This window comes from Myotis yumanensis, unplaced genomic scaffold (assembly GCF_028538775.1).
Source record: "Myotis yumanensis isolate MYYU_CA2020_CCGP unplaced genomic scaffold, mMyoYum1.0.hap1 SCAF_10, whole genome shotgun sequence".
NCBI lineage: Eukaryota > Metazoa > Chordata > Mammalia > Chiroptera > Vespertilionidae > Myotis > Myotis yumanensis.
In genome coordinates, this window is record NW_027223761.1 from 83,540,920 (window position 1) to 83,608,692 (window position 67,773).

Here is a 67,773-nt window from a genome sequence, read left to right on the forward strand (position 1 = left end):
TATAAAACTAGAAGAAAACATAGGCAGTAAAGTCTCTACCATTTTTTGTAGCAGTATTTTTTTCTGACATATCTCAGGCAAGGGAAACAAAAGAAAAAATAAATGGAACTACATCAAATTAAACAGTTTTTGCACAGCAAAGGAAACCATCAACAAAATGAAAAGATGACCTACTGAGTGGGAGACTATAAATGCCAATTATACATCTGATAAGGGATTAATATTCAAAATTTATAAAGAACTCAGACAACTCAACATTCAAAAAAGACCAAACAACCCAATTAAAAAACACCTCCCTACCCAAACAACACAAATATTTACTGCTTTTGGCGGGTTGCAGGCAGCAGCCCTGGACATTCACGCATGTCCTGGGGCACAGAGGCAGCTGGGGCCGTCGCGCATGGAGGGATGAGCGCCCTTGCTCACTGGTCCACAGCTGGTCTCCGCTGAGTTATTCCCGTCCTTTCTCTCCACCTGGGCCTGTTTCCTGGGCACCTGGCGCCCCGCCCCCCCTCCCCGCAGCTGCGAGTGGGGCTGAGGAGCTGCGGGCGAATGGGACTGGGCTGCAGGAGTGGCCGCGGGAGCCCTGCAGCGCAGTGTCCCCTCGTGAACCGCCTGAGCGCGTGCGCGCCTGGAGCACGGGCGGCCCCTCGCACCCGTGCCCGCCTGGAGCACGTGCCGCCCTCGAACCCGTCTGCGCCTGGAGCACGTGCCGCCCTCGCACCCGAGCGCGCCTGGAGCACGTGCCGCCCTCGCACCCGTGCGCGCCTGGAGCACGGGCGGCCCCTCGCACCCGTGCGCGCCTGGAGCACGGGCGGCCCTCGAACCCGTGCGCGCCTGGAGCACGTGCCGCCCTCGAACCCGTGCGCGCCTGGAGCACGGGCGGCCCTCGAACCCGAACCCGTGCGCGCCTGGAGCACGGGCGGCCCTCGAACCCGTGCGCGCCTGGAGCACGTGCCGCCCTCGAACCCGTGCGCGCCTGCAGCACGGGCGGCCCTCACACCCGTGCGCGCCTGGAGCACGTGCCGCCCTCGCACCCGAGCGCGCCTGGAGCACGTGCCGCCCTCGTACCCGAGCGCGCCTGGAGCACGGGCGGCCCCTCGCACCCGAGCGCGCCTGGAGCACGTGCCGCCCTCGCACCCGAGCGCGCCTGGAGCACGTGCCGCCCTCGCACCCGTGCGCGCCTGGAGCACGTGCCGCCCTCGTACCCGAGCGCGCCTGGAGCACGTGCCGCCCTCGCACCCGAGCGCGCCTGGAGCACGTGCCGCCCTCGCACCCGAGCGGGAAGGGCTCCATGAACGCGCACCACTGGGCGAACGAGGAGCGCGGGCGGGCGCAGTGCGGAGAAGGCCCCGCGGCAGTGACCGCCACCTTCACCAGGATCGCTTCCAGCCCTGGCGGCTCCGGCTCCGGCGCGGACGGGAGGTAGCCCGTCCACCTGTCCCTCCGGCATCCCTGTTTCTCTGTCTCGCCCCCGCCCCCACGCTCTAACACCGATGGCGACTGGTTCCCCGGCGAGAATGAACCGCAAAAGAGGACTCCCCGGGCCCCGGGGCGGCCCGCTCGTCCCGGGGTGGCGCTGAGAAGACCCCGCCTCTGTCTGTCGCGGCCCCCTCTCCGCCCCCCCGGGGGGCGGGGACTCCCTGCGCCCGCCCCTGATCCGGGAAGTAAAGGCGTTGGGCCGTTCAAACGAGCCAATGAGCGCCCCCCGTGCCCGGCGGCCGGCCCTGCAGTCACGGCGCCGGCCCCGCCCCTTCGCGCACAAGATGGCGGCGCGCAGCGGGGTGGAGGCCGCACCTGGGCTCGCCTGAGGGTCCCCTTTCCCGCTCCCGCTCGGCGCAGAGTGCGAACCCGAGGACGGGGGCCGGGCCGGGACAGGGCACCTGCGCGGCGGGACCGCGAGCCCACGCCCGGCCTGCGCCGCCCTCCCGGCCCCGGCCCAGCCCGGCCCCAACCGCCGGGACGCGGGACGCCGCCGCCAGGTCTGCACCGCCAGGCCCCGCTCCTCCGCCGGCTCATCTCCGCCCGGAGATGCCCGGCCTCTTCCCTCCCCGACAGCCCGCCGTCCACACCGGGGCTCCCGGACCCCGTTCCCCGCACTGAGACCCTCACCCCTCACCCTTCTTCCGCAGACTCTCGATTCTCGCCCGGAGTTGAGACGTTTCCTTCCCTTCCAGGTTCACCCCCGACCCGTCCCCCCAACATCTCAGCCTTCCCACCCCTCACCCGGGAGCTGGGCGGTGTTGGCCCCGCCATGGAGGCTGTGTACCTGGTGGTGAACGGGGTGGGCCTGGTGCTGGACGTGCTGACCTTGGCGTTGGACCTGAACTTCCTGCTGGTGTCCTCCCTCCTGGCCTCCGTGGCCTGGCTGCTGGCCTTCATCTACAACCTGCCCCACACGGTGCTGACCAGCCTGGTGCACCTGGGCCGCGGAGCCTTGCTGTCGCTGCTGGCCTTGGTGGAAGCCCTGATGCGGTTCACCGGCGGGGGCGCTCAGGCCCTGTGGACCCTGCTGTGCAGCTGCTGCTCCGGCCTGGAGGGCCTGAAGCTCCTGGGGCACCTGGCGGCGCACGGGGCCTGGAGGAGCCGGGACCTCCTGCAGCGGGGCCTCCTCAGCGTGGTCTCCAGCGGCCACGCTCTGCTGCGCCAGGCCTGTGACGTCTGTGCCATCGCCATGAGCCTGGTGGCCTACGTGGTCAACAGCCTGGTCAACATCTGCCTCATTAGCACTCAGAACCTCTTCTCCCTGCTGCTGGCCCTGTGGGATGCAGTGATGGGGCCACTGTGGAGGATGACGGATGTCATGGCGGCCTTCCTCACGCACATTTCCAGCAGTGCTGTGGCCATGGCCATCCTCCTCTGGACCCCATGCCAGCTAGCGATGGAGCTCCTGGCCTCGGCTGCCCGCCTCGTGGCCAGCTTTGTGCTTGTCAATCTCACTGGCCTGGTGCTGCTGGCTTGTGTGCTGGCGGTGACGGTGACCGTGCTGCACCCGGACCTCACCTTGAGGCTGGCCACCCAGGCCCTCGGTCAGCTCCATGCCCGGCCATCCTACCACAGGCTTCGAGAGGATGTTACGCGACGGTCTCGCCTCGCACTGGGCATGGAGGCTTGGCGCCGAGTCTGGAGCCGCAGCCTGCAGCTGGCGAGCTGGCCAAACTGGGGAGGGGCACCTGGGGCTCCCCAGGGTGGCCCTAGAAGGGTGCCTGCAGCCAGGACCTCACAACAGGACACTCTTCCTGAAGCAGGGCCCAGATCAGAGGCAGAAGAGGAAGAAGGTAGAATGGCCAGAGTGACTGCTGCCTGGGGCAGGGAGAGGCTCAATGAGGAGCCTATAGCCGGGCAAGACCCATGGAAGTTGCTGAAGGAGCAAGAGGAGCGGAAGAAGTGTGTCATCTGCCAGGACCAGAGCAAGACAGTACTGCTGCTGCCCTGTCGGCACCTGTGCCTCTGCCAGGCCTGCACCGAAATCCTGATGCGCCACCCTGTCTACCACCGCAACTGCCCGCTCTGCCGCCGGGGCATTCTGCAGACCCTCAACGTCTACCTCTGAGAACTCTCTCCCTTCCTGCCCTCCTCCAGGTCCATGCACCACACAGCATTATCACCTGACCTCCGGGTCCTGGCCTGAATCGCCTTTTGCCCTGCGGCTGTCATGCCAAGCCTCCAAGCCATACGTCTAGGACATTGAGATGGGACACCTGGAAGACAGTGACCTAGGTGGGGGCAGGATAGCAGCTTCTGTTTGCCAGCGGGTCCCTGTGATGCTGAGGGAGGCATGTCACTCGGTCACACCCTGAGTCTGTTTGTTGTGGCCTCCCCTCCAGATGCCAGCCTCTGGGGCTCCTCCTCTGCTTCTGTGTTTGTTGTTGTTGGAGATTTGCAGGTCCTCTTCCTAGCTTCTGTAGCCACAACACATCAGTGTTATTTGGGTATTTTGGCAACTCAAGGGCCTTGGGATGTTCTTGAACCTTTGCTTTTAGCCAGAACTCCTGTGCCGGGAAGGTCTTGGGGGTGGTGTTTTGCAGATGCCCTTAGAGCTACCACTTTTGCCTGCCATGATCTTCTGAAGCTCCCTCCCAACCTTGTCCAACAGCTGGGGTCAGAAGTTTACCCGTGTGTGTGTGTGTGTGTGTGTGTGTGTGTGTAGCTGCACCTGGCTTTGGGACCATGAACCCTCGCATCCCAGCTCCACTGGGAGCCTCCGGAGAGAGAACCAGATTTCTATCCCTGTCCTTTCATTCCCCACATCACAGGGAAAATGGCATTCCCCTCTGCCTGCCTCTCCCTGGCACTGTGAGGGCAGACTGTGCACATTCCACTAGGGTCCAAACAGTGGGGCCAGGGCAGGGGCATGCAGTTCCCTGAGGGTCTTGTGGCTCTGTTTCCAGTGAATAAAGTTTGTTGACAACCCTGATAGCCTCTGTGCATCCTTGCAAGGGTGAGCAGTTGGTCAGCGTGACTGACTACAGCAGGCCCTTCAGTCCTGCTAGTCACCGGGGTGATCTGTGGGGAACCGGTGGGGGAGAGGGAAGGTAGGATGGGAGCCCTGTGCCTTGGGGAGACCCACGGTGTGGCTGGATTGGCTTTTATCAACTCAATTTGTGTCCTCACGTGAGCAGCCTTTGGAAAGCCCTCCCTCTCTTCTATTTTTGCTAGAAAGCCCTGGTAGAGAGAAGTGGGAGCTTTCTCATCCCAGCTTTCCCTCTGTGCCGCTCTTCCCAGGAGAGAACTTGGGGTTTCTCCTGCCTGGTGTCCAGTCTACTCTCTGATCCCTGGGGAAGCAGGTGCTTGTCTTTCTTGGCATAGAGTGACACTGATGGGACCTGGTGGAGAGCAGGGAGTTGAAGTTCAATACTCTGGAGGCCTGTCTCCAGCTCACCCCAGTCCCATTGGTCATATCTGCCCTCATCTGACCAGCAAGAGAGGGGAGCATGCCCCATAACTGTATTTAAATCTCGGAGCGGAATGCCAGGGACAGCCTCCTGCAAGTGGGGAAGAGGGACAAGGCCAGCAGGAAACTGAGAGCCCCTCTACCTTCTCGGGGTGAGAGGCTGAGCTGATAGGGGCCTTGCAAGCCCCGGTTTGTTAGTTACTGGGTTGGGGTGTGGGACTAGGGCTGCTTCTGAAGGTCAGAAGAGGGGACCTTTGAAGGACTCAGACTTGGCACAGCCCACCCAGGCCATCGGGGCCATGCCCAGCACAGCAGGGGTAGGGGGTTCATGGAAACCTCCACCTTGGAGTTGGGAGGCCTGAGGGAGGCCTTTTTCTACCCGTCCCTCCCCCTCCCAACCCTGGAGAGGGAGCTGAAGGAGGAGAGCCTTGGCTATGCACACTGTTTAAAGTGAGGATAAACGGTTTGGGAGGAAAGATAAACTTCCTGAGCTAGGAGCAGAGGACTCTCCCCTCCACCCCTATCAGGAATTCCATTGGCCAACCTCCATATCCTTCCTCCGCCAACCAGCCTCGGAGTCAAGAGCTCAAGCTGCCCTAGCCGGTTTGGCTCAGTGCATAGAGCGTCGGCCTGCGGACTAAAGGGTCCCGGGTTCGATTCTAGTCAGGGTACATCCCCGGGCTGCGGGCTCGATCCCCAGTGGCAGGCATGCAAGAGGCAGCCAATCAATGATTCTCATCATTGATGTTTCTATCTCACCCTCTCCCTACCTCTCTGAAATCAATAAAAAAATAACTCAAGCTGCCCAGGGTCATGGCTGCATTCTAGAGTGGGGGCGCCCTCTTGTGGTCACCTCAGAAACTACTCTCTAGACCCCAGGGACACTCCACTCCCTGGAAATGAGGGGTGAGAGAGAAGCAAGCAGCCTTCCTCCCAGCCATCTAGGGACCAAGCGAGCAGCTTGAAAATGGTCAACGAAAAATCCGGGCTCCGTTTCTGTTATCAGAACAGGGGTGTGTGTGTAAAGGTAGCCCCTACCCAGGGCATAGGACACCTTTGAGTTCGGACAAGTGGCCAGAGCTCCCTGCCAGAGGGTGCCTTCCTCAGCGAGGGACTCCTGACGACCTACACAGGGGCTCTCCCACGGGGCCTCTCCTGTCTCTCCGGCCCTTGGCGCATCCAGCCGGGAGCCCTCCCCTCCTCCCCTGTCTCCTCACTTTCCCCATCCTCAGGCCCAGGGCATCTCCACCACCAAAGACGGGAGCTGAGCCAGGAGGGGTTTGTAGATTTATTGAATGGCCTCTACTGAAAGGGCTAGAAGCGGAAGCGGGCTGGGGAGAAGGAGAGAAGCGGAGTCCCAGGGAGAGAGCACCCCACCTGCCAGCACAGCGCACTCCCTGGGTCTTGGGCAGAACCACCGGTGCCCGGTGCCCGATGCCGAGGCCCTGACTCAGACAGCCTGTCCCCACCCCCTGCCAGCAGCGGGCGCTCCCCAGGCACCCCTCGTCATTCACAGCATTGTGGGGGCCAGCCTTCCCGGAGGAGGACGTGGTGACACCCCGCCCCTGGGAGTGAGAGCAGCAGGCGGACGTCAAGCGAAGACAGGGGAGCCGTGCCAGTCGGAATACACCAGGAACCCGGAGAAGGTGCTGTCCGTCTTGACGCTGGCGTAGATGCCGATGTAGTCGCCCACCCCGACCTGCACCCACACCTGGTCCTCGGGCTCCAGCCTCACCATGGCGCCGCCCGACAGCGAGGCGGGCTTGGGCCACCCCCCGAAGAACTGGAAGAAGGAGGCCACGGACTCGCCGTTCTTGACTAGGTCGAAGTGCAGGCTGGCGCGGTAGACGGTGGCGTGCACCGCGAAGTAGTAGACGCCGGGCACGCGGCAGGTGAACTTGCCCGACGCCGCGTCGTAGTGGCCCTGCTCGTTCAGCAGCACCCGCTCGAAGGGCAGCGGCGCGTCCGGCGGCGGCGGCTCCCGGCTCTCCGTGCGTTTGGCGCTGAAGGCGGAGCGCGGGGGCACCGCGCACTCCCCCGCTGGCCCCGCCGCACCCGCGGGGCCCGCCTCTCCGCGCGGCCCGGGCTCCCCGCGGGGCCCCGGCAGTCCTGCGGGGGAGGGGAGGGTTCGGGGTGCTCGGAGGGCGACCCTGGGGGCCTCGCGTCCCCTCCCAGCTCCGCAGCCGCCACCCCCGCCCGGCCCCCGGCCCCCGCGTCCCCAGAGCGCGCAGGTCTGACCCGCTGAGTCCCCGGAGCGCGCCCGCGGGCGGGTCCCCCTCCTCCCCTCCCCGGCCAGGGGCTCGGCGGGTCCGGTGGGAGCGCCCGCCCCTCCGCGCGCGGCCCGCGGCCACGTCTCCGCGCCGCCTTACCCGGCCGCCCGCCCTCGCCTTTCTCTCCGGGGGCCCCGGGCGCGCCGTCCCTGCCGTCCCTGCCGTCGCGGCCGGGCAGGCCCTGGGCGCCGTGGTGGCCCGGGGAGCCGGGGAGGCCGGGGTGCCCCGGGCACAGGCTGGGGATCTTGTTGTCGTCGGGCGGGGCCGAGCCGGCCGCCAGGCGCAGGAGCAGCAGGGCGAGCAGCGTCCTCATGGCGCCGGCACGGGGGCCCGACGCCGGTCCTCTCGCGCCTGCGGGCGGGACAGGGGTCGGCCCAGCCTTCCGGGACCCGCCTCGCTCCCCACCCCATCGCCGCCGAGTCGGGCCCCACCCCACGGCCAAGTCCCTGGAGCGGAACGGGGGGAGACAAAGAAATGGGGCGCCCCTCGACCCGAGAGCACAGCCGCGCAGGAAGGGGGAAGCGCCCACCCTCCCGCCCGCGCCCAGTCTCCCCAGCCCCTCCCAGCCCCGGTCCCCGCCGCCGGACTCACCCCTTCCCGCTCCCGCCCGGCGGCTCCCTCCGTCTGCGGCCTCCTCCGGGCGGGCGCTGGCTACTGGGGACCCGCAGCGACCCCCGCCCCGCTCTGAGGCCCGGGCTGCCCTCTGCTCTCCCCGGCGGGTGCCCCGCCCTCGCCCGTCCTGCCCGCTGCGCGCTGGGCCTGCTCGGCTCCGCTCCTCCCCGACTCCGGGAGGAAACCCAGAGCCCTGCCGCGGACGGCAGGGAAGGAACTCGTGGTGCCCGGCGGGCGGCCAGACTGCGCGGGAGGAGGGGGAGGCTGGGCCGGAGACAGAGCGGAGGGGGAGGTGTGCCCGGACTGGGACCAGGGACAGACTCCAGCCCCGAGCAATGTGCGCTAAGCGGGCAGAGAGTGCTAGAGACAGACGGACAGACAGCTGGACCCAGAACTCAGAACAGGCCGGCCGCAGCCCAGCACTCAGTGAACAAATGAAAACGTCAAAAGGCAGGGGCTGGAGCCCTGGCCGGTGTAGCTCAGTGGATAGAGCGTGGACCTGCGGATTGAGGGGCGTGCAGGAGGCGGCCGATCAATGGTTCTCTCTCATCATTGATGTTTCTCTCTCTCTCCCTCTCCCTTCCTCTCTGAAGTCAATAAAAATATGTTCTGTTTGTTAAGGCCGGTGATGGAGACACCTGGAGAAGCAGGTGGAAGGGGAGGCAGGAGGCAGGACATGGGGGTCAGAGGCTCGGAGGGAAGCGGCTGGGTGGCCAGTGGCACAGCTGGAGGTGCAGGGACTGAAAGCAGCTGGGACAGTGGCCGGGTCTCCTGAGCCTGCTGAGGGTTCCCTCCTTCCCGGAGGCCCCGAGAAGGTTCGCAGAGCCCGAGGCAGCCCCTTCCTTGGTCCCTGGCCTGCCCCCCTGGTAGGCAAAGGATGGGCAGGCAGAGGGCAGGGGCCTAGTCGGCGTCAGGGCTGGGCACATGCTTCCAGGTCTGTGGCCTCGGGCAGCCAGTTGCAGTTGAAGGGCCAGGGGGTGCCCAGCAGTGCCAGGCCAGACTGGCACCGGTGCTCCGCCTCCTGGCAGACGGAGCGGCAAGGGGGGAGCACGCTGCCGAGTGAGGTGCAGCGGGGCACCAGCAGCCCGCAGAGGAGCCTCCGGAAGCTCGGGTAGCAGGGAAGGTGGGCCAGGCTCTGTGGGAGGAGGTCAGCCCTCAGGCTCCCACACCCCAGCTCCCCTCCCATCGCGGGGATCCCTCCTTATTACTTCCCAGGGCACCTCGTATGCTCTGAGCACCTCCGTCACCTCCTCCTGGGTGGCCATGCCAATCCAGATGTTCGGGAAGGCTGTGGCGTTGTAACTGAGCCCCAGGCACATCTCCACTCGGACGGCCTCACAGGCCAGCTCTACAGGGGCAGGAGGGGTCACTGTGGGGTCCACTCACGGCTGGTGGACGGGGGCACATTGCCCAATCACTCTACAAGGGTCCAGAGAGAGTTGTGAGCATCAAAGGAGATAAAACAGAGGGAGAGACGCTTTACATATCCTGAGCCTCTCTAGCGCCATGGACCAGCCCTAGGCACCAGGCAGGTACCTATTCTGAAAAATTATATATATATACTAGAGGCCCGGTGCACAAAAATTTGTGCACGGGGGGGGGGGGGGTACCTCAGCCCGACCTATGCCCTCTTGCAGTCTGGGACCCCTTGGAGGGTGTCCACCTGCTGGCTTAGGCCTGCTCCCTGGGAGATTGGGCCCAAGCTGGCAGTCAGACATCCCTCTGGCAGCCCGGCAGCCCTCGGGGGATGTCCACTTGCCAGCGGGGAGCAGGCCTAAGCTGCAGTCGGACATCCTTAGTGCTGCTGAGGAGGCAGGAGAAGCTCCCGCCACCACCACTGTGTTGGCAGCCGGCAGCCTGGCTTGTGGCTGAGCAGAGCTCCCCCATGGGGGAGTGCACTGACCACCAGCGGGCAGCTCCTGCATTGAGCGTCTGCCCCCTGGTGGTCAGTGTGTGTCATAGTGACCAGTCATTCCCAGTCTTTGTGCTGTTAGGGTCAGTTTGCATATTACCCTTTTATTTTATATATATATTATTTTATTGATTTCAGAGAGGAAGGGAGGTGGAGAGAGAGATAGAAACATCAGTGATGAGAGAGAATCACTGATTGGCTGCCTCCTGCATGCCCCCTATTGGGGATCGAGCCCACAACCTGGGCATGTGCCCTTGACTGGAATCGAACCTGGGACCCTTCAGTCCACAGGCTGATGCTCTATCCATTGAGCCAAACCAGATAGGGCTAAAATATATTTTTATTGATTTCAGAGAGGAAGGGAGAGGGAGAGGGAGAGAGAGAGAGAGAGAGAGAGAAACATCAATGATGGGAGAGAATCATGGATTGGCTGCCTCCTGCGCACCCCCCACTGGGCTGACAATCTTTTTTTAATATCTATTTCTTCAGGCACCCATTTGATCTCGGGGGGCAAGGGTGGGGCAGCAGCACTGGCAGAGGCCCTCAGCAGCTTGTGCCTCCCTCTTTGGGGGGGCTGTGGAGAGGGGCTCCCTCTCCGTGACAGGCCGGGCTGGTTCTGGAAGCCTCAGCATTGCTTCCTGTTGAGCTTGGGGTGACACAGGACTCAATGGGGAGTCAGGAGAGTGACCCCTCTCATCAGGAGGACGCGGGGGGCGGGCTATGAAGTGTGCTGTGAACGGCACCCTGCCAGGCCCGACGCAGCTTCTCACCTGGAGGTGGGGACAAGGGGCCGCCGCACTTGCCCGGGCTGCCCGCTGCACAGTCTCGCCACGGGTCACAATTCCAGTGCCTACACCCCTCGTCCTGGCAGGAGGGCTCCGTGGGCCCACAGGGCTCTGCAGGCACAGGCAGAGGGCAGTGCCCGGGGACATCTGCCCCCACTGCCTCCACGGCACCCTGACCAGGGTCGCAGCCCTGCCCTCCTCTCCCGGAGGCACCTTCACTGCCCACAGCCACCTGTCCCAGGGCACCTACTCTCTGTAGCGTCCAGGGCCCGGTAGGTGGCTGAGAAGCCCACACCACCGACGCCAGGGCCTGTCCTGAGGAGCACAGCCAGCCGGTGGCGGCGCGAGGAGAGGAGGCGGGGTGGTGGCTCTGCCCCACAGAACCTGCAGAGCAAGAGCAGGCGTGGTGCCCCGAAACCCCCAGGCCCAAGGAGCCTGCTGCTCTGGGTGAGGCTGGAGGGGGTGGGAGACAGACCTGGGTCATGGGACTCAGGGTCTGGGGGGAGACACGTGTGCCGTGGACAGAGTGTTCACAAAGGCATGAACTCCAGCCACTGGAGGTGGGAAAGTCTGTGGGCATTCCCGAGGCCTGGATGGCCCGCAGCTGGGGCCCCGGGCGGGCCTCCTGGAGGCGGTGGGGCAGGGAACAAAGGCCTTTTGTAGGGGACAGTGCAGACACCTCCTGCTTGGAGGAGCCAGAGGACAGGAAGGGGGGAATAGTTGGGTGAATTGGTAGGAAGCAGGGAGGGGTACTGCGGAGGAGGACGGAGGGCCGGTTCCTCCCCTGGCGCTGCGGATACCTGCCCAGGAGGCCGAGGGCCCCCGAGCTGCTGGCCTCATACACCGCCACGTGGTCAGACTGGCACTCCCCCTGGGCGTCCAGGTTGAAGTTGAGGAACTGCAGTTCTATGCCACGTCCGGTGGGGACTGAGATATGCCAGGTGCAAAGCTGGGGCGGGGCGGGGGGCGGGGGTGCATAGCTGGGATCATTCCAGGTTCCTTCTGTCCCAATCTGGGCATCCAGGCTAGGCCTGGAGTGGGTGGGCACTGCCCACATAGCTCATCATAGGTGCTTCTCCAGATAGGAAGGGCCTTTTTAGCTTGTCTGCTCTCAGATCAATGAGGATGGGAGTAACTAGGTATACAGTAGGCACTTAACAATGCCCCTTCCTGCCTGCTTGATCTCTGACCTTCCCCAGGGCAAGGCAGTGTCTGCCGTGCTGCTCTTAGTCACACTGGCCAGAGCCACCCTCCCGCTCCACGGAGTGCCGGCTTACCAGTTGGTGAGGGTACCCCTGCAGGAAGCTGGGAGCAGAGAAACTGCCCTGGAGCCCCGTCAGGTTCCCCCCACATCCTGGAGAGAGGAGGAGGGCCCTGCATTGGCCAGCAGCTGGGCCTTTGCCCAGAGGCCTGGCTGTACCCGCAGAGGCACGTTTGGCCATGCCCATGGGGAACAAGTTCTAGGCCAGACAAGGACCAGGCGGGTTAGGGCGGAGCCAGAGCTGGGAGCCCAGCCGGAGCCTGGATCAGACGCCTGAAGATGGCCCCCTCCCTCCCTCGGCCCCCTGAGGCCAGCGGGGCGTGTACCTGAGGCCTGGGCACTGCAGTTGCTCTCATCCCTGCCATCGGCGCAGTGGGCGAAACCGTCGCACACCAAGCCAGGGGGCAGGCAGGCGAGCTGGTCGCAGGGGAACTCATCCTGGGCACAGCTCCCTGGGGGGTGCGGAGGCATCCTGATTCAGACACGCCAGAGCCTCCCCATCCTGCCAGTGCTGGGAGCGGCTGGGGGAGAGAAGGGACCAGGGACAGGCAGCGGGGGCCACGCGGGCACACACTCACCGCGCCCAGGAGCCACGGCCTGGAACCAGGCCTGGAAGCCTCGCCCTTCCACGCTGCTGTCTGAGACGAAGGCAACGCGGAGGCGGCTGGCGTTGGTGTTGAGTGTGGGGGGAGGTTCCCTGCCACACACCCTGCAAGAAGCCGGGTGAGGGTGAGAGAGGCTCAGAGGCAGGATGGAGCCCGCCTGGGCTGCGTACTGAGCCAACGTGGTCGGAAAGGCTCCTGTCATTTCCCAGGAAGCTCTGGGCTTCCTCCCACCTGGCACCCATCCCTGCAGCATTTCTTCCTTTTTTTTAAAAAAAAATGTGTTTTTATTGATTTCAGAGAGGAAGGGAGAGGGAGAGGGGGAGATAGAAACATCCATGATGAGAGAGAATCATGGATCAGCTGCCTTCTGCTTGCCCCACACTGGGGGGTCGAGCGATGGGAAAGGAGGTAGGAGATCCATTTTACAGATTTGGAAACTGGTTAGAGAAGAGAAGTGACCTTCCCAAGGTCATAGAGCACGAGGGTAGCAGAGCTGGGCTCAGGTGTGGAGACTCAATTTCCTCCCAATCAGGCCTTTTCCACTGACGCTCCCGGCGCTACCCCCCAGACAGGATTCAGGACAGAGGCGAGGCCTCCTGGGGGAGAGGAACCCACCTGAGGAGGGGGCCTTCCGGCTCGGGGGAGATCTCTAAGCGATCGAAGAGGCAGGAGGCCACGCTCTCCGTGCCCAGAGCTTCGATCCTGAGCTGTATCGCACGGTCTGCGGGCACCTGGATGTGCCACACACAGTGGGTGTCGGGCGGGTAGGGGTCTGGGTAGTTGGGGCTGCTGAAGACGCCCCGTGGTCCTAGGAGGAGGCCCCCACAGGCTGCGGAGACAGCGGTTGGAGTTCAGAGGTCAATGGGAGAGAGACCCTTCCCTGGCCCAAGTGCCTCTTCCAAGCCCTCCCCCCGCCCCCCCCCCCCCGCCCCCGCTCATGTCCCCCCCCGGAAGGTCGGCCTGTGGCACTCACAGGCCTGGGGTGTGAGGCTCAGGCTTGCCTCTCGCTGCCCTTTAGGGGTCCTCGGTGCCTGAGAGGGGGTGGTGGCTGTGGTGGAGGGGGTGCCAGTGGCTACGAGGTCCCTGGTGGGCAGCGGAGGAGAGAAGGCTCCAGATGGGGGTGCAGACTGCAGCTCTGACAACAGGAAGGGGGAGGGGGAGGGTTCAGAGGGGCTGGATCCCCGGGGCACAAGTGGCACAGCCCACGGAGTCCTCCAAAGCCCCTCTCCCCGTAGGGCCTGGGCACTCACGGGCCAGCAGGACGGCCACCAGCCCCAGCAGCCCCAGCAGCAGGCCGGCCAGCAGCAGGGCGCACAGCCCGCAGAGGTGCCAGTCGGGTGGCAGCCCTCGGGGACGCCAACCTGTGGGCAGACAGGGCGGGACTGAACCCCTCCCCTTGGCACCCTCCCCATGCCCCTCAGCAACCCCCCCCCCCCCCCGGCCTCTCGGTCCTCCCCCGCGTCACTCCCGAGACGGCTACCGTGCCAGGGCGTGCGAGTGCGACGGCGGGCATCCTCCTGGAAGGCGGGCGGAGGGCACGGTGGCCCCGACTCGGGCTCAAAGGCAGGGTTGCAGAACTCAGTCTGGAAGGGAGAGGCCGGAGGGCTGAGGGCAGGTGGAGGCACCGCCTGTCAGGGGTGCCCAGGGGCACTGCCAGCCAGGGCGGGCAGCTGGGGTTTGGAAGAGCGGCTCTCGGTGGCCCTTACCTGGCTCGGCTCTGCGGACTCCACATGCAGGACGGTGTCTGTGCTGTCCTTCATGCTCCGGTGCTGCGTGGCGTCTGAGGCCTTGCTGAAGCCTGAGCCCGCAGGGCCCGCTCCTGACCCCAAGCCCCTGTCCAAGGGGCAGCCTGGGCTTCCGAGGGGAGCGGCTGCCAGGTGGACCAGCTCCAAGGCCGCACTAGGCAGGCTGGCCCGGGCCCCTGGCCGCTGGGCTCTGTGTTGGGGACCGGGCAGCCGCCAGAAGGAATTTGCAAAGGCATGAACCGGCCCCTTAATCCAACTCAGCTGAGGGCCATGCCTGGGCCCAGGGCAGCAGCCCTGAAAGGCACTCAGTGGCTGCGCACATACCACAGGAGAAACTGGGTGCTGTGTGTGTGTGTGTGTGTGAATGTGTGTGTGAGTGTGTGTGTATGTGTGAGAGTGTGTGTATGTGTGTGTGTGAGTATATGTGTGAGTGTGTGTGTGAGTGTGAGTGTGTGTGTGTGTGTGTGTGTGTGTGTGTATGTGTGAGTATATGTGTGTGTGTATGTGTGTGTGAGTGTATGTGTGTGTGTGTGTGTGTGGGTGGGTATATGTGTGTGTATATATGTGTGTGTGTGTACGTGTGTGAGTATGTGTGTGTATGTGTGTGTATGTGTGTGTGTGAGTGTGTGTATATGTGTGTGTGTATGTGTGTGTGAGTGTGAGTGTGTGTGTATGTGTGAGTATGTGTGTGTGTGTGTGTGAGTGTGTGTGAGTGTATGTGTGTGTGTGTGTGAGTGTATGTGTGTGTGTATGTGTGTGTGTGAGTGTGTGTGTGAGTATGTGTGAGTGTGAGTGTGTGTGAGTATATGTGTGTGTGTATGTGTGAGTATGTGTGAGTGTGTATGTGTGTGTGTGTGTGTGAGAGTGTGTGTGAGTGTGTGTGTGAGAGTGTATGTATGTGTGAGTGTGTGTGTGAGTGTATGTGAGTGTGTGTGTGTGTATGTGTGTGTGTATGTGTATGTGTGTGTGAGTGTATGTGTGTGTGTGTGTGTGTGCGTGTGTGTATGTGTGAGTGAGTGTGTGTGTATGTGTGTGTGTATGTGTATGTGTGTGTGTGAGTGTATGTGTGAGTGTGTGTGTGTGAGTGTGTGTGTATATGTGTGTATATGTGTGTGTATGTGTGTGTGAGTGTATGTGTGTGTGTGAGTGTGTGTATATGTGTGTGTATATGTGTGTGTATGTGTGTGTGTGTGTGTGTATGTGTGAGTGTGAGTGTGTGTGAGTGTATGTGTGAGAGTGTGTGTGTGAGTGAGTGTGTGTGTATGTGTGTGTGTGTGTGAGTGTATGTGTGAGTGTGTGTGTGTATGTGTGAGTGTGTGTGTATGTGTGAGAGTGTGTGTATGTGTGTGTGTGAGTGTGTGTGTGTGTGAGTGTGTGTGTGAGTGTGTGTGTATATGTGTGTGTGTGTGAGTGTGTGTGTGAGTGTGAGTGTGTGTGTATGTGTGAGTGTGTGTGTATATGTGTGAGTGTGAGTGTGTGTATATGTGTGTTAGTGTGTGTGTGTGTATGTGTGAGTGTGTGTGAGTATGTGTGTGTGTGTATGTGTATGTGTATGTGTGTGTGTGAGTGTATGTGTGAGTGTGTGTGTGAGTGTGTGTGTGTATATGTGTGTGTATATGTGTGTGTATGTGTGTGTGAGTATGTGTGTGTGTGTGTGAGTGTGTGTATATGTGTGTGTATATGTGTGTGTGTATGTGTGTGTGTGTGTGTGTGAGTGTATGTGTGAGTGTGTGTGTGAGTGTATGTGTGAGTGTGAGTGTGTGTGAGTGTGTGTGTATGTGTGTGTGTGTGTGTGAGTGTGTGTGTGTGTGTGTGAGTGTATGTATGTGTGTGAGTGTGTGTGTGTGAGTGTGTGTATGTGTGAGTGTGTGTATGTGTGAGTGTGTGTGTGTGAGTGTATGTATGTGTGCATGTGAGTGTGTGTGAGTGTATGTATGTGTGTGTGTGTGTGTGTGTCTGTGAGAGAGAGAGACCAAGGGAGTGTGGGGTGAGCCTGTGGGGTGCTAGGGGGGAAGGAGGCCAAGGGGGGCTGCTTGGCAGCTTCAAGGCCTATGAGTCCTAAGTACTCTGGACAAAGCCAGGTCCAACGCTCCTCCCTAGGAGGATGGCCAGGGAATGGCCACGCCCGGGCCTGTGGAGGCCCATGTGCTCCCAGGACAAGGAGATGAGCCCTGGCGGGCAGAACACGGCTGCTCAGGGCTGTGCTACGTGAGGGGGGAAACTGTCTCTTCCTGGGCCCCCAGCCTGCGGGAAGAGGGACAGGGAGCAGGAGAAGGCGCCCAGGCCTCGGGCAGGTGGGCAGGGCGGCCTCTCCGACAGCTGGGAGTCTGCAGTGGCCGCACGACAGGAAGCTACACTCGGCAACAAGCGCCCTCCACGCGCCCTCGCCACCAGGATGCTCTCTGGGAAACTCCAGCCTGGCCCGGGGCCCTCAGGGAGAGCAGCGAGGGGCGGCTGCCCTGGCCTGTGCAGCCAGGCTCGCCTGCGGGAGGCAGGCGGGAGGCAGGGGGGCAGCTGGCACCTCCGGCAGCCCCCGTGGACTGTCTGTCGGGTGTCAGGCCCTGGCAGAGCTTGGACCCGCAGTTTCTCTCTTTTAGTCCCTCGCTGAGGTAGCACAACTATTTCCCAAAAGATGGCACCGAGGCTCGGAGGGCTAGGGGGCTCCCCACGCTCACATCTGGACAGAGACCAGAGTGGAATGTGGGGCCAGGTGAATCCAAAGTGCTGGTCTTGCCCTGGCTGGTGTGGTTCAGTGGATAGAGCGTCAGTCTGTGGACCAAAGGGCAAAGGGTCCCAGATTCGATTCCGGTCAAGGGCATGTACCTCGGTTGCAGGCTCCTCCCTGGCCTGGGCCCTGGTCGGGCTTGTGCGGGAGGCAACCAATTGATGCGTTTCTCTCACATCGATGTTTCTCTCTGTCTCTCCCTCTCTCTTCCACTCTCTCTAAAAACCAATGGAAAAATATCCTCGAGTGAGGATTAACAAACAAAGTGCTGGTCTTCTGACCCCTCTCTTTCGTCCCACCCTGGAGGTGAGGCACAAGGAGAAAGGAAGTGGGGATCAAATGAAGAGAAGAGAGACCTAGGAGGCCTCCCACTCAGGGGATGCTCCACCCCCAGGTTCTACGCATTCACCGCGTGGGGCCTCAGGCTGCTTCTGTCCGGGGCCAGCCCTCAGGTGGGACTGCACGCAGGATGGGCCAGGTCAAAGGTCTTCCCGTAGCAACACTGACACCTTTTCCATGTCCAGTTTCCTAGGCTGCGTGTGTGTGTGCTCTCAGGACACTGCGTGCGGCAGGAGAGGAGAACCTAGCTGTGGTCTAGCAAGCCGGGCACTCACGAGATTTGCAAAAAAGTAAAACAGCGCTACCCTGCTTACTAATTCCTTCCTTCCTTCCTTCCTTCCTTCCTTCCTTCCTTCCTTCCTCCTTCCTTCCTTCTTTCCTTCCTTCCTTCTTCCTTCCTTCCTTCCTCCTTCCTTCTTCCTTCCTTCCTTCCTCCTTCCTTCCTTCCTTCTTTCCTTCCTTCCTTCTTCCTTCCTTCCTTCCTCCTTCCTTCTTCCTTCCTTCCTTCCTCCTTCCTTCCTTCCTTCTTTCCTTCCTTCCTTCTTCCTTCCTTCCTTCCTCCTTCCTTCTTCCTTCCTTCCTTCCTCCTTCCTTCCTTCCTTCTTTCCTTCCTTCCTTCTTCCTTCCTTCCTTCCTCCTTCCTTCTTCCTTCCTTCCTTCCTCCTTCCTTCCTTCCTTCCTTCCCCCTTCCTCCTTCCTTCCTTCCTTCCTTCCTTCCTTCTTCCTTCTTCCTTTCTTCCTCCTTCCTTCCTCCTTCCTTCCTCCTTCCTTCCTTCCTTCCTTCCTTCCTTCCTCCCTCCTTCTTCCTTCCTTCCTTCCTTCCTTCCTTCCTTTCTTCCTTCCTTCCTCCTTCCTTCCTTCTTTCCTTCCTTCCTTCTTCCTTCCTTCCTTCCTCCTTCCTTCTTCCTTCCTTCCTTCCTCCTTCCTTCCTCCTTCCTTCCTTCCTTCCTTCCTCCTTCTTTCCTCCTTTCTTCCTTCCTTCTTTCCTTCCTTCCTCCCTCCCTCCTTCCTTCCTTCCTCCCTTCTTCCTTCCTCCTTCCTTTCTTCCTTCCTCCCTCCCTTCTTCCTCCCTCCTTCCTCCTTCCTTCCTTCCTTCCTTCCTTCCTTCCTTCCTTCCTCCTTCCTCCTTCCTTCCTTCCTTCCTTCCTCCTTCTTTCCTCCTTCCTTCCTTCCTCCTTCCTTTCTTCCTTCCTCCCTCCCTTCTTCCTCCCTCCTTCCTCCTTCCTTCCTTCCTTCCTTCCTTCCTCCTTCCTTTCTTCCTTCCTTCCTTCCTTCCTTCCTTCCTTCCTTCCTCCTTCCTCCTTCCTTCCTTCCTTCCTTCCTTCTTCCTTCTTCCTTTCTTCCTCCTTCCTTCCTCCTTCCTTCCTTCCTTCCTTCCTTCCTTCCTTCCTTCCTCCTTCTTCCTTCCTTCCTTCCTTCCTTCCTTCCTTCCTCCTTCCTTCCTTCCTTCCTTCCTCCTTCTTCCTTCCTTCCTTCCTTCCTTCCTTCCTTCCTTCTTCCTTCCTTCCTCCTTCCTTCCTTCCTTCCTTCTTCCTTCTTCCTTTCTTCCTCCTTCCTTCCTCCTTCCTTCCTTCCTTCCTTCCTTCCTTCCTTCCTTTCTTCCTTCCTTCTTCCTTCCTTCCTCCTTCCTTCCTTCCTTCCTTCTTTCCTTCCTTCCTTCCTGTTATTTATCTTAGTATAGAAAGGGTTTACTGTTATTATTATTTTGTTTTTTAAATAGATTTTTATTGATTTCAGAGAGAAAGAGAGAGGGAGAGAGAGAAACATCAATGATGAGAGAGAATCATTGATCAGCTGCCTCCTGCATGCTCTCTCCTGGAGATCAAGCCCGCAACCCAGGCATGTGCCCTTGACTGGAATTGAACCCAGGACCCATCAGTCTCCAGGCTGATGCTCTATTCACTGACCCCAACTGGCTAGGGCTGTTATTACTTTGAAAAAAATTGGTTGTAGAGAGGAAGAGGGAGAGAGAAACATGGATTTGTTGCTCTATGTATTAATGCATTTATTGGTTGCTTCTTGTAGGTGCCCTGCCCAGGGATCAAACTCGCAACCTTGGTGTATTATGACGATGCTCTAACTGACTGAGCTATCCGGCCAGATTTACTGTTATTTTAAAATTTGTTATTTAAAAATCAATAAGAAAATGTTTAAACTCCTTTCAGTTCTAATTTTAATATGGTAAATATTGGTAGATATAACATATATAAACAGAAGTTCTCTGGGACCTGGCTGGGAAGCTCAGTTGGTTAGAGCATCGTCTCAATACACCAAGGTTGCGGGCTCAATCCTTGGGCACGGCACATACAAGAAGCAACCAATAAATGCATAAATAAGTGGAACAACAAATTGTTCTCTCTCTCTCTCTCTCTCTCTCTCATCAATAAAAAAAGTTATTTGGGGTTCTCAATCATTAAAAAAATATTTTTATTGATTTCAGAGAGGAAGGGTGAGAGAGAGAGAGAGAGAGAGAGAGAGAGAGAGAGAAACATCAATGATGAGAATCATTGATTAGCTGCCTCCTGCATGCTCCACACTGGGGATGGAGCCCTAAACCCGGGCATGTGCCCTGATTGGGAATCAAACCACGACCTCCTGGTTTATAGGTTGATATTCAACCACTGAGCCACCAAGGCCCGGCTGGGGCTCTCAATCATTTTAAAAGTGTAAAGGGGTCCCCTGAGAACTGCCGGTTTAGGGGACAGACATGAAGACAGTTTACTGGGTGAGAAGATCAGAAATCAGATGCTGGGTAAGCGGAAGCAGCAATGCTCCCTCTCTGAGGAGGGCATCCTGGAAGAGGGAGACATTTTGTCTAAAGTTTAAGGGTTGAAAAATATCTGAATAGGCAGAACCTGGGGGTGGGGTGGGAAGTTCCAGAAAGGAGGAGCCGAGCACTGTGGGCCGAGCCCGGCGCCTGGCTGGGGGCGGCTGGAAGCAAGGACTGGCGGGCAGACTGGGTCCGGAAACACTGTTTGTGGGAGGAGTGTGAAGGCGGCCAGGGGAGGCTGGGCGAGCAGGAGCCTTCTCTCTGGCTTGGGTTGTGCACGGCCGTCCTCAGCGACACCCGTGGCCGGCTGGCACCAGCGCTGTTGCCATGGCTGCTTCATGAGCGTGTTTGGGGGCCGCGGGGAGCCAGCCCCGCAGGGCCAGGCCAGCGTGGGAGAGCGGCAGAGGGACCCGACAGTAAGAGAGCAGATCCCTCCGCTCGTGGTCTTGTTTGACCTTCACAACAGCCCTGGGCGAGGTCAGAGCTGTTTTTGTCCCCATTTTTCAGTTGAATTGAGGCCCCAATGCGTTGGCTGACAAGGAGCAGGGCTGGGCTGCTGGCTGGGTCTGCGGATTCCTGGTTCCCATTTTTCGTCCTTTTCCTTTCCTTTCCTGTCCATGTCCCACGCCCTTTCTGTAAACCCTGTAGAGTAGTTGGGGCCAGAGGCCTGCGGGCGAGGAAGAGGCCTTTGCTGGAGCCCAGGTGTGGGAGGCGCCCCAGGCCGCACCCCGGGCCCAGGCCGCTCGCTTCCTCTTGGCGGCCTTGCTTCCTTCCCTTCCCCGCACAGGTCTGGGCCTCTCTCCTGCTTGCACCCTTATTGCCAAAAGGAGACCGTGGACAAGGCCACCGTCACGGTCCTAACTCTACAGCTTCATGGAAACAAAAGAACATGCATTTTCTGAGCACTAGTCTCGTAAATATATGCTCACATGTCATTTTTTAAAAAAATTATTTTTATTTGTTTTTATTAATTTTAGAGAGGAAGGGAGAGGGAGAGAGAGATAGAAACATCAATGATGAGAGAGAATCATTGATCGGCTGCCTTCTGCACATCCCCTACTGGGGATTGAGCCCACAACCCAGGCATGTGCCCTTGGCCGGAATCGAACCTGGGACCCTTTACTCCACAGGCCAACGCTCTATCCACAGAGCCAAACCGGTCAGCGCCACATGTCATTTTTTACATAGGGGTGGGTAAAAGTAGGTTTACAGTTGTAATACAAATAAATGATGCAATAAGTAAGAATACAAAAATAAACTGTGTTTTGTGTATTCACAACTGTAAATCTACTTTTGCCCACTGGTATTTTATTACTTAATATATTTTTATATTTTTAATGATTTCAGAGAGGAAGAGAGAGGGAGAGATAGAAACATCAATGGTGATGAGAATCATTGGTTGGCTGCCTCCTGCACGCCCCCACATTGGGAATTGAGCCCACAACCGGGTGTGTGTCCTTGAGCAGAATCGAACCCGGGACCCTTCAGTCCACTGGCCAACACTCTATCCACTGAGTCACACCGGCCAGGGCTGCACACTTGTATTTCTATAGTAACTTCATGAACTGGAACCAGGGAACCAGAGCCATGTAAGTCTCCTTAGAACTCGGGGCATGTATTTAGAGCAGTGGTTCTCAACCTTCTGGCCCTTTGAATACAGTTCCTCATGTTGTGACCCAACCATAAAATTATTTTCGTTGCTACTTCATAACTGTAATGTTGCTACTGTTATGAATCGTCATGTAAATATCTGATCTGCAGGATGGTCTTAGGCGACCCCTGTGAAAGGGTCGTTCGACTGCCAAAGGGGTCACGACCCACAGGTTGAGAACCGCTGGGCTAGAGAAAAGTGACTTGAAATGAGGTCATGTGAGTGGAGACCTTTAAGGTCCACTAGTCTGGTCTCCTGAAGTCACAGAGGAGGAAGGCTCAGAAAGAGGGAGGCCCTTGTGGAAGGTCACCCAGAGCAATTGCAGGGGCCCCCGCCCCCAGGCTGCTGGAAGGCACGCAAAGAGGGGGAGGAGAAACCCCAGTTGCTAGGAGGCAAAGCTGATGGATAAAGCAACGGGGTCAGATTTTGTTTGGGATCTGGTAGAACCAGGACCTGTTGCCATGGGGACGAGAAAGCACCTCAGGTTGAGTACAGAAGGGAGAGCTAGGGACAAGGGCAGAGTGGCTGGAGCCTTGCCCTCGACGTTACCCACAGCCCATCCACTCTCCACTGGGAGACGAAGGAATTCCTAGGTGCTTCCACCTCCAGGGAACAACAACTCAAAGGGGAGGCAGAGTCCGCCTGGCCTGGCTCAGGGGGTGAGTGTTGACCTATGAACCAGGAGGTTCATAGTTTGATTCCCAGTCAGGGTACATGCCTGGGTTGTGAGCTTGATCCCCAGTGTGGGGTGAGCAGGAGGCAGCCGATCAGTGATTCTCTTTACCATTGATGTCTCTCTCCCCCACTTCCTTCCTCTCTAAAATCAATAAAAATATCCTATATAATAAAACCTTAATATGCAAATTGACCAAACGGTGGAACAACCGGTCGCTATGACACACACTGACCACCAGGGGGCAGATGCTTAACATAGGAGCTGCCCCCTGGTGGTCAGTGCGCTCCCACAGGGGGAGCACCACTCAGCCAGAAGCCAGGCTCACAGCTGGCGAGCCCAGTGGTGGTGGCAGGAGCCACTCCCACCTCCACGGCAGTGCTAAGGACCCCTCAGGGGATGTACGTCTGCCAGCTTAGGCCCGCAGGAGGACATCCCCCTAGGGGTCCTAGACTGCAAGAGGGCACAAGCTGGGCTGAGGGACCCCCCGCCCCAGTGCATGAATGTCATGCACCAGGCCTCTATCCTATATAATAAAAGGGTAATATACAAACTGACCCTAACAGCAGAACGACTGGGAATGACTGTTCACTATGACACACACTGACCACCAGGGGGCAGATGCTCAATGCAGGAGCTGCCCCCTGGTGGTCAGTGCACTCCCACAGGGGGAGCTCTGCTCAGCCACAAGCCAGCCTGATGGCTGCCAGCACAGTGGTGGTGGTGGGAGCCTCTCCTGCCTCCTCAGCAGCACTAAGGATGTCTGACTGCCAGCTTAGGCCCAATCCCCCAGAGAGTGGGCCTAAGCCAGCAGGTGGTCATCCCCTGAGGGGTCCCAGACTGAGAGAGGGCACAGGCTGGGCCTCTAGTATGGATATAAAAAAGGGGAGGCAGAGCAGTGGACACCGAGGGGCTCACCTATTCACTTCGCTCCAAGCCTCCCCCTTCATTGTGTGGGCGACTCTCTTCCCTGGGTTTCAGCAGCATGTAGAACCTTACTCAGGGCGGGGCGCTCCCAGGGAGACACACGAGTGGGAATCAGTTTTTCCAGTCCCTTTTTCACTCGTGGCAAATCCCAGAACAAATGCGCTCGCCGCCCCCTCACCTGTTAGGTGTGTCTGACAGCAGGTGCTCCTGTCTCAGAAAGGATGGAATGGGCAGGCCGTGATTTTTCTTTTACTTTAAAAAAAAAAAATATATATATATATATATATATATTGATTTTATGGAGCAAGGGAGAGGGAGAGACAGAAATATCAATGATGAGAATCATTGACTGGCTGCCTCCTGCACGCCCCACACTGGGGATGGAGCCCACAACCCACGCATGTGCCCTGACTGGGAATCCAATTGTGACCTCCTGGGTCATAGGTCGACGCTCAACCCCTGAGCTGCACCGGCCGGGCGAGGCCCTGATTTTTCTGCGGAGAGGGAATGGCAGTGGGAAAAATCCTGAGAAAACAGTGGGGCTCAGCTGGCAGACACTTCAGCTTCTCTCGACCTAAGCTCAGTGGCAGAGATGGAGCATCCGGATAGAACTATGAGAAGATAAAGCCAACGGAGGCAATGCCTGCACACCCCTAAGCGGCCACCTCTTTACCTGGTGAGGCATTGAAAGGGCACCTGAGAACAAACCCTTTCCCGCCAGGGCAGCTGTTTCCAGGTGTTAGCGGAGCAGGTTGCAATTGCCCGTCGGTCATGGAGCAGCTCTGGCCACTCCACACTGACCACCAGGGGGCAGCTCCTGCATCTGAGCCACTCTGCTCAGCCTCCAATGGGGGCATCTGAGCTCGTCAGGGGTCAGACTGCATGTCCCGTGTCCAGAGAAGCACCAGTGCCCACACAGCAATGACGCAGCGGTCCCCTTGCCCGGCCGGTGTGGCTCAGGGGTTTAGCATCGACCTATGAGCCAAGAGGTCATGGTTCGAATCCCAGTCAGGGCACATGCCCAGGTTGTGGGTTCGATCCCCAGTGTGGGGCGTGCAGGAGGCAGCTGATCCATGTTGTTTCTCTATCATTAATGTCTCTCTCCCCCCTCTGTAAAAATAATTAAAAACATATTTAAAAAGAGAGAAAGTGGTCCCCTTGGAGATATGCCTGTAGGCACACCCACGCCCTCAGGCACGAGGGGCTGAGGCTGTGTGGCGGGTCCTCTTCTCTGGAGACCACGCCGAGGTATTTAGAAATGGAGACAAGACACCTCGCCCCTGAATGTTTTGCTCAGAAGAATAAAGTATGGACAAGTGTGGCATTTAAAATATCAATAAGTATGTTTATCAGCGAGTCCAGATGAACAGTGTTCAGAATGTGCACTGGTTCAGCTTTTATAGAAACGCGTAAACTAAGAGGTGGGCAGCCCGCCTCCCAGGACCTGAAACGCACTCTGGTTGGGGCAGTGGAGTATTTGGTCACTGACACGCCAGGGCTCTCCGAGTCCACAGCCTCCCGACCGAGATTGCGTCACAGACCAATGGCTCCCTCCACGCTGGGCTTTATTCCGAACGAGGCCCCGCGTGCATTCGCTGCTTCCTCTTGCTTACACAGTAAACACGTGTCCGCCGCCCCTGGCTCAGGGCCACAGGGCTTCCCTAGAGAAGGGTGTCAGGCCAGCGAAGTGCGGGGTCTCTCCCTGACGCCTCCTCCTGGGAGCACCGGGAAGCTGCCGGCTCGGCTCCGCGGCACCGAGCCAGGCCACTGAGTGGTGCAGAGAGCTCCCTGCCTGGTGCAGGAGCAGCCCGACTCCCTGGGCAGCACCGAAGTCTGCCGACTGCTCAGGGCAAACCCTGCCGCTGGGAAAGGCGTCTCAGCGCCCTGGGCACACCCCGGGCAGGCCTGGGCACTGGTGCCTGGGGAGGGTGGTGCGGGCATCCCTGAGAAATGGTGCAGGAGGCTCTGAGAAGGCGGGGCGGGCGGAGGTCAGGGAGAAAACGCAGGTTAAGAGGGAATAAATTAAAGGCGGAGGAGCTCTAGGGACAGGGACTTGTGCTGTCCTTCAAACAGCTGGGAGCGATGGGTGGTGGGGGTGGGGGGTGAGGGGAGGAAGCGGGCAGGGGAACCTGATACACTACATCGTAAGAAATATCCTCTCATCCACTTTCTCCTCCATCTCACTGCGATGCCAGCCAGCCTGGGGCTAAGGGCATGGCCCGACCTCCCCCAGTCAGTCCGGACGTGGTGTGGGGCCAAGGGAAGTGGCTGTGGGATATTTCAGGGAGGGACAGTCACTCCCCTGGTCCCCAAATGCTATAAGGCACAATTCTTAGAGGCAACTAGATTCCATCCAAAACATTAAAAAAAGAAAGAAAACAACAAAAACCCTAAAAACCAAAACTCGTTAGATCCAGGCCTCCGGTGCCGTGCACGGGCCTGGACGCCTACCTAGCGAGCTTAGAAAACGCGTATCTGAAGAGAGAGAAAACCACCGGCTGCCCCGTGGGCAGAGGGGAGCAGAGGGCGTCTCCAGTCTGAACACTTGAGTGAGGGCCGTCACAAAAAATTGGGCTTTTAAAAGCCAACAACAGCTTTTTTTCCAAGATGTGCCCTGGTCTGTCCGGGACTTAGCGCTGAGCGGGCTCCTGGCTCCTGGGGTGTCTCTTGCTTCTGGACCGGTGGTGCGCAGGGTCCCGGTGGATGCCCGGCTCCGGGGGCGCCGTCCTCTCGGGCGGAGCAGGCAGCAGAGGGTCCTCTCCCACGGGCCACTGCTGTTGATTTCACTCGGAAAAACCAAAGGCTTAAAGATGCAAACGGGAGAAGCCGAGGGGTCCTGCTGGTCTTCACTGTGGGCGTGGGCTCCAGCCCCACCCAGGCCGCAGCCACTCCTGCTCCGCAGCTTTATTTACTTTATTTTTCTCTTATTTGTCAGGTTTGCTTGTTTGTTTTTTTAAAAAAACACGTCGGGCGTCGGGCCACCACGGCAGGGAGAGGGGTCGCTCTGCGCTACATGCGGGAGGGCGGGCTGGCCAGCTCGTAGAAGAGCAGGTAGGCGTCGCTGGTGCGCACTTGGCTGGAGGACATGGGGGTGACGCTGCGGAGAGAGGGGGGTCAGCGCCCTTGCGGGGGAGGGGGTGCCGAGGGGCTGCGGGCGGCCCTGCTCTCTGGGACCCACCCAGTGCCACCCTCATCTGCATCTTCTAGGCCTCAAATGGCAGCAGACGTGCCACTTGGCTTCCTGGCTCGGACTTCATTTTTTGTTTAATTTTTAAAAATATATATATATTTTACTGATTTCAGAGAGGAAGGGAGAGGGAGAGAGAGAAAATTCAATAATGAGAGAGAATCATCAATCGGCTGCCTCCTGCATGCCCCACACTGGGGATTGAGCCCGGGACCCTTCAGTCCATGGGCTGACGCTCTACCCACTGAGCCACACCAGCTAGGGCTCTGGCTCTGACTTTTCTGTCAGTCTGGGTGGAAGCCACGCAGACGGGCAAGGGACGGGTCTGACAGCTGGGGAGCCGGTCTAGGGCGCAGGTCTGTCTCACCTGGAGTCATTGAACGTGTGCCATTCGCCGGTGGCCGGGCTCCGGCAGTACGCGGTGTAGTGGCCGCCCATGGTGGTTCCGGAGTGATTGGACACAGCGTACAGGTTGTAAACAGCGTGGTCTGGGGAAGAAGCACAGGTCTGCGAGCCCCCAGGCACTCCCTCCCCCTCCTGCCTTGGTTCCCAGTTTCTAAACTCCCTCTCCAGCAGCTTCCCCTCCTCCTGACTTCCCATTGCATGGTAGGTACCTCTGCCCTGTCCCTCCCTCCCTGTGACAAATATTGCCCGGCCGGCGTGGCTCAGGGGTTGAGCATCGACCTATGAACCAGGAGGTCACCGTTGGATTCCTGGGCAGGGCACATGCCCGGGTTGCAGGCTTGATCCCCTGTAGGGCCATGCAGGAGGCAGCTGTTAAATGATTCTCTCTCACTATTGATGTTTCTATCTCTCTCTCTCCCTCTCCCTCCCTCTCTGAAAGCAATAAAAATAAATACTTAATTAAAAAAACACTCACTGGTGTTTTCTGAAGCAAATTCTCTCAAGTCCAGGTCTCTCAGCGGGAAGTTCACAAATGTTGTGAGCTTGCTGGTCCGCACCCTGGATTCGGAGAACCGTTTCAGATCTGGGAGGAAGCGCGTCAAGGACACACAGGGTGCAAGCACAGAGTCAAAATAACAGGCCGGTCCCCTGACGGCGGGCACCCCTCCGGGGACAGAAGAGCAAACATGAAAACAAAGGCCCGGAGACCGCTCTGCCCGCTGCGGCCTGCCCGGGCCCTGGCCGTCAGCCGCGCCGGTCTCCCGGACGCACGGTCCTAAGGATACGGAGCACCAGGACCTTGGGGAACCTCTGGATGGAGAACTTCTTGAGGCACCGCCTCCTGGCGCGGCAGCGGCAGCACGTCTGGAAGACAGGAGAACAAGAGCCTCTGAGCGCAGCGACGCCGGGCGGGCGGGCGGGCGGCCGCAGGTGACGGTGTCTCCCGGACAGGAAGCAGTGCCTCACGGGAGGCCACTTACGGGCTTCTCGTCGCCATCAAGCACGTCCTCTTTGGTGAAGAGCCGCATGCAGTCCATTAAGGTCACCTCGGGATAACCCCGCTGGCAGGGGCAAAGCACAGGTCAGAGGTCAACGGCACCAAAGGGCCCGGTGAGAGTGTCACAAGTGGGCCAGGGGGTGCCTACCTTCGCGATGGGCAGCGAGAGGTCCCAGAAGGGGTCGAAGACCGTGGAGCAGTAGCCGCAGTCCGTGCAGGTCAGGGAGCTCTTCAGCTGCCCCACAAAGAGATCTGGGGAGGGGACACAGGGTGGGTGGGCGCGGCCCCTCTCACGGCTCCTCCCCGGTTCCCAGGACCCACGCAGGACAAGGCGCCTGGGAGGAGGGTCCTGAGGGCTGGCGTGCTCCACTCAGGCGAACGCACGTGCACTCACCCCCAATCCGACTGTCTTCCCGCTCCAGGTATTTCCTCCACATCTGCCGCCCTTTCTCGTCATCACTGGGGACCAGAGAGGGGAAGGCAATGGGGTCAGAGGTTAAACCATGATACATGTAGGGTCTATCAATCTTATCCTAATATTCAAACTTCTCAAGTCACTGCCCCGAGGACGTAGGCAAACACCTCCAGTCCATCCAGTTTTGCTCCCCACGTTCCTCTTACTTACGGAAGGTGATCGAGGTTCTCAGGGGTGGACTTAGGCCTCACTGTGACTCGGTTTACCTCATTGTGCAGCCCATCCAGAAGGAAGCGGAGGAACTCCTGAGCATCCTGCTGACTGAGCCCCCAGAACAGAGAGTGAGCAAGCCCTCCTGGCCCAGAAGCTGCCCCCAGCCCTCCCGGGGGAGGGAGGGGAGGAAACTTGTTGGCAAGGCCCTTACTTATAGCCCACGAAGCGCGGGGCGTATCTCTGGATCTGGGTCTTGAACTCTGAGGGGCTCACCACGTCATTGAGAGGCGAAGTCCATATGGCCTGGATTAGCTTGGCAAACTCTATTAGGAGGAGAGGAGGAGGGTGGAGGACGGGCGAGGCATTTTCTAGAACCAGCTCTAAAACCAGGGTCCCAGGGAGGAGGAGCTGGGAGGGAAACGGGAGAGGTGCGTAGGAAACACAACTAATAGCCCAAGCTGGTGTGGCTCAGTGGATAGAGCATCAGCCTGAGGACTGAAGGGTCCCAGGTTTGATTCCGGTCAAGGGCACATGCCCGGATTGTGGGCTTGATCCCCAGTGGGGGCATGCAGGAGGCAGCCGATGCACGATTCTCTCTCATCATTCCTGTTTCTTTCCCTCTCTCTCTCTCTCTCTCTCTCTCTCCCTCTCCCTTCCTCTCTGAAATCAATACAAATATATATTAAAACAAAAAAAAGGAAAGAAAACACAACTCCTAGTGTAGCAACAGTGGAGCAGAAAGGTGTCCAGGGGGAGCGGGCTGTGCGGACGGCTCACCTTCCATGAGGGCCGTGTGCACGTGGCTGCTGTGGCCGAGGTCCCGCAGGTAGAGCCGCTGCAGGCAGTAGTCCCGCAGCTCGCGCGTGTTGCTCAGGCACTGCAGGATGGCGTTCATGAAGCACTGCAGGAAACGCACGTCAGGGGAGGCCCTGCGGCACCCACGCACCCCCCCCACCCCCACCCAGGCCCTCAGCGTCACCCGCCCCAGAGCGACCCTCCCTCAGCCTCCAGCTCCTCCCCTGGTGAGTGAGTGAAAGGGGCGGAGGTGAGGCAAATGCCCGCTGTTGGCACAGGTGATGCCACCGGTGATTGCCCAGAGGGTATAGAAAAGGGTGTGGGTGCTGGACAGAGGTGGGCGGGAGTGGGAGCGGTCCTGGGGGAGAAAGGCCCAGGGAAGCAGCGAGGCTGAGGCGCAGCACCGCCTGCTGTGGGCAGGGGCTCCCAGCCGGGAGGGCAGGGGTGGCCCAGGAAAGATGTGGGCTGAGAACTCACCGTGTTCCCAAGGTTGCGCAGGCCAGCCAGACCCTGGGCACTCTTAGAGTTCTGCAAGCAACGAACACAGGCACGTGAGGCAGAGGCAGAGGCAGAGGCCGGCCGGCGAGGCTCTTTCATGCTCCCGGGAGCACCGGGCCACATGTATCTCCCTTCACCGTTAGTCACACACCTCGCAGGCAAGAGGATGGGAACACCTGCTGTTTTCAGTGCACAGCAGTGCCTTCAGGGCTTTGCTTTCTCTTATTCCCTTCTCCTCCATCTTTAAGGGGCTCTTTTAAAAAAAGCTTTTTATTGAATTCAGTGAGGGAGAGGGAGAGAGAAAGGAACATCGATGATGAGAGAGAATCATGGATCAGCTGCTTCCTGCATGCCCCCTACTGGGGATGGAGCCCGCAACCCAGGCATCTGCCCTTGACTGGAATCAAACCCGGGACCCGCCTCTCTATCCACTGAACAAACCAGCTAGGGTTTAAGTTACTCTCCATTCTCTGCCATATTGGAGAGTAAGAATTCATATATTTGGGGACATATTTGAGTCCTGATTACAAGAAACTTCAGGTCCCCAATCCAGACACCGTCTCAAATATCTGTGTCCTAGATGCCGAACGCAGCTGTCATCATAGGCACCACAAGGAAAAGCTCAATGGGAAACCATCCTAACTGAGTGTAGATCTTCGGGGGGGGTGGGGGGAGATATCAAGTCAGCCTGCTATTATGAACAGCCACGATTCTTTCCAGGTGAGCTCAGCTGGTGGAAGCCTGGGAGAACCTGCCTGCCTGGCTCTGGTCCCACATCCCAGCGGCCACCGAAGGGGAAGCTTGTGCTGGCAGGTTGCGGCCGCAGAGGCACACAGCTGCCTACAGGTGCCGCTCTTGCCCTTGCCCTTGTGGAGGTGGTGAGGTGAGAGAACAGGTGTGTGTGGGGGAGGGGCGGCGGGGAAGGGCTCTGCGAATGGTGCGTCCAGGTCCATGGCTAGTTCTGGCCCTGCCTCCAAGGAATCAGAAAACCTTCAGGCTCCAAGGGTTAGAGGAGCCGCCTGCAGATGAGCCTGCCCCGCCAACCCCCTCCGAGTGGAGGCCGTGGCAGGCAACTCTGGAGCAACCCTGGCTGGGGCATGTTCAACCTGCTCACCTGATCACAACAGGAGCCTGGAATAACTCACTAAAATGACTCATGCCCGGCCCTGGCCGCGCCGCTCAGCTGGCTGGAGCGTCATCCCATACACCAGAAGGTCGTGGGCTCGATTCTCCGTCAGGGCACATAGCTAGGCTGTGGGTTCAGTCCCCACGTATGGGTGACAACTGCTCTCTCTCCCTCCCTCCCTCCCTTTCCCTCTCAAAGCATATCCTTGGGTGAGGATTAAAAAATAAAAAACAAATAAAATAACTCATGCCCTGTGCTGACAGCCCAAAGCCCATGGTTGTCACCTCCAGGGGGAGGGGCGGGGGCTGAAGGAGGCTTTTCCCAGGGCACACATGCTGAGCCACAGGGAGAGCACCCTCCTTGCCAGCTGCCAGGCCTCACCCTGAGAGGCAGGGAAGGACAGATCCAGAAGAGAGGCGGCCGGCAGCGAGAGAAAAGCCCGCTGGCAGCGGGAGGGGCAAGCATCTTGAAGACGTTGGCTGGGACGAGCATCTCTGTCTGAACCCCGAGGTTCCGAAGAGGCCCACAACGGAAAGCGCCCCTGGACAGAGGCCTTGGCAGGATGACCTGGGCAAGGACTCCATCCCCAGTGGGGGGCGTGCAGGAGGCAGCTGATCCATGATTCTCTCATCACTGGTTTCTATCTCTTTCTCCCTCTCCCTTTCTCCTTAAAATGAGTAAAAAAATATTTTTTTTTTTGGAAAAAATAAATAAAATTTTCTGAGTTCAAAGCCACATGCCAATTTCTAAGCGTCTATGTAGGAGGCGGGAACAGCGGCGCTGGGGTGGGCAGAGGGAGGCCCGAGTCGGGCACCCGGGTCCAGGCTGCGGCCGGCGCTGCTGTGCCCCCGCCAGGTGTCCCTCTGCCCCACAGGCACGGGGCTCCGGGAAGGCCAGCACCTTCCACCCACAGAGAAACACCCGTCCCGGGAGTGACCTTTTTCACGGGAAACAGCCTTGCCGGGCAGCTGACGGGGAGAAGCTGGACCTGGAGGAGCTGGGAGACCTGCCCAGCGGCCTTGCCCCAGGAGAGGACTCCAGGCCGCACGCAGGAGCTCACGTGCAGAGTCTGGATCAGGAACTGCCTCCCCGTTAGCATCGCAAACCTCGTTTCACTTAGTGGAGCCACTGTTCCAGAAAGTCAGGACACAGGCCTGATCCGCCCTCCAGCGAAGGAGTAGGGGGCTCAGAAGGCGCCCACCGGGTGAACGTAGGGTAAGAGCTGGGCATAGGGACCATGTAAGAAAGGCAGATTGAGGTTTGTCTTCACCCTCAAGACCCCAGTGAAGGGCTTTCCTGCTTACTTCCCGGTGCTCCGCGGGGGTTCAGCCTGAGTCCCGGCTGAGCCCAGAGTGGCCCTGGCAGGGGCAGCGGGCGCACCACCAACACAGAGCCGCCTGCCTGTTAGTAAGGCCTGTCAAGCTCTGGCCCTTCTCCCCAAGGTAGGCAGTGCCCAACCTTCACCCCAGCTTCTCTAGGGCGCCTGCCTCATTGAGGGACCCAGCGCACACTTAGCAGAACTGGAAAGAAAAGGGAAGTGGCCCTTTTCACGGGCCTGCAACTCCTCTGCCCTCCACAGGGTCAAAGGATCCGCTCCCAACCCTTTGGGATCAGTGCGGGGGTGGGGGGGGTGGGGGGGGGAGGGCAGGGGGGGGGAGGGGGGCGGGGGGCCGGGAGGAGGCTTTCCGACCAGCCTTTCTGGCCTGGTTTTGGCCTCAGAGTCATCAGCTCCGGGGAGACCAGCCCAGCAGCCGGCCACCAGGGCCCTCGCAGGCCAAGAACAGTCAAGGTTACGCGTTCCTGCACCTGCGCCGACAGGTGCCGGGAACAGAGAGCGCGAGTCACCTGGCGCCCGGTGACCGCGGGGAGTCTGGACCCGGCCCTCCGGGAGGGGAGGGGGCTGCGAGGAGGCGTGGGGACACCTGGGCCGGGGGCATTCCTGCCCGGAGCCCGCGGGGAGGAGGTGGGGGCGGGCACAAGCCGTCCAGGCCAAGGTCGCGCGGGGATTCCGGCCCGGGAGGTGGGCGCCCGGGGAGGCGGCGGAGACCGGCCCCGCGGGGGCCCCGGGAGCAGCCCGTACCTTGGCTTTGTTAAGCAGGAGCCCCACGAAGGTGGAGAGCAGCAGCGACGGGGACAGCGGGGAGCGCGGCCGCAGCTCCTTGGCGAGGGCGGGGAAGGGGGCGGCGGGGGGCTCCTCGGGCAGCGTCACGGTGTACGAGGTGCGCATGCTGGCTCCGCCCGCGCCTCAGGGGCCGGAGGGGCGCGGGGGGGCACCGCCCGACCCGGCCGCCGCGCCCGTCGGTAACCGCTGCGGCGCCGCCCGCGCTCCTGCCTCAACCTCCGGGCGCGCGCCGCCAACGCCAACCGCCCGCGCGCCCGAGCCCGGCCCCGAGCCCAGCCGACTGGCGGCTCCCGCGGCCGGACCGACGTCACGCGCCCCGCCTCCTGCCGCGCTCCGCGTCCCCCGCCCCGCCCCGCCCCGCCCCGCGGAGCCCCGCACCGGCCTGGGGATGGGACTCAGGAACCTGTCCCTGAGGCTGCAGAGGACGCGGCCCCACACTGAGTGTCCGTCAGCCGGCGAGCTCCCCGCGGGGGCGCACAGCCCGACACGTGGGCGGGCGGTCCCGGCGGGAGCCCTGCAGGGCCGCACAGCTCCGCCCGGAGAGCGCTCGAGCGAGCGCGCAGACGGCTGTGCAGCGCGGGGCGGGGCGCTCCGCCCGCTGGGAGCCCGGCGCCCAGACTGCGAGGGTGCGCGAGCCCCGTCAGGGGCAGATTTCCAAGGCCCCGCCCCCCAGCCCTCGCTTGGCCTGGTGTTGAGAGGCGATGTTCCTATTTTATAAGGCCCCGAAGGTAAGGACCTTTTCTGGCCTCTTCTACGCAATCACTCCCTTTCTCCCAGAACCGCAGTTTCCGACCTGTGTTTTGGAGGTGGGGTAAAGTAACAATGGTGTGTGTGGGGGGGGGAGGGGGTGCCCAGCTGGCATGGGAGTGAGGCTACCACTCCGACCCCAGGCTGGCGGTGCCTGAAGGTCAGGGGTCCGGCGTTTTATCCGGTGCTCCACCCCTTACCATCCAGGACCCGCCCGGAATCTGCTTAGAGACAGTTTTGCCCGGGCCGGCTACTATTAGCCAGTATTTTTAGCATCTCAAATACTCGGAGGCCAGCGGGGCCTGTTCTTCCCGCATGCCCTTCCCCGCATGCACACGCACCCTGCACACCGGCTTAAAGCCCTGAGGACTGTGTCCAGGCCACCCTGAAAGCGGCAGTTTCATGCTAATGATGGTGTTGGGGGCGGGAGGCAGGACCTGCAGAGCTTCCACTTGGTGATGAAAGAGGGTGCTGACGTTCAGAGGGGTGGTCTCCACAGTCACTGTGCCCCCCCAGTGACCTGTCCTGGCCCCTGGACAAAGCACAGCCAGCCCTTTTCTGTGCGCACCTGCTTTTTAACCACAGCCCTCGCGCTCACTGGCACCCGGTCACGTCGCATCTCTTCCCTGAGACACCGAGCACCCTCCCGGTTCTCGCCTCTGGCCCGGAGCCTTGAGCGGTCCGGTCTGTGGAGCTATGTCCGTGGCTCCCCCCGCGGCCACCACCAGCCTGCTCTCCTCTCTCTGCCCCAGCACCTGCCTTCTCTCCCGGCGGTCGGAACAAAACCGCCTCTGATTATGCTTACTGAAGGCCAGGTGGCTAAGTGCTGTGGATAAACGATCGCAGTGGGTCCCTCACAACACAATGCGCAGGAACTATGGCCTCTGTTTCACAAAGAACCCTGAGCCCTGAGCGTCGGATGACTTGCCAGGACCACAAAGCTAATAAATGTCAGCCCGGGGCTTCGAAGCCAGGCCTGTCCTACAGCAAGACTCATGCTCCTAACGACGGGAAGATTGTGGCCTGGCCTTCCTGGGCTGCTGCTCGCCTCCTTATAAATTAGAGAAGGCTTTGTTTTCTCCAAAGCCTTCGTAATGGACCCCCCCACCCAGCTCTGAGCCCCCCAACGGCATCCCACAGTCTGCTGCGTTCAGTCGCGCTGTCAGCTTACCCGGGTGTCTCTCTTTGCTGTCGTGTCTCTTAGACTCCGGGGGATGGTCTGATTGTGGGTGACTGTGCCATCACTGGAAGCGCCTCATGGACAGGGTTGTGGGTTCTTAATAATGCTCTCATTTCTGAAGGGGGCCAGGCCAGGCTCTCAGGGCATCCTGGGAGTCCCCCGAGCCTGTGCCAGTGGGTGGGTCTGAGTTGCATGCGGAAGTGGGTGCTGCAGGGGGCAGTTTCCAGCAGCACCCACCCCTGCAGCAGGGGTCCGCCTCCCTCTGACCGCAGCCAGCGCTGTACCTGCTGCATGTAGGACACCACTGCTTCCTGCCAGATGCTCCCCCTCTTCTGGGTGCAGAGGGCTGTGGGCATGGCTGGGGGCTGGGGCGGGGCAGGTGGGAACCCTTCACCCTGGAGCCTCTGAGAAGGCTCGGAGGAGGGAGAGAGTTCACAGTCATCTTGCTAAGCAGGTCTGCACCACCAGCAGACTGTGGCTCATTCCTCCACTAGCCACACCCCCTGGAGACTCTCTCTCTTCAGTGCCATTTCCTAACCCTCCTGAGGACATGTTTCTCACTAATTCTAGAGTGAGAGGAAGGGAGAGAGAGAGAGGAACACTGATCCGTTGCTTCAGGCACGCGCACCGACCAATCGATCGGGAATGGAACCCAAGACCCTTTGGGACACAGGATGGCGCTCTAATCACTGAACCACACCAGCCAGGGCCAGGGCCATTTCTGGAAGTGGAAGAGGTAAAGGATATACAGCCAGCCTCCTGTATCTGTGGGTTTCATACCCATGGACTCAACTAACTTCAAGTTTAAAATATTTTTTAAAAAATGTCAGAAAGTTTCAAAAAGCACAGCTTGAATTTGCAATGTGCAGGGCGCTACGCTGATCCCGTGAGTGAAGCGATGTGGGGCGCATTCTGCCGCAGCCTCCATGTAGGCAGAGGTCAGTGGGAGCACGATGCCCTTATGGAAGAGGCTGCGCATCTGTGGGTTTCGGTATGGGGTGGGGGGAGGGGGTCCTGAAACCGATTCCCAGCGGATCCTGAGAGGTGACTGGTCTTCTGGATCTGAATCTGGCTCTGGCCTCCTGACTGGTGGAGCAGGGTTCACGCTCAGAGGCTGCCTGCCCCTGGCAGCACAAGTCATTTTCTCCCCCTCGAATACTCCCTGGCCTGGATGGAGCATAAATGAAGCCAGAGGTAGCTCTGTGAGAGCAAGACTGACTGTGCCGCCCGCCAGCGTGGCTCAGTGGTTGAGCGATGACCTATGAACCAGGAGGTCACATGCCTGGGTTGAGGGCTCGATCCCCAGGGTGGGGCCTGCAGGAGGCAGCGGATCAAGAGGAGCTATATGTATACATACATGTATAAGAAAAAGACTGCATGTCAATGAAGGAAAAATACCACATGATCTCACTCATTCATGGATAATAAAGACCACTACAAACTTTTGAACAATAATAGATACAGAGGCAGAGCTGCCTCAAACTGATTGTCAAACTGCAGTGGGAAGGCCAGGGAGGGTTGGGGGACAGGAGGGAGGGGAGTAAGAGATCAACCGAAGGACTTGTATGCATGCATATAAGCATAACTAATGGACATAAGACACTGGGGGGTAAGGGAGGGCAGGGGTTTGTCAAGGGTGGGAAAAAAAAGGACACATATGTAATACCCTTTGTAATACTTTTAGCAAAAAAATAAAATAAAAAAAAAGAAAAAGAAAAAAAAAAAAAAGAAAAAGACTGCATGTAGCCTGCTTCCGCAAGCCTCAGTGGGCAGCTGGGCCACGGTTTGCTCAGGCCCAGGCAATGCGTCAGGCCAGCGGCGGCTCCTGCACACAGCCCGTTCTCGCTGCCCTGCCTGCGGGCAGACTGGTGGCTGATTGGTTGTTGGGGTTCCGGGTCCTTGTTGGGGGCTGAGCTTTTAGTCCACCCGTGCCCTTGGACGGGAAGGCCAGTGGGAAGCTCTGCTTCCTGGCATCACTCACACCCCAGGAGGCCACCAGCTACGCCTTGGAACCTCAGGCAGCCTGGCCTAGACCAGCCGGTTCCGGAGGCCCACACACTTCCCTCTCTTGCTTGTACCTCTGTCTAGGGCACCAGTTTTATGTCTCCATTGAGGTCAGAGGGTGCAGGGGCCCCTGTACAGCGCTGGGCCCTGAACATGATGTTCATTTCTATAGCCCATGGCCAGTGGAGTGGCACCTCCAGGGAGGGGGCCTTGGCCAGGCCGGACTAACTTCTGCCTGGCCGAGCTCCACCAGCACCACGGAAACTCCTGGGCTGGGGTGGGCGAGGAGGCAGGGAGGATGGGGCTGGGCACTGATTGGGGACATAGCTGGGCAAGGCCGCACAGGGCCACTGCCAGGCCACAGCCCACAGCTGGCCTTCCAGGAATGAGCCCGCGGTGTCCTGCAGGCTCTGACCACAAACCACAAGCCGCCTGCCCTTTCTCCGCAGCTGGTTCTGGCCCTGGCCCTGGGCCCCTCTGGCACAGGGTCTCCTCTGAGGGACCTTTCCATACTGTCAGCACAGATTCAAGCCTCGGGGAGTCCAGCCCCTCAGGGCGGCCAATAGGGTGAGGACAGGCCCGGGGTCTCGGGCAGCCAAGCTGCACAAATAGGACGGCAGCGAGTGGAGAACAGCAAGGAGGCCGGGGGCCGAGGGGGTCACACCCTCCTTCAGGAGCTCGGGTGGTCCTTGCCTCCCTAACCGACCCCCCCCCACCCCCGCACCCTTCTCCCCCTCCCCAGCACTGCAGGCAGCGGTCAGGTCCAAAGTCCCATGAGAGAGGCAAATCACATGCCCTCAGCTTATATAATCTGCCTGCCACCGAACAGCTGGGACCCGGAGCTTCAAGAGATGAGTCAGCAGCCCCCGGGGCAAACAGGACCTAGGACACCAGGGCCCAAGTGCTTTAGGGCCCAGGGCAGAGGGCACGGGTGCAGGGGAGACAAGCCAGGCCAGGATCCCCGCCTCGGGTCCTGCTCTGCCTCTGAACAGCAGGTGCCTGGCCTGGCGACTGATCTGGAGGCCTGGGCCACCCCTAGCTCTTCCTGGGGACTGGAGAGTGTGGCCTGGGCAGGGCAGGTTGCAGGCAGGGCTGAGGCTGAAGGCAGAATGCCAGGGCGGGGAGGGAGCAGCTGGCGGGGTGGCGTGGAGGAGGATTAGGGCGGATTGTGGAGTTAAAGCAGCCCTGGCAGGGCTCAGCGGGAACAGCGTGTCCTTGGGCCCAGGGACAGGAGAGGTGGGCGGGGAAGGGGTGGGGGCAGACCAGGTTGGGTACTTGGGCTCCCGTGTCTCTGCAGGGCCAGGCCACCTGGTGTAGATCGCCCCCTGGGGGTAGTGAAAACAGTACCAGTTTTTTAAACCCTCACATCCTCCCTCTCCAAGGTGTCTGCGTTTTAAACAGAAGGTGGAGCCTGGGGCAGCCCTCACTGCCCTTGGCTGAGCGACGCCCCATGGACTGGCATCTGGTTGGTGCTTAGGCAGCAGGAGGGGGTCATTCAGAATTCATGCCGCCCCCCACCCTGTCCTTACTGTGCTCAGTTGAGTCTGTGATATTCCAAGTTCATGTTGGCCACCAGGAGGGAGTCTGGTTAGAGCTTTAGTGCCCTGGCCGGCCTGCTCTGACCTTCTGACCTCCCTGCGGAAAGCCAGCTGTGGTGAAGCCGGCTGGCTGCCCCAGGCCCAGGGGGTGCCTCCTTACCTCTCTCCTCCGAGGCTGCTCCCTCCCCTCTCTGGGGAGCTGCCAGATGCCCCTTCCTGTCCCTTCCCCCGAAGTTTACAGGGACTCCCCGACATCCACATTGCAGTGGCTTCACATTCCTCCACACCCATTACCGGCACTCAGGCCCCTCAGCCCGCGGCACCCTGTGAGGCGGGCAGGCTGGTGTGGTCGCCCCTTCTATGGACGAGGGGTCAAGGTAAAGAGGCAAATGCAGCTTCCAGCAGCCGCAGCCATCCTGGCCACGCCCTCGCCCTCGCCCTCCACCTATGACACCTGAAAACAAGGAGGGCTGGTCCCATTGCCACTGTTTTAAGAACTCATTTCCCACCCAACCTGGCCAGCGTGGCTCAGGGGTTGAGCGCTGACCTATGAGCCAGGAGGTCACAGTTTGATTCCCGGTCACGGCACAGGCCCGGGTTGCGGGCTCGATCCCCAGTCCAGGGGTGTGCAGGTCAATGATTCTTTCATCATTGATGATTCTCTCTCTCTCCTTCTCTCTTCCTCTCTGAAATCAATAAAAATACTAAATAAAAAAAAGAACTTATCCCCCCCCTTAAACGAGAATGCCCTGGGGCAGGCACCAGCTCACACAGCTTGTGGCCCCTGAGAAGGTGTGAGGGGATGGACATCCTTGCACACCCACTACACGCCAGGCCCTTTCCTATACAACCTGCGATTCGTCGTGCTAATCTGTGAAGAGGAAATAGACTCGGAAGGTGAGGAATTTCTCTGGGGTCACACCGCTAGGAAGCTGAGCGCCCGGACTGTGTGAATGGAAGGGAGGGCCCCTCAATGCAGATGCGCACAGAAACTGGTTTTAGAAAGCAGCGGCCAGGCCCCCTGAGCCGGGTTGTTCTCATCGCAGCAAAGTGCAGGCTGAGCAGCGAGGAGAGGGGTGAGCCAGGCCTCACACCACCGCTCTCCTGGCTGCAGCATCTCCGTGAGCTCCGCGAGGCACTGGCTTGGTGGCAGGGCATGGCTGGCACTGCTCGTGGGCGGTGAGGTGCTCTGGAGGAAGGAGGGCTATTGGGGTGCCTAAGGGTCCCCAGGGCAACCGGCCACTCCCCTGAGGCCCTCTCTCAGCACTTCCCTCAGCCTGGCCTGGGTGAGGGGCCTGGTGTCTGCTGGGGATGGCGGGAGGGCACGGACTCCTGGGAGGCTGGGATGTGCTGTGTGGGAAGGAGGCGGAGCCCAGTGTTCTCACCCTAGAGCAGGAGATGCCGCTTCCTCCCTAAGCCTTTAGGGCCTGGCCCCTCCACAGAGGGCCGTGTTCTAGTCACCCCTGAGAGGGGCAGCGCCAGCCATGCCCATGCGGGTGAGACACACTCCCACCCCAGCAGCTGTTCCTCTGAGAGTTCACACCTGTCTCGGCAGCTCTACCGCGTCTCACTCCTACCCCAGCCCCGGCGCAGCCCCCACCCCGGCGGCACCAGCATCTGTATCTCCCGTGGTCCTTCAGACGCCTCCCGGGGCCAAGACTCTAGTCAGGCTAGCGAAGTTGTCCTCTCCAGACGTTAGTGATTCCACGCTTCGGGGTCTGTGGCCTGAAGCCCCGCCCCTGAGCTGCACTCCTGCTCCATTTATCCGACACGCCTGCTCAGAGGCATTTCTTATCTGGTTTTTGAACTTGAAGCAATCTTTTTTTAAAATCCATCCTCTGATAAAGGCTTTACTGACAACTTTCCATACAGTTAGTAAAAATATACAAAAATACAGAACACAGCAGACAGTATTTTGTACACTAGAAACCAACATGACGGAAGTACCTTCTCATCACGGGAAAAAAGCCCCAAACCCTAAGCACTTAGTTTTGGTGGGAACAGGACTGTGGTCTCCCACCTAATGAACCAAAACAACCCAGCAGAAAGATCTAACCAGGGGGTAGGATTGAGGCAGCGGATCAGATTTTAAAATAACTTCAGCATTTCTTATTGTGAGAGAGCGATAGGGTAAAAGAAGGCACACATCTTAGGAGTATGGGCAGAGCACATAAAGGAGACACAACACCTAACTCTCCTGCCTTTATGCTAGCCAGTGGTCGGCAAACTCATTAGTCAACAGAGCCAAATATCAACAGTATAATGATTGAAATTTATTTTGAGAGCCAAATTTTTTAAACTTAAACTATATAGGTAGGTACATTGTTATTAACTTAATTAGGGTACTCCTAAGGCTTAGGAAGAGCCACACTCAAGGGGCCAAAGAGCCGCATGTGGCTCGTGAGCCACAGTTTGCCGACCACTGTGCTAGCCTATCCATCTGTTCACCCATCCACCCACCCACCCACCCACCCACCCATCCATCCATATGTCCATCCATCCATCGACCCACCCATCTAGCCATTCATCCACCTACCCAACCATCCATTCATCCATCCATCCATCCACCCATCCACCCACCCACCCATTCATCCATCCACTCTTCCATCCATCCATCCATCCATCCATCTATCCTACCATCCACCCACCCACATACCCTTCCTTCCTTCCTTCCTTCCTTCCTTCCTTCCTTCCTTCCAACCATCCATCCATCCATCCACCCACCCACCCATTCATCCATCCACCCTTCCATCCATCCACCCTTCCATCTATCCATTCATCCATCCATCCATCCACCCAACCACATCCATCCATCCATCCATCCACCCACCCACCCACCTCTCCATCCATCCTTCCATCCACCCACCCACACACCCATCTATCCATCCATCCATCCATCCATCCACCCACCCACCCACCCACCCACCCACCTACCCATTCATCCACCTATCTAGCCATCCACTCACCCGCTCATCCATCCATCCACCCCTCCCTTCCATCCCTCCCTCCCTCCCTCTTTCCCTCCCTCCCTCCACCCATCCACCAACCCATCCATTCATCCATCCACCCTTCCTTCCATCCATCCATCCATCCATCCATCCATCCATCCATCCATCCATCCTTCCATCCACCCACCCATACACCTATCCATCCATCCATCCATCCATCCATCCATCCATCCATCCACCCACCCAGTCATCCACCCACCCACCCACCTACCCACCCACCCATTCATCCACCCATCTAGCCATCCACTCACCCGCTCATCCATCCATCCTCCTATCCACCCCTCCCTCCCTCTTTCCCTCTCCCTCCATCCATCCATCCACCCACCCATCCATTCATCCATCCACCCTTCCATCCATCCACCCACCCACCATCCATCCACCCATCCACCCATCTAGCCATTCATCTATCCATCCATCCATCCATCCATCCATCCATCCATCCACCCTTCCATCCACCCATCCATCCATCCACCCACCCACCCATCCATCCACTCAACCATCTATCCATCCACCCATTCATCTATCCATCCACCCACCCATTCATCCATCCACCCTTTCATCCATCCATCCCTCCCTCCATCCATCCCTCCACCCACACACCCATCCATTCATCCACCCATCCACCCATTCATCCATCCACTCACCCACCCACCCATCCATCAACCCATCCATCCATCCATCCACCCTTCTATTCATGCATCCATCCATGCATCCATGCATCCATCCATCCATCCATCCATCCATTCACCCATCTAGCCATTCATCCACCCACCCACCCACCCACCTACCCATCCACCCATCTGTCCACTCATCCACTCACTCACCCTCCATCCTCCAATCCGCAGGCCAGCGGAGTTCTGTGCTGCTCTGGTACATGCTGAGGGGTCTAGAGACATCCTTTCGTTTTCATCCCCAGAGCACTTGCCACTTAATAGGTTACCAACGACCACAGACAAGACCAAATGAAGTCTGTGTCCCAAGGAAGGAGTGTTCAGGGATTAGATGCGAGGGAGATGCACCAGCCTTTGCTCAGTCTCCAGGAGAGCCCCGCCCTCACCCGGCCCAGATATTAGCTTGTCTAGAGCCAGAGACAAAAATGTCTCCAAAGACACAGGAGACGGAGGCTGTCCAGGCGCCTGGGCCTGAGCCAGCCAGTGTCAAACAGTGGAGAATCCCTCGCCCCAGTGACCAGGCCACCTGCTAAGCGGGTCTCCAGGCTGGGAGAGAGCCCGAGCAGGAGAGACGTGATGTGCACAGAGGCCTCGCACCACAGGGACCAGGTGGTCTGGGGCCGTAGCACCCCACAGGAGGGGGCCAGGCCTGCACGGGGCCCTGGCCTGTGAGGTAAGAACCGTGGAGTATGTGGGGTCTCTGAGTATTTCCAGGAGCACTGCTGGACTGTCCTCATGTGCACAGATCCTGAGTGGGTTTCCCGGGGAAACGGGAAACTTTGGAGCCGGGCAGGAGTCATCAGGGCACCAGCCATGCCCGGCTGGTCCCCACTAGGGCTGCGGGAGGAGCGGCCGGGCCGGGAGGCTCGGGGAGAAGCCCTCTGCCTGGATCGTCAGCAGATGGAAATCCTTCCTGCAGCCTGGCTCTTCCCGGTCAGTGGCCCCTCCCCAGCCCCTCACTGGGTCCCCCACGGGCAAACTTACCGTGGTGTCCTGCCCTGGGGAGCTGCTGCGGGTGGGCCCGGGGGCCAGGCCCTTCCCCTTCTCCCACAGAGTGTACCGGGCGCTGGGTCGGTAGGTGGGGCTGAGGACTTCAGGGACTCGCGAGGGAGGAGCCTGGGCAGGAAGCTGAGGGGTGCTGCCCTTGCGCCCGTAGTTCTCCAGGTATTCGGCCAGGTACTCTGAGCGGTTGGCTGCCTGGTAGAGGCCCTGCAGGGCACACAGCTCCCGGCGGGTGCGGGCCAGCCCGGGGCTGCGGCCCAGGGTCCCGGGGTCCAGGCGGTAGCTCTCCGAGGCCCGCAGGCTGGAGAAGTCCCTGGCCAGGTCGAGCTGACTGCTGGACTTCTTCTGCGTCAGGGGCAGCCCCTGGCTGCGGGCACTCATAGGCAGGTAGCCGAGGGAGCTACTGGTCACTCCATACGGGAATCCGCTGCCCCCACTGAGTCCGCTCCCTACTGGCCGCTCGAGGCCTCGAGCCTGGCTCTCTGCCTTCTTACCACCCCCGAGGACGTCTGGTCTCAGCAGGGGGCGGCCCCTGTCATAGTCCAGAATGGAGGAAGGGCCATAGGTACTGGGCCGGGCGAGGAAGCTGGCTGGGGGGCCCGGCTTGAAACCCCGCTTCTCCTTCTCTAGGAAGGAGGCAGTCAGGGTGGCGCCGTAGGAGGAGGGGGTGTAGGAGCCATAGCCGGACTTGGCGTAAGGGGTGTCTGTGTAGCGGGCTGCATCCGTGTAGCGCTTCAGCGTGGAGGAGAGCTGGGACATCCTTCAGGGCTGTGCTCAGTGGGGACCGGGAGCCTCATGGGCTGAAAGACAAGGAAAGGTCATCAGAGGGCCCTGCCGGGGGTCGGCTCCGACGTCCCTGCTCCCCCATCCTCCACCTCCAGAAGGAACCCTGGATCTCAACCAGGGACCACAGTCCCTTTCCACAAGAGGCTGGCCCGCCGCTGAGCAACATGCCTCTGCACGGTGCACACACATGTGGGCATGCAGGTCTGCACACACTCAGGCATTCACACTTCAGGGAGAGCACAGAGGAGACTGGCTTTGATGAGCCACCAGGGCAGTCAGTCTCAGCACCTCGTGGCCTCCCTGAGTGCCCCCCTCCAAATGCCAACATGCCAGCAGGAACTGCCCCCTGCAGCCTCCAGCCACACACACAACCCCAGCCCGGTCCCATCGCTCCTCCTTGGCCTCTGCAGAACCTTTGGCGGGAAGCTGCACTGCCCCCGTCCTCTGAGAGAACCTGGACAGTGCAAGAGTCAAGACCATCCCACTCCCATCTGACTCATGGGACGAGTGGGAGTCTTTGGAATTAGACTGTCTGAGCCGGAAAGACCAGAGGGTCCTTGGATCAGATTCCTGGTGAGGAAAAGCAGGCCTCTGCGAGGGAGCGGGGTGGGGAGGGGAGGAGAGTGAGCAGGTGGCCGGGAGGCGGCTTGACCTTGGTCTCTACACTCCATCCCCGAGCCCTTCCCTGACACACCTGCTGCAGTGGCAGGACCCACCCTCCCCCTGAGCTGAGTCTCCTGCTCTAGGTGGATCAGAGCACCGTGGCCTCCAGGAGTCCCTGCCAGGTCCACGCCCAGCTGCTCCTGGTGAGGAGGACGTGCCCCTGGACTCGTGGTTGGCAAACCGCAGCTCGTGAGCCACATGCAGCTCTTTGGCCCCTTGAGTGTGGCTCTTCCACAAAATACCACGTGCGGGCGCGCATGTATAGTGTGACTGAAACTTCGTGGCCCATGCGCAGAAGTCGGTATTTTGTGGAAGAGCCACGCTCAAGGGGCCAAAGAGCTGCATGTGGCTCGAGAGCCGCGGTTTGCCGAGCCACAGTTTGCCGACCACTGCCCTAGACTCTAGAGCAGTGGTTTTCAACCTTCTGGCCCTTTAAATACAGTTCCTCATGTTGTGACCCAACCACAAAATTATTTTCGTTGCTACTTCATAACTGTAATGTTGCTACTGTTATGAATCGTCATGTAAATATCTGATATGCAGGGTGGTCTTAGGCGACCCCTGTGAAAGGGTCGTTCGACCGCCAAAGGGGTCGCGACCCACAGGTTGAGAACCGCTGCTCTAGAGGCTGACATCCTGCACTGCCGGTGGCACAGGCCATGTTGCCCCAGGCGCTCACGCTGGGGAGATCTGGTGAAGGAACACAGACCAACAGAGCCAGGATAGCAACCCAGGCCTTTCAGGTCTCCAGCCCAGTGCTCTTTACACATGACCTTGATTCACCCCTCCCATCAAACGTAGGCTCACTCGGGACCCCCAGAGTCCCTTCCTCACCCCCAAAGCGCAGGCTTTATCTGCAGTGGAGCTGGAGGGCACAGAGGCTTTGGAGAGAGCAGCAGGTAGGATCAGGCCCCTTTCCTGAGGGCCATCGGGAGCCCTTGGGGTGGGGGGTGGGGGGGAGAGCCACCCAGGACCCTCGGAATAGTGTGTGCGGGCGCTGGCTGTGACTTGCCCTGTGATGGACTAGCTGGGTGATTTTGCCCTCGTCATTTCACCCCTCCGAGCCCCAAAGTTCTCACCGGTAAAGCAAGCATAACATCATTGCCGTCATCCGTCCCTCACAGGGCTGTTGTGAGGAGTTAAGTGAGATAATGACACGGGAAAGCCCTCCACAGGACAGCTATTACCCCCGCCCCCCCCCCCCGCCCCCAGCCTCGCAGCCTGTCCGCCCCGCCCTTGGTGAGCCTGGAATAAGTTAAGGTAGGGCTGGGTCCCTCCCAGTTGCAGTGGCTTCTGACCTCAGCCTTGAGCACTCAGGTTCCCCGCAGCCCCCAGTGACCTGTACCCGCTCCTCAGGGGTAGCTGTTTAGGAGGCAGTGGCAGCAATGTGGCCGCTTAGGAGGCAGCCTGCAGCTTGCCAGGCCTGCAGCTCAGCCCATCAGAGCAGAGAGGAGCTGGCGCCAAGCCCCACACACCAAGGGCTTGGCAGAGGCACTAGAAACTCGGTCCATGCCAGGCTTGGGGTCGGTGCAGGGGGAGATCGCAGATGGCCGTGTTCACAGGGCTCCAGAACAAAACGTCGAAGGTTCTGGAGACCTCCAGCAGTTTCCAGCCCAGGCTGCCTTGACAAATCCGGCCCACATCTATTGTCTTCCTCCCACCTGCTGGACCCCGACCTTCAAGCACACTCCCTGGCCCGCTGTGCTCCAACCTCCAGCACAATCTCCACACCTTTCTAGGGAAGGGTGGCTGCAGGAAGCCCTTATTCAGGGTTGGGGAAACCATGAGCTTTCCTCGCATCGACTTAACTTTCTGGGGTGCAGAGAAGGAAGCGCGTGAGAGCTGCGGGAGACTGGGGGAGGAACCGACAGAGGCCCAGGGGCTGGGCCTGGGCCTGGGCCTGGGCCTGGGGCTGGGGCCCAGTCCAGTCGGGCTGTTTCACTATTGATGAGGACGCCATCAATAATTCACAGTCACAGAAACTCCAGGTCTCGGGAGCTGGGCTCCAGGACACTGAGCTGCCAAGCAGATACGACCTGCCACTCCCATGCCTGTCTGCCTCCGGCCAGGGCTGTCTCCCTCCCCAACGCCAAGCTCCTGGGAGTTGGCTCTCTGTGTGCAGCGCCCAGCTCATGACCTCTCCTGGCTGCTGACGGTGCAGAAGGGCTATAGCCAAGCTAGGTGCAGCCTGGACAGGGACAGACAGTCAGATGGACAGCTCTGGGACAGCTGATGAGCAGCCCTGGGAAGAGTTTGGGCTGGAGGTAGACCACACCTTCTGGCCCCAGAGTCCCAGGGGGGTTCCTAAATCCCTGCTTTCCCGTCTGCTCCCATCTGGTGAGCAACTGGCAGACCTCGCCACTGCTGGAAGCTGCCTGGGGACGGCGTTGGGGGGGGGGGGGTGAGGGGGTGTCCTGCTCCCACACACAGCCGTCCGGAAGCTGCCTGTCAGCACTGAGCTCTGGCTCACAGTCCGCGCGTCTGGCAGAGGGTCCCTGTTGGGGCCGAGGCCTGGAGCACGCCTATCCCCCTCCCCTCCCCTGCCCCGCCCCGCCCTGCGGTCTCACTCTTGAGACAAGTGCTAGTGCCTTCCAGGGGAGCAGACAGGTTGGGGTGGGCCCCACTCCTCCCGGCATTACCTGGCAGGGCTGACCCCGGAGGCTGCATCCCACGCCTCGGGTGGGAGACCAGGCCAGGCCCTGGTGGTGTCCTTGCCACACAAGCCAGGGGCAGGACTGGCCCTCACAGGGCTACGCAGAGATTCGATGCCACAGGAACAGCCTGAACAGAATGGCCTTTCCATGGGGCAGTGGGAGACATGCTGATTGGCTGGGGCAACCTCCTCCCCGTCCCTGCCCAGTGGGGGGTCCTGCTGCCCAGCTACTGCCCCTGTGTACCCAGCGCTGGCAAGTACAGGCATGTGGCTCCAGAAGGCGCCTCCCAGGTGCCAGCCACCTCCTCCTCCGGGCCATCTCCACTCTCCCTGCTCGGCTCCTCACTCTGCTCAGTTTCCCCCTCTTGGGAGGGGCAGCAACATTCCTCCGTACAGAGCATTCAGCCTCCTGATAGCACAGGCGAGCCAAGCACCATCCCCCCGCCCCCCGAAAAAAGACACTGCCCCACTCGGGCCAGGGGCTATGCTGAGCACTGCACACGCAGCCTCAGCGCCAGCACTCGGCCTCGCCGCACGCCCGGTGCTCTTCTAAGCACGCCTCAGACGTGTCCCCCAAATCTCAGCGCAGTGTTAAGCTTGGATTCTTTTGGAAGAATAAATGCCTTGCTCTGGCCGCAGTGACTCAGTTGGTTGGGTGTTGTCTGATGCACCAAAAAGTCACTGGTTTGATTCCTGGTCAGGGCACATGTCTGGGCTGTGGCTCAATCCCCAGTGGGGGCAGTGCAGGAGGCAGTGATCAATGATTCTCTCTCATCATTGTTTCTCTCACATCGATGTTCCTTTCTCTCTTTCTCTCTCTCTCTAAAAAAAATAAAATAAAATAACAATAATAATAATAATGAATAAATGCCACAAACATCATTTGAAGATTTAATTTTTTACATTAAATTGAAATTAAAAGTATTTTTATTCAAAAATTTAAAAATAAATAGACAAGAAATATAAAGAACGGCGCATTCAAATGAAGCACCCATATTCCTGGAGTTACTAAAGCCTAACCCTTCACTGATGCTCCTGGAAGCCTGCGATGGCCTCGTCTCCTCCCCAGGAGGAGGTGCTGTTCGCCTGCTCCTGTGCGGCCGGCTCCCAGGTCTGTGCAAGTCACACGGGTCCCCAGGCCGCGCTGGGAGGAGGGGCAGAGCTGGGGGGATGTCCGTTCTGCCTGTCACAGCCACCCTGACCTTGGCCCCCACTTCACCTTGCCCTCTGCTCTCCCTGAGCTGGCGGGGGGGGGGGGGGGGGGGTGCTCCAGGCGTCACTGTCTGGCCACAGCCAGGCCGAGGCGAGGCGGCAGCCTCCGGCGAGCAGCCCCTCAGTTTCCACTGCAGGGGAGTGACAGTCAGGTGCAACCTGAGCGCACGATGCTGATGAGCAGAGCAAGGCTGATGGCAGCGAGATGGCTGGGAGGCCCTTTCCTGCAGCCCCCGGGGCCTTCGGCCTGGGCCCGGTCAGGGACATGAGGCCTCCCACCCTCCCACCTTCCTGCCTGGGCTCACTCCCCAGGCAGCCAGGCCAGATGAGTCAGGGGTGCAGATGAAACCGAGCCCCCGGGGCAGCCAGCCCCCTTGCAATCAGTCACTGTCATTTCCTGTTGCTCATGTGCAAGGTTCCCGAACCTGCCAGGCCAGGGGAGGACTTGCTCCCCAGGAATCCCGGGCACTCCTGGCATCCAGGTAGGGGACAGGGAACGTCCCACATCCCAGCAGCCTTCCTGGCCCTGCTCTGCCCAGATGTGCCCTGCTCTCTGGGGTGAAGGCATGCCAGCTCCCAGATGGAAAGCCCACAGCTGGGTCCCCAAGGCAGGCCTCCACAGGACCCAGGCTCGCCCCCTGCCAGGTGGCCAGGGCAGGTGCGTGAGAACCACCCAGCCCTGCCCAGCAGTGTCGTCAGAGCATCCCACGGCCACTGGCGAGGGCAGGAGGCCCTGCTGATGTGCTGACCCGAAAGGCAAAGTGGCCGCGAGGGGCCCTGTCTCCCCTCACCTCCCCCGACCCTCCCTCCAGCTGTCCGGGCACTGGCTGGGCACCTGCGGGAGTGTGGGAACCTCAGGCTGCCGGGCAGGTGTGGAGACGCAGGTGGAGTGGAGGCCTGGGGCGAGGATACCTGTGCTCACATCACCCAGGAGACCGGTGGGCTCCTCTCAGGGCCCAGGAGCCTTGGCTGCCACTCCTTCCCCGCCCGTCCCTGGCAGCTCTAGCTGCGGGGAGCAGCCAGTGACCCATCCGTAGTGCCGAATAGTTTTACAGGCCTTGACAGGGGTCATGGAAGGAAATTTGGAGCCATTTCTGTCTCTCTGCCCAAGGATTGGGAGAGGGGTGGGAGAAGAGGTAAAATAAAGAGACTGACGATGAGAGCAAGAATCCTGACTGGCCGAAAAGCAGTGGGTGGGCCCAGGGGAGTATTCCCATTGGGTAATGCTTTGATTTGGGGTTGGGAGAGGGTAGGCATCTCTACAGAGCTAAGAAAAGGCACCGGAAATGGGCCCCCAGACAGAATTGAAATCCGTAAGTTCCCTCCTGCCACCTCTGCGGGGTGCTCTACTCTCCTGGGCCTCCTCCCAGGGCGCGGCTTTCTCTCCCTCTCCCCTCCAGGACTCCATCCTGTCTTGTTCCTGACCTCCAGCCTCTGGTCTTGCCCACAGCACCCACCAGGCCTGGTGGCCGTCTCTCCAATGTTCCCCCAAACAGTCCAGGGCCCTCCCTTCAGCATCCCCGTGAAGCTCAGATATTAAAGGGGCAGCTACTAACCTGTGTTGGGGGGCAATGGGCAGGATCTGGGGGCTCCCTTCCCCGGCTGGGCCGGAGCGCCGTGGCGAGCCCTGGTGGCCCTGGAGTACGCCTCTGGGCTGGTAATCCGCGCTCAGGTTACTGACTGATATATATAGCATCTTATCTGACCTCAGCCATGGCGAGCTAGCTCCACTCACTGCATTCCAAGCCCAGGGGGAATTAAAGGGGCAGCCACAGGCTGCCCTATGGGCTGGGCCAGACCAGGACTCCCAAGAGGACTCTGAATGGGGGACACTTTGAAGTGAAACTGAAGGGGGATTTCAGGTGGAGACTGGGCGGGGGCAGGAGGATGGGGATGGGACGGACGCAGAATATGCAGAAGCAGGCGCCAGCCACAGACGTAGAGGCACGGAAGCACAGCGCGGCCCGACGCGCGCTTCTGAGGTGAAGACCTCAAGGTGATAGCCCCTTGTTCAAGGGCACAGACTCCGAGAGGCGAAGAGACTGGCGCCCAGACTTCCAGCCCAAACCCTTTACAGCGAGCTCCCAGCCTGGGCTCGCAGCCCTGGCTCTGGGACAGAGGGCAAGTCACGTAGGCTGTCGGAACCTCAGTTATTTAATCCACAAAACGGGAGTCATAGTCAGCATATAACAGACAGCTCCCAGTGCGAGGGTTAAATAAAACACATGGCAACATCCTGGCATAACCAGAGCCCCGGCACAACACGGACTGGCACGAGTGGGCCGGGAGGCCGCCTCCTCCTGCAGCCCAGCTCCTGCGTGTCCCCTGGCCCTTGGCCCACGGCCTGGCCAGGGACATGCACCCCAGCCTCTTAATGTAATAATATAATTATTATTATGTTGAATACTTCCACTATCATCATAGTTAGTGGTAGTATTTCTTGTTGTTGTTAATCCTCACCTGATGATATTTTTAGAGAGAGTGGAAGGGAGGGGGAGAGACAGAGAGAGAGAGAAACATCGATGTGAGAGAAACACATCGATTGGTTGCCTCCTGCATGAGCCCTGACCAGGGCCAGGGAGGGGCCTGCAACTGAGGTACATGCCCTTGACCGGAATTTATCCTGGGACCCTTCAGTCCAAGGCTCTATCCACTGAGCCAACCTGGCTAGGGCTAACAGTCATCATAATAATGCCATATCTCCCAGTTGTGAGGGTTAAATAAAACACATGTCAATATCCTGGCACGTAGTAAGAGTTCAAGAAGTGATCATTATTATTATATTGAATAGTTCCACTTATGATTATAATTAGTGCTAGTATTTTCAGCAGCACCTCGCAGGTGAGACTTCTTAGGGAGAACAGGGCCTCTGTGCTGCCCCTCGGAGCACCCTGCCCTGGTGCTAGGAGGCGCCCCGCTCTCCTGAGCTGGTCTGTGCCCGCACTGGCCAGGGCCAACGCGGCGTGCCATCCTCCCAGCGCCCCAGCCACCCACCGGAGGCGGCCAGGCCCACCGGGCGCCTTCCTCCTCGGCCTAGAAAAACCCAGCCAGCGCAGCTGCTCCGGCGGCTCACTCTACCTGCGCGAGTGCTCCGTGTACAAGGCCGCAGAGCTGGGCTGGGCAGGGCCACGGCGGAAGGAGCAGGGTTCTTAACCTCTTGGCCTGGGCTCCGTCTGTTTCTCGAAGGCTCTGCCTGCGAACTGGGAGTCCCCAGGCTGCGCCTCACCCTGTCTGGCCGAGGCCCTGACTCAGCTGAGCCCTGGTGATGCACTTCAGAGGACGCCGGCCCGGCCCGCATTCCAGGCCTGGTGACTACTCCTGTGGCAGCATCTGTAGCATCAAAGGAGTGCGGGTGCCCAGCCCCAGCTCAGCCAGCTCTCCTGCCTCCACTGTACGGGGTCCCACTGGGGGGACCTTCACACGCCATGCCTGGGGAGGTGATCATCACCCCAGTCTCCAACTCAGCCCTATTTTATTTTTTTTAACTTATATTTTTATTGATTTCAGAGGAAGGGAGAGGGAGAGAGAAACATCAATGATGAGAACCACTGATCAGCTGCCTCCTGCACGCCCCCTACTGGGGATCAAGCTCTCACCGGGAATCAAGCCGGTGACCTCCCGGTTCATATCAACGCTCAACCCCTGAGCCGCACGGCGGGGCTCAGCCCCATCCTAGAAGCAGCCAGGCGGGCAGCAGATGGTCAGTCCTCAGAGACCAGCCAGACGGGTTGGCCGGGGCTTCCCTGGGCTGTGACTTGCCCTGGAGCACCCTTCCCCCCCCGCCCCCCCCCCCACCCGCCCCCCGGCTTCTGGTTCGGGATGGGGGAGAATTTCAAAGACGCCTCTTTCTGGCCGGGAGGGTGGGACATCCCTCCATCACGGCACTGCTGCCCTCCCGACACCCCACTCCCCTGGGCAGCCCCCTCCCGGGAGCTGTACAGGAGGAGGGAGTCAGTGTCCAGGCGGCTCTCAGGCCACACACACGGCACAGGGCACAGGGACCCCGACCCGCCAGAGCGCGCGTCCTGAGAACCACCGATCAGCACGCAGCCCCGCCCGCGCTGGCACCCGCTCTACCGGGTCTCCAGGGCCCGCTCCGCCCGGCGGTCTCGGGCGCTCCGCGCTCTGAGCCTCAGAGGCGCCGACCTCCGCCCCGGCCTCCCCGCCCGGCAGGTGGCACGTACCCGCGTCTGCTCCGAGGGTGACCGCGCCGAGCCGGGCACGAGCATGGGGCCGCGGGTGCCCCGGGCAGGTCCGAGCGCGGGCAGCTCCCCGGCCTCCGCTCCGTCGCCTCCCGCACCTCCGCCTCCCGCACCTCGGCCCGGGGCCGCGAGGACCTCCCCGGGCAATGGGCGCCACCCAGCGGGCAGCCGCCGCCTCGCGCTGGGCAGCGAAGCCCCGCCTCGCGCGTCACCGAGACGCCGCACGGCGATTGGCTGGGCCTATTGTGGCGTCATTAGCGCCCGCCTTGCTAGGGTCTCCCTGGCAACGCGTGGTACCGGGCCACGTGGAGGAAGAGCCCCAAGTTTGGAGGCGGAAGAGCACGAGGACCTAGACCGGAAGCGACCCCAGGGCAGGACGGTGGGCGGGCCGGGGCGCAGGAACAGGCAGGTGTGGGGGAGAAGGAGGGGGGCCGTGAGGAGGAGTGGGGAGTGGGGAGAAGGAGGGGGGGCTGTGGGGAGGAGTGGTGAGGAGGAGGGGGGGCTGTGGGGAGGAGTGGTGAGGAGGAGGGGGGCCGTGAGGAGGAGTGGGGAGTGGGGAGAAGGAGGGGGGGCTGTGGGGAGGAGTGGGGAGGAGGAGGGGGGCTGTGGGGAGGAGTGGTGAGGAGGAGGGGGGGCTGTGGTGAGGAGTAGGTGGGGGGCCATGGGGAAGAGGAGGAGGGGGGGCCGTGGGGAAGAGGAGGTGGGGGGCCGTGGGGAAGAGGAGGTGGGGGGCCGTGGGGAGGGGGGCCGTGGGGAAGAGGAGGTGGGGGGCCGTGGGGAAGAGGAGGAGGGGGGCCGTGGGGAGAGGCCCAGAGCTTGCATCTTGGGGCGTGTGTGTCAGCTCTGTGCTCAGGGAGGAGGGCCTGTTCTTCAGCCCCCTTTCCCCTAAAAGACACTCTGCCCAGTTCACTACCGTGAGAGCAGTGCTTGGTGCTGACTCCTCCAGTGGGTAAAGGAAAGGAGGTGCTGAGGCCACCGTGGGGACTCCCGTCTTCCAAGAAAAAGCGGAGGCGGAACTTGCATTTCGACCCTCCTCCTCTCCCGAGGGTGAGGAAACCCACACAGCCAGGCCAAGGGGCGTCAAGACAAATCCAGGTTTTCCGTTTCCCTGGACCATCAAACCAAGGAAAGCCCAGCCCTCGGCCTTCCCCTAGCCAGCGGTCGGCAAACTCATTAGTCAACAGAGCCAAATATCAACAGTACAACGATTGAAATTTCTTTTGAGCCAAAATTTTTAAACTTAAACTATATAGGTAGGTACATTGTTATTAACTTAATTAGGGTACTCCTAAGCTGGCCTTTGCTAAAAACGTCCTCAATCTGATTGAGGTACGTTCGCTGAGGTTGACCCCTTCCAACTCTCCCATCCACACTCGTCTTGTATACTTGTTTCGTCTATCTCCTTTCTGAAAACCGACTTCTGCGCATGGGCCACGAAGTTTCAATCGCACTGTACCACTGCCCTAGGCGACCAGGAGGAAGCCCAGCAGCCTTGAGTGGCTCCACCCGCCGGCAGGAGTGCCCAGGATCTGTTAGCTCCCTCTCCCATTCTCCACAGCTGGCATTTGTGTTCATTGCCACTCCCCTGAAGTCCCTGTGTTGTCTGTTTTCCGGACAAATTAGAGGAGAAAAATACTTAAATTTTTGCCTGCAATGAATTCAGATATGTATCTGAATTCATTCTTCCTTCTGCTCCAAGTAAGAAGGGGTGTGTCTCTTGTTGTTTCAGACTAATCTTAAGGTCTGAGAATCTGGATCTCAGCCCTTTGTTTCCTTGGGGCCCTGATTCGATCCCATTTTACAGTGGGTGACTGACCGTGCCAGGCACTCTTCTAGGCGTTGAGGATACAGCAGTGAGCAAAACAGGCAAAATCCTTGCATTCTAGTAGAAGCAAAAGGACAATCATCAAATAAGTATACTCTCCAGTACGTTAGATGGTAGTGATAGCTTTCCCCCGGGAGGGGAGCGGGAGGGGTTCAGTTGCAGTCAGAGATGGCCTCCAGGAGCAGGTGCCATTTAAATGACCTGACGGGGGCAAGGGGAGAACCATCTGGATGTCTTGGGGGAGAATGTTGGACACAGAAGGAATAGTACATGCAAAGGTCCTGAGGTGGAAGCATACTTGCCACTTTTGAGGATGAACCACAAGGTTATTGTGGCTGGAGTGATGAGAGAGAGAGAGAGAGAGAGAGAGAGAGAGAGAGAGAGAGATGAGGTCAGAGTTAAGGGAAGGACTTTGCCATGGCTCTAAGGCCATGTGACAACGTTTGAGAGAGAAGCATCACTTTGTCGCTCCACTTACGTGTGCATCACTGGTTGACTCTTATATGTACCTTGACCGGCATCGGACCCGCAGCCTTGGTGTATGGGACAATGCTGTAACCGACTGAGCTTCCCGGCCAGGGCTGGGTGTATTTGAACATACAACCTCCAGGGTCTTCTGATGGGCTAGTTCAGCCGTGGGCAAACTATGGCCCGCGGGCTGGATCCGGCCCGTTTGAAATGAATAAAACTAAAAAAAAAAGACCATACCCTTTTATGTAATGATGTTTACTTTGAATTTATATTAGTTCACACAAACACTCCATCCATGCTTTGGTTCCGGCCCTCCGGTCCAGTTTAAGAACCCATTGTGGCCCTCGAGTCAAAAAGTTTGCCCACCCCTGGGCTAGTTCCATGAAAGAAAGGGGGAGATTGTTGGCCTGATCATTGAGAGGGTGTAGGCTGTGGAGGAAGCAGGTTTGGGGGAGGGGAGGTCAGGAGCTTGGTTTAATATATGTAAGTCTTAGATGTCTATCAGTCATGTTAAGGTGTAAAGAAAGTGGCTGGATGTACAAGTTTGGCAAAATATGGGTTGAAGATATAAAATTGAGTCATCAGCTAATGGTTGTTATTTAAAGCCATGAGGTTAGAAGAGATTCCCAGGAACAAGTATAAATAAAAAAAAACATGCAAGGGCCTGGTTGGTGTGGCTCAGTGGATAGAGCGTCGGCCTGCGGACTGAAGGGTCCCAGGTTCGATTCTGGTCAAGGGTATGTACCTTGGTTGCAGGCACATCCCCAGTGGGGGGTGTGCAGGAGGCAGCTGATCGATGTTTCTCTCTCATCAATGTTTCTAACTCTCTATCCCTTTCCCTTCCTCTCTGTAAAAATTAAAAAAAAAAAAATACATGCTAGGACCGAATCTTGGAGATTTTATTTTATTCTTATACTAGAGGCCCAGTGCACGAAATTCATGCACCGGTACGGTCCCTAGGCCTGGCCTGTGATCAGTGCCATCTTCCCCAGCTGCCAGCAGCCGGCGCCACTCCATGCTGCCACCAACCCCTGGTTCCCTGTTCACCAGCAGGCAATTGGAGCCTGCTGGCTGGGAGTGAGGGGGTGGGGGAAGAACCAAAAGAACCAAAAGATTGGCCATCCCGCCCACTTGCCGGCCCCGGCCCCTGCCACCGCTTGCCCTCTGTGTATGGGGTGACCGGCAGGGTGGGGGCCTTGGCCTGGTGCCACCCACGTCTACCACCACCCATCCCTGGTTCCCCATTCCCCATCGGGTGATCGAAGCCTGTTGGCCGGGGGGAGGGACCAAGAGGTTGGCTATTTCTGCCCGCTCGTCGGCCCTGCCCCCCGCCGCCACCCACCCCTGGTTCCCTGTTCACCAGCAGGTGATCAGAGCCTACCCGCTGGGGGAAGGGGCCGAGAGGTTGGCTGGCAGGCCCTGATCAGGCGATTGGAGCCTGTGGGCTAGGGGAAGCTCCTGCATTGAGCATCTGCCCCCTGGTGGTCAGTGCGCGTCATACAACTGCTCGTTCCATGGTTCGGTCGATTTGCATATTACCCTTTTATTATATAGGAATTTAAAAATATAGTTTTATTGGTTTCAGAGAGGAAGGGAGAGGGAGAGAGAGATAGAAACATCAAGGATGAGCTCGGAGAAACCAAGATGGCGGCATAGGTAAACACTGGAAATTGCTGCCTCCCACAACAAATTCAAAAATACAACTAAAAGACAAAACGGACATCATCCAGAACCACAGGAAGGCTGGCTGAGTGGAAATTCTACAACTAGAAGGAAAGAGAAAAGCACACTGAGACTCAGAGGAGGTGCGGAAGTAAAGTGCAGAGGTAAGGAGGCGCATGTGGCAAGGGCTGGAACTGAGGACGCAGCTGTCTTTTTGAATCTGGAGGGAGTCACAAGCCCCTGACTGCTATGAACTCCAGTTCCAGGTGAGTCTCTGGGGACCCAGACTCATACAGGGAGAAACTGGACTGTCTGGCAGCAGGCAGAACTCGGAACTTGAGGGTGGTTTTCTCTCAAAGGTGCTTGCAGCGATTACCAGGACACTGAGATGCGGGACCCCTTAGGGCAGGGCTGAGGATCAGCCATAGCTGCTTGCTCCACCCTATTGATTCTGAGACCCCGCCCCACCCAAGCTGTGCACAGAGGCTTTTGCATATGAATGCCCTGGCCCTTTGCAATCTGAAATTACCTAACAAACTGCAGCTGGGCCAGACAGACCCAGAACTTCCAAGAGAAGGCCCAAGGCCCCACAGCAGCTTACATTGCTTCACAGCTGGGCCTCATCTGGGCACCTCCAAACCCCAAACAAGGAAGGGGAATCTGCAGATCTCTTCCTAGCTCCTGCTGGGTAGCCTCAGGCAGAGGCTAAATTAGCACCTCCTTAGAGATCCAAGAGCCAGTGTTCCCAGTGGTCAGAGTGGGACCATCCAATTACAACTCCTCAGATCCATAAGGGACACACTCAGGGGGCAGACTCAGTGAGCACCGAAGCCCCACTGAAGCAAGTCTTGCCTCATAAGGGTGTCTTCAGCACAGAAGTTCTCCCACTGCAGACACAGCTGATTCTCACAGCCAATTGGCCTGGAGGTCAGTTCCTCCCAGTGATACCTACAACAATCAAGGCTTAACTACAACAAGACTGTGCACACAGCCCACAGAGGGGTGCACCAAGAGTGTCCACCTCAGGTAATTGGGGAGGCTGAGCCACTGGGCCCTATAGGACACCTAGCACACAAAGCCACTCTACCAACACAGGGAAGCATAAAAAATGTGGAGACAAAGAAACAGGTCACAAATGACAGAAATGGAGGAAAGCAAACGACTGGATATAGAGTTCAAAACCACACTTTTAAGGTTTTTCAAGAACTTTCTAGAAACTGCTGATAAATTTAATAAGACCCTCAAAAAGTCTGGTGAGATGGCCGATAAATGTAGTGAGACCCTCAAGAAATCTAGTGAGACCCTCGAGGTTATGAAAAAGGACCAACTAGAAATTAAGCATACACTGACTGAAATAAAGGATATTATGCAAAGTTCCAACAGCAGACTAGAGGATCTCAAGAATCAAGTCAAAGATTTGAAATACGAAGAAGCAAAAAACACCAAACCGGAAAAGCAAAATGAAAAAAGAATCCAAAAATATGAAGATAGTGTAAGGAGCCTCTGGGTCAGCTTCAAGCATACCAACATCTGAATTATGGGGGTGCCAGAAGATGAGAGACAGCAAGATATTGAAAACCTATTTGAAGAAATAATGACAGAAAACTTCTCCTACCTGGTGAAAGAAATAGACTTACAAGTCCAGGAAGCACAGAGAACCCCAAACAAAAGGAATCCAAAGAGGACCACACCAAGACATATCATAATTAAAGTGCCAAGAGCAAAAGACAAAGAGAGAATCTTAAAAGCAGCAAGAGAAAGACAGTCAGTTACCTACAAGGGAGTACCCATACCAATGTCAGCTGATTTCTCAACAGAAACCATGCAGGCCAGAAGGGAGTGGCAAGAAATATTCAAAGTGATGAATACCAAGAACCTACAACCAAGATTACTTTATCCAGCAAAGCTATCATTCAGAATTGAAGGTCAGATAAAGAGCTTCAGAGATAAGAAAAAGCTAAAGGAGTTCATCACCACCAAACCAGTATTATATGAAATGCTGAAAGGTATCCTTTAAGAAGAGGAAGAAGAAGAAGAAGGTAAAGATACAAATTATGAACAACAAATACACATCTATCAACAAGTAAATCTAAAAATCAAGTGAATAAATAATCTGATGAACAGAATAAACTGGTGATTATAATAGAATCAGGGGCATAGAAAGGGAGTGGACTGACTATTCTTGGGGGGGAAAGGGGTGTGGGAGATGCGGGAAGAGACTGGACAAAAATCCTGCACCTATGGATGAGGACAGTTGGGGGTGGTGGTGAGGGCGGAGGGTCGGGTGGGAACCGGGTGGAGGGGAGCTATGGGGGGAAAAAAGAGGAACAACTGTAATAATCTGAACAATAAAGATTTAATTAAAAAAAAAAAAAGAAACATCAAGGATGAGAGAGAATCATTGATCGGCTGCCTCCTACACCTTACACTGGTGATCCAGTCTGAAACCTGGGCATGTGCTCTGACCCAGAATTGAACCCTGACCTCCTGGTTCATAGGTCAACACTCAACCACTGAGCCACACCAGCTGGGCCCAACAGTACATGCTTTTAGAAGTGAGCAGGAACCACCAGAGAGACTGGCACAGCCAATGAAGTAGGTAAAAAACAAATCCAGGAGGAGGTAGTGGTATGTGGACACCCACAGCAGGAAACTTCCTAAGGAGGAAGGACCGGTTGTGTCCCATGCTGCATGCCGGTGAAGTAGGAGAGTCTGAGAATTGATTTAGAAGGTTGTTGGTGACCCGACCTTGTCCTCGCTCGTTCCTTTATCCTCTCCATCTCCAGTGTAGCTTATTGCAGGGTGGTGGGTATGCAGGAGTCCCCTTATCCCCTTTGCTTTCTGTGGTTCAGTTACTCAATCCACCTAGGTCCCAAAATGTTAAATGGAAAATTCCCCCCCAAAACAATTCATATGTTTTAAATTGCCCACTGTTCCGAGGGGCTTGATGAAATCTCACACCATCCCACCACATCGGGCCCAGGATGCAGTCATCTCCTTGGAACGCATTCACGTTGTACACAGAGCCGGCCAGTCACTCCGCAGCTGCCTCAGCGGCCAGCCTGCTCACGGTGTTGCCGCCCGGCAACGCTTTTGTTCAGCACTGCCTCATTTTACTTAACAATGGCCCCGTCGCCACTCTCATAACTTTTATGACAGTTTGTTGTCATAATTGTTGTATGTTATTATTAGTTGTTGTTGATCACTTACTGTGCCTCATTTATAAGTTAAAGCAGGGGTCCTCAAACTACGGCCCCCGGGCCAAATGCAAATACAAATATTGTATTTGTTCCCATTTTTTAAAAATTAAATCTTTATTGTTCAGATTACATTTGTTCCTCTTTCCCCCCCCACATAACTCCCCTCCTCCCAGTTCCCAGCCCACCCTCCGCCCTCACTCCCCACCCACTGTCCTCATCCATAGGTGCATGATTTTTGTCCAGTCTCTTCCCGCATCTCCCATTCCCCTTTCCGCCCCCAAGAATAGTCAGTCCATTCCCTTTCTATGTCCCTAATTCATTATAATCACCAGTTCATTCTGTACATCAGATTATTTATTCACTTGATTCTTAGATTCACTTGTTGATAGATGCATGTTTGTTGTTCACAATTTGTATCTTTACCTTTTTCTTCTTCCTCTCCTTAAAGGATACCGTTCAGCATTTCGTAAATACTGGTTTAGTGGTGATGAACTCCTTTAGCTTTTCCTTATCTGTGAAGCTCTTTATCTGACCTTCAATTCTGAATGATAGCTTTGCTGGATAAAGTATTCTTGGTTGCAGGTTCTTGGTATTCATCAGTTTGAATATTTCTTGCCATTCCCTTCTGGCCTGCAAAGTTTCTGTTGAGAAATCAGCTGACAGTCGTATGGGTACTCCCTTGTAGGTAACTGACTGTCTTTCTCTTGTTGCTTTTAAGATTCTCTCTTTGTCTTTTGCTCTTGGCACTTTAATTATGATATGTCTTGGTGTGGTCCTCTTTGGATTCCTTTTGTTTGGGGTTCTCTGCGCTTCTTGGATCTGTAAGTCCATTTCTTTCACCAGGTAGGGGAAGTTTTCTGTCATTATTTCTTCAAATAGGTTTTCAATATCTTGCTGTCTCTCATCTTCTGGCACCCCTATAATTCTGATATTAGTGCGCTTGAAGCTGTCCCAGAGGCTCCTTACACTATCTTCGTATTTTCGGATTCTTTTTTCATTTTGCTTTTCCGGTTTGGTGTTTTTTGCTTCTTCGCATTTCAAATTTTTGACTTGATTCTTGCACTCCTCTGGTCTGCTATTGGGTGTCTGTATAATATTCTTTATTTCAGTCCATGTATGCTTAATTTCTAGTTGGTTCTTTATCATAGCATCGAGGGTCTCACTAGTTTTCGTGAGGCTCTCATCAAGTTTATTGGCAGCTTCTAGCACATTATTGCAAGCCCTCAAAATTGCGTTTTTTAGCTCTATATCCTCCATTTCTGTCATGTTTTTTTGTCTCCGCATTTTTTATGCTTTCTTGGTGCACCCCCTTGTGGTCTTTGTGTGCAGTCTTGTTCTAGTTAAGCCTGGATTGTTGCAGTTAATACTAGAGGGATTTGACCACCAGGCCGACTGGCTGTGAGAATCAGCTGTGTCTGCCGCGGGAAAACTTCTGTCCTCTGGAGAGGTGCTAATCTAGCCTTTTCCTGAGGCGATCCGGCAAATGGCTCTGGGCAGGGCTTGGGCGGGGCGGGATCAACAGGGCGGGTGGAGGGAGCAGTTATGGCTGCTCTCAGTCCCGTTCCCAGAGGCTCTGCTTCTCCGAACCCCAGCAACCACTGCAAACCTTGGAGAGAAAGCTGCCCTCACGTTCCAACTGATGCCAGACAATCCCGCTTCTCCTGTTTGAGTCTCAGTCCCTAGAGACTCGCCCGGATCTGGAGCTCAGAGTCTGAGACTCCCTCCTGATTGAAAACGACAACCGCGCCCTCAGCCACCAGCCCGCTTTGCGCGCGCACCTCCGCACCTTTAAATTTTCCACACTGCGCCTCCTCTGAGCCTCGGTATGCTGTTGTCTTTCCTTCTAGTTGAAGAGTCTCTTCTCAGTCAGCCTTCCTGTGGTTCTGGGTGATGTCCGTTCCATCTTTTAGTTGTATTTTTGAAGTGGTTATTTGCGGCAGCAGTCTCCGGTGTTTACCTATGCCGCCATCTTGGTCTCCCCCATTTTGTTTTTTTACTTCAAAATAAGATATGTGCAGTGTGCATAGGAATTTGTTCATAATTTTTTTTAAACTATAGTCCAGCCCTCCAACGGTCTGAGGGACAGTGAACTGGCCCCCTGTTTAAAAAGTTTGAGGACCCCTGAATTAAAGCTTACCATAGGTATGTATGGATAGGCAAAATCATAGTACATATTGGGTTCTGTATTGTCCCCTGATTTTCAGCAGCCACAGGGGGGCTTGGGAGGTATCCCCACAGATCAGGGGAGGATGGATTGTGCAGACTGTGGCTTTCCTGAGCTGCCTTCTGACTCCTCTGCTTACTACCTTGAGGCCTGAACATTTATATCTGTTTCTCCATATGTTTGAAAACGTGGGGTTAGTAGTGGCACCTGCCTGGAGGAGTTGCTGAGTATTAAGTGAGTGGATATGCATGGATGTTACAGGCTGAGTGTGTAACATGACTCGCATTTGTGACTCATCCATCAGCTACAACCGGTAGGGGCTGATGATGTCAGAATTGGTATTTTCGGGGAGACCTTACTCTGAGCACCAGGGTAATTATCCTGACATACCCGGGGATGTCCCATCACATCGCAGCCTCAACATGTCCGAGCCTTAAACTCATCATTTCCACTCGTTCACTCCCCTTTTTGTATTCCTCACATCTATGGCCAGCACATCTTCTATCCAATTTCCTAGCCAGAAATTTGCTAGTTTCTAACTTTCTCCTCCCTTAATTCTTTTTACTTTTTTTTTTTTTATTTCAGAGAAGGAGGGAGAGGGAAATAGAAACGTCAATGATGAGAGAGAATCATGGATCAGCTGCCTCCTGCACGCCCCCCACTGGGGATCAAGCCCACAACCTGGGCATGTCCCTTGACTGGAAATCGAACTGGTTCATAGGTCAATGCTCAACCACTGAACCCCGCTGGCCGGGCTGTGCTCTGACGGTTTTCCCTTGGGTTCCTGTGTGCTGGTAGTGCTGGTGGTGGTGGCGATGGGAGGCCTGGCTTTACCCAAGATGTTTCCTCCACATCTTTTGTCCAGGCCTCGGCAATTGGAATTCAAAAGCCAGAGTGCCTTCCCTTCCTCCTGCCTACCAGGCCCCCATCTTCCCACTTACTGAGGCCTGGCACAAAAGCTTGGCTGCTTATGGAGGAGCTATAGCGCAAAAGGGAAGCAAACAGTATCCTCTTACCATACCCCCTGCAGCTAGGGGAAGGGCTATATAACTTACTGATTCTGTTGCTTTTCCCCAAAGATTCCTCTCCCCATTTCTATTGCTCCTGCCTCATTTGGAACTCCATTCTTTTAAAAAATATATAAAAACTAAAACCAGCCCTGACTGGTGTGGCTCAGTGGATAGAATGTCGGCCTGCGGACTAAAGGGTCCCAGGTTCGATTCTGGTCAAGGGCATGTACCTTGGTTGTGGGCACATCCCCAGTAGGGTGTGTGCAGGAGGCAGCTGAATTGATGTTTCTCTCTCTCATCGATGTTTCTAACTCTCTATCCTTCTCCCTTCCTCTCTGTAAAAAATCAATAAAATATATTTAAAAAACAAAACAAAACAAAAAACCTAAAACCATTTCCCCAAGAAAAGGAACAAGACAAGGATGCCCACTTTTACCACTCCTGTTTGACATAGTACTAGAAGTACTAGCCATAGCGATCAGACAAGAAGAAGAAATAAAAGGCATCCAAATTGGAAAAGAAGTAAAACTATCCTTATTTGCAGATGACATGATACTATACATAGAAAACCCCAAAGACTCCATCAAAAAACTACTAGACCTAATAAATGAATTTGACAATGTAGCAGGATACAAAATTAATGCCCAGAAATCTATGGCTGTTTTATACACTAATAAAGAAATCACAGAAAGAGAAATGAAAAAAAAAATCCCATTTACCATTGCACCAAAAAAATTAAGATACCTAGGAATAAACTTAACCAAGGACATAAAAGACCTGTACTCGGAAAACTACAGGACGTTGAAAAAAGAGATAGAGGAAGACATAAACAAATGGAAGAACATCCCATGTTCATGGATTGGTAGAATCAACATCATTAAAATGTCCATACTACCTAAAACAATCTATAGATTCAATGCAATACCTATTAAAATACCAATGGCATATTTCAAAGATCTAGAACAAACTCTCCAAAAATTCATCTGGAATAAAAAAAGACCGAATAGCCACAGCTGTCCCGAGAAAGAAGAACAAAGTTGGAGGGATCACAATACCAGACATCAAACTATATTACCAAGCTACGGTTCTCAAAACTGCCTGCTACTGGAACAAGAACCAGACATATAGACCAATGGAACAGAATAGAGGATCCAGAAATTGACCCAAGCCATTATACTCAATTAATATCTGACAAAGGAGGCAAGAGCATACAATGGAGTCAAAACAGCCTCTTTAATAAATCGTGCTGGGAAATTTGGTCAGATACATGCAAAAAAATGAAACTAGACCACCAACTTACACCATACACAGAAAACAAACTCAAAATGGATAAAGGACTTGAATGTAAGATGGGGAACCATAAAAACCCTACAAGACTCCATAGGCAGCAAAATTGCAGACATATGTCGTAGCAATATCTTTACAGACACAGCTCCTAGGGCAAGAGAGACTAAGGAGAAAATAAACAAATGGGATTACATCAAAATAAAAAGCTTCTGCACAGCAAAGGAAACAACCAACAAAGCAACAAGAAAGCCCACTGCAGTCCTGACTGGTTTTGCTCAGTGGATAGAGCGTCGGCCTGCAAACTGAAGAGTCCCAGGTTCGATTCCAGTCAAGGGCATGTATCTTGGTTGCTGGCACATACCCAGTAGGGGGCGTGCAGGAGGCAGCTGATCGATGTTTCTCTCTCATTGATGTTTCTCTCTCGTCAATGTTTCTAACTCTATCCCTCTCCCTTCCTCTCTGTAAAAAATCAATAAAATATATATATAAAAAAGAAAGAAAGCCCATTGCATGGGAGAACATATTTGCCAATGATACCTCCGATAAGGGTTTAATCTCCAACATTTACAGGGAACTCATACAACTTAACAAAATAACCCAACCAAAAAATGGGCAAAGGATCTAAATAGACACTTTTCAAAAGAGGACATTCAGAAAGCCAAGAGACACTTGAAAACATGCTCAGTCACTAATCATCTGAGAGATGCAAATCAAAACAACAATGAGGTACCACCTCACACCTGTCAGGATGGCTATCACCAACAAATCAACAAACGACAAGTGCTGGAGAGGATGTGGAGAAAAAGGAACACTCGTGCACTGCTGGTGGGAATGCAGACTGGTGCAGCCACTGTGGAGGACAGTATGGCGTTTCCTCAAAAATTTAAAAGTGGAACTGCCATTTGACCCAGTAATACCACTTCTAGGAATATATACCAAGAAACCAGAAACACCAATCAGAAAGGATATGTGCACCCATATGTTTATAGCAGCACAATTCACCATAGCTAAGATTTGGAAACAGCGTAAGTGCCCATCAACAGATGAATGGATTAGAAAACTGTGGTACATCTACACAATGGAATACTATGCTGCTGTAAAAAAGAAGGAATTCTTACCATTTGCAACAGCATAGATGGAACTGGAGAGCATTATGCTAAGTGAAATAAGCCAGTCAGTGAAAGATAAATATCACATGATCTCACTCATTTATGGATAATAAAGAACATTATAACCTGATGAACAAAAAGATAGAGGCAGAGAAGCATCGAACAGACTGTCAAACTACAGAAGGAAGGCTGGGGAGTGTTGGGGGTGGGTAAGAGATCAACCAAAGGACTTAGATGCATGCATATAAGCATAACAAATGGACTCAAGACACTGGGAGGGGGGTGAGGGCATGTGCCAGGGGTGGGGGAAGGCCGGGGGGAGGTCAATTGGGGAAAAAAAAGGAGACATATGTACTACTATTTGTAATACTTTAAATGAGAAAATAAAAAAAAAGTGAAAAAAAAACCTATCTAATAATAGCCAAACATGGTAATTGACCGTACCCTCGCTACACCTCCCATGGGCTAATCAGCGAGATATGCAAATTAATTGCCAACAAAGATGGCGGCTAATTTGCATACTGCAGGCAGGGCAGGACAGCGCAAGCCTCCAGGGTGAGCCGCCATCCAGGCCCCTGTGGGCGACGCCAGGAGCCACCTGCCTGCTGCCCAGGACGTGATGCAGTCCCGGGATGCAGGCACGCCGGCCCTGCAAGCCCCAGGAGCCGCCTCCTTGCTGCCTGGGACCCAATCTGGTCCCGGGTTGCTGGCGAGCACTGGAAGCCCCAGAAGCCACCTGATATGGCAGTAACTCTATCAGTAAGCACTCTGAAAGTCAATGGCATAAATGCACCAGTTAAAAGATAGATTATGAGGGTGAATAAAAAACAAAACCCACTTTAAATATAAAGACACATATAGATTAAACGTAAATGAATTAAGCTGCAGCCTGTTTTGCTCAGTGGATAGACCATTAGCCCTTGGACTGAAGGGTCCCAGGTTAGATTCCAGTCAAGGGCATGTACCTCAGTTGCTGGCTTGATCCCTGTCCCTATCAGAGCATGTGCAGGAGGCAACCAATCAATGTGTCTCTCCCTTTCCCTTCACTCTCTCTAAAATTCAATGGAAAAATATCCTTGGGTGAAGATGAACAAAAACAAAGTAAATGGATTAAGTAACATTAAAGAGATTATAAGAAAAATATATTCCAAATTTTGTTAGTTGTATAATGGTTATGTTTAAATTATTAACACCTAAGAAATTGGGTGAAGGGTACATATAATATGCTGTAGTATTTTATAGTTTTTTTTACATGTATGAGATTATTTCAAATTAAAATATTAAAAAATTAAAAATTAATAAAATATTAATTGAAATGTATCTGCATTACATGAAAAATCTCCTAACTGCTTCTAGCATAATTTATTAAATTGAGCTTAAATTTACAAGGGTTCAATTAAAAAATATCTTAATTCTAAATGATATAATAGTGCAGTTATAAGCACTTATCTGAAAATAAAAATTTAAAGAAGTGAATTTAAAGATGGGATTAGCCAAAGAAAATATATGCACAACCCATGGACACAGACAACAGTATGGTGATGGCCAGAGAGAAGTGGGGGGCAAGAGCTGGGTAGAGGGGGCAAAGGAGGGGAAATAGGGACATCCTATATAATAATAAAAAAAGGCTAATATGCAAATTGACTGAACGGCAGAATGGCCGGTTGCTATGATGTGCACTGGCCACCAGGGGTCAGACGCTCAATGCAGGAGCTGCCCCCTGATGGTCAGTGCACTTCCATATGGGGAGTGCCACTCAGCCAGAAGCTGGCTCATGGCTGGCCAGCGCAGTGGTGGTGGCAGGAGCCTCTCTCACCTCCGTGGCAGCACTAAGAATGTCCAACTAACCATTTAGACCCGATCCCTTGGGGGCCTAAGCCTTTAGTCAGACATCCCCCGAGGGCTCCCTGGCTGCCAGAAGGATGTCTGACTGCAAGCTTAGGCCTGATCCCCCGGGGAGTGGGCCTAAATTAATAGGTGGACATCCCCCAAGGGGTCCTGGACTGCAAATGGGTGCAGGCCAGGCCGAGGACCGCCGCCCCCCCCCCCCCCCCAATGCACAAATTTTTGTGCACCGGGCCTCTAGTATATATATATATTGATTTTCAGAGAGGAAGAGAAAGGGAGAGAGAGATAGAAACATCAATGATGAGAGAGAATCACTGATCAGCTGCCTCCTGCACACCCCACACTGGAGTCAAGCCTGCAACCCGGGCATGTTCCCTTGACCAGAATCAAACTCAGGACCCTTCAGTGCACAGGTTTGGCTCACTCTGTCCACTGAGCCAAACCAGCCAGGGCTGGAGCTCCATTCTTTTTTTTTTTTTTTTTTTTTAATATATTTTATTATTTTTTTACAGAGAGGAAGGGAGAGGAATAGAGAGTTAGAAACATTGATGAGAGAGAAACATCAATCAGCTGCCTCCTGCACACCTCCCACTGGGGATGTGCC

The 67,773-nt window shown here is 56.9% G+C and overlaps 4 protein-coding genes across 7 annotated transcripts; 1 reads left to right on the forward strand and 3 right to left on the reverse strand.

Annotated features, from left to right (window-relative positions):
* Nucleotides 1-1,771: 1,771 nt before the first annotated feature.
* RNF26 (ring finger protein 26) lies at nucleotides 1,772-4,417 on the forward strand. Its single transcript, XM_070426969.1, has 2 exons — nucleotides 1,772-1,982; nucleotides 2,178-4,417. Exon 2 carries the CDS (start codon nucleotides 2,255-2,257, stop codon nucleotides 3,551-3,553), a length of 1,299 nt encoding a protein of 432 aa, XP_070283070.1. The 5' UTR covers nucleotides 1,772-1,982; nucleotides 2,178-2,254; the 3' UTR covers nucleotides 3,554-4,417.
* Nucleotides 4,418-6,169: 1,752 nt separating this feature from the next.
* On the reverse strand, nucleotides 6,170-7,994 carry C1QTNF5 (C1q and TNF related 5). The gene is made up of 3 exons (XM_070426970.1): nucleotides 7,756-7,994; nucleotides 7,264-7,515; nucleotides 6,170-7,003 (listed from the first exon to the last, which is right to left on the reverse strand). Exons 2-3 carry the CDS (start codon nucleotides 7,475-7,477, stop codon nucleotides 6,486-6,488), a joined length of 732 nt encoding a protein of 243 aa, XP_070283071.1. The 5' UTR covers nucleotides 7,478-7,515; nucleotides 7,756-7,994; the 3' UTR covers nucleotides 6,170-6,485.
* Nucleotides 7,995-8,686: 692 nt separating this feature from the next.
* Nucleotides 8,687-14,099, reverse strand: MFRP (membrane frizzled-related protein). The gene is made up of 13 exons (XM_070426971.1): nucleotides 14,046-14,099; nucleotides 13,820-13,922; nucleotides 13,590-13,700; nucleotides 13,313-13,474; nucleotides 12,955-13,168; nucleotides 12,313-12,443; nucleotides 12,061-12,186; nucleotides 11,751-11,827; nucleotides 11,274-11,422; nucleotides 10,724-10,857; nucleotides 10,459-10,584; nucleotides 8,997-9,124; nucleotides 8,687-8,911 (listed from the first exon to the last, which is right to left on the reverse strand). Exons 1-13 carry the CDS (start codon nucleotides 14,097-14,099, stop codon nucleotides 8,687-8,689), a joined length of 1,740 nt encoding a protein of 579 aa, XP_070283072.1.
* A 10,394-nt stretch (nucleotides 14,100-24,493) lies between these two features.
* USP2 (ubiquitin specific peptidase 2) lies at nucleotides 24,494-52,706 on the reverse strand. Of its 4 annotated transcripts, none has more exons than XM_070426236.1 (13): nucleotides 52,576-52,706; nucleotides 43,060-43,877; nucleotides 29,659-29,709; nucleotides 29,164-29,287; nucleotides 28,598-28,709; nucleotides 28,384-28,494; nucleotides 28,153-28,217; nucleotides 27,907-28,010; nucleotides 27,742-27,822; nucleotides 27,547-27,625; nucleotides 27,237-27,344; nucleotides 26,724-26,844; nucleotides 24,494-26,266 (listed from the first exon to the last, which is right to left on the reverse strand). In XM_070426236.1, exons 2-13 carry the CDS (start codon nucleotides 43,834-43,836, stop codon nucleotides 26,179-26,181), a joined length of 1,821 nt encoding a protein of 606 aa, XP_070282337.1. In that variant the 5' UTR covers nucleotides 43,837-43,877; nucleotides 52,576-52,706; the 3' UTR covers nucleotides 24,494-26,178. The 4 variants fall into 4 exon arrangements, with proteins under 4 accessions (XP_070282337.1, XP_070282336.1, XP_070282339.1 ...); XM_070426235.1 differs by lacking the exon at nucleotides 52,576-52,706 and adding an exon at nucleotides 49,948-50,036; XM_070426237.1 differs by lacking the exon at nucleotides 52,576-52,706 and adding an exon at nucleotides 49,948-50,036 and having other exon boundaries at nucleotides 26,181-26,266; nucleotides 26,724-26,863.
* Nucleotides 52,707-67,773: the final 15,067 nt, after the last annotated feature.

Bases quoted from the DNA above. Each gene is read 5' to 3' on its own strand.
- C1QTNF5 (XM_070426970.1), bottom strand. From the start codon at position 7,477: ATGAGGACGCTGCTCGCCCTGCTGCTCCTGCGCCTGGCGGCCGGCTCG. The intron at 7,004-7,263 runs GTAAGGCGGCGC...CCTCCCCCGCAG, and splicing joins AGGCGAGGGCGGGCGGCCGG to GACTGCCGGGGCCCCGCGGG.
- RNF26 (XM_070426969.1), top strand. From the start codon at position 2,255: ATGGAGGCTGTGTACCTGGTGGTGAACGGGGTGGGCCTGGTGCTGGAC.
- MFRP (XM_070426971.1), bottom strand. From the start codon at position 14,099: ATGAAGGACAGCACAGACACCGTCCTGCATGTGGAGTCCGCAGAGCCG. The intron at 10,858-11,273 runs GTATCCGCAGCG...CTTGCTCTGCAG, and splicing joins GCCCTCGGCCTCCTGGGCAG to GTTCTGTGGGGCAGAGCCAC. The intron at 10,585-10,723 runs GTAGGTGCCCTG...CTGTGCCTGCAG, and splicing joins GGCCCTGGACGCTACAGAGA to AGCCCTGTGGGCCCACGGAG.
- USP2 (XM_070426236.1), bottom strand. From the start codon at position 43,836: ATGTCCCAGCTCTCCTCCACGCTGAAGCGCTACACGGATGCAGCCCGC. The intron at 29,288-29,658 runs GTGAGTTCTCAG...CGTTTCCTGCAG, and splicing joins TGCGCAACCTTGGGAACACG to TGCTTCATGAACGCCATCCT. The intron at 26,845-27,236 runs GTGAGTGTTTTT...CTTCTTCCCCAG, and splicing joins ATTTGCTTCAGAAAACACCA to ACCACGCTGTTTACAACCTG.